Source organism: Haematobia irritans, chromosome 4 (genome assembly GCF_050003625.1).
Source record: "Haematobia irritans isolate KBUSLIRL chromosome 4, ASM5000362v1, whole genome shotgun sequence".
In the NCBI taxonomy this organism is placed as follows: Eukaryota; Metazoa; Arthropoda; class Insecta; order Diptera; family Muscidae; genus Haematobia; species Haematobia irritans.
Window position 1 is genome coordinate 204,086,322 of NC_134400.1, and position 72,089 is coordinate 204,158,410.

General features: G+C 31.5%; 3 protein-coding genes and 2 long non-coding RNA genes across 19 annotated transcripts in view; 3 read left to right on the forward strand and 2 right to left on the reverse strand.

Annotated features, from left to right (window-relative positions):
* The first annotated feature begins 972 nt into the window (after window positions 1-972).
* Window positions 973-2,090, forward strand: LOC142236053 (uncharacterized). The gene is made up of 3 exons (XR_012721883.1): window positions 973-1,318; window positions 1,382-1,487; window positions 1,553-2,090. It is a non-coding gene; the product is annotated as an uncharacterized LOC142236053 (long non-coding RNA).
* Window positions 2,091-4,636: 2,546 nt separating this feature from the next.
* Window positions 4,637-5,471, forward strand: LOC142236595 (uncharacterized). The gene is made up of 2 exons (XR_012722104.1): window positions 4,637-4,995; window positions 5,049-5,471. It is a non-coding gene; the product is annotated as an uncharacterized LOC142236595 (long non-coding RNA).
* A 3,653-nt stretch (window positions 5,472-9,124) lies between these two features.
* Usp47 (ubiquitin specific protease 47) lies at window positions 9,125-49,085 on the reverse strand. 2 transcript variants are annotated; one of them, XM_075304531.1, is made up of 10 exons: window positions 48,640-49,085; window positions 21,268-21,479; window positions 18,588-21,161; window positions 16,221-16,711; window positions 15,703-16,150; window positions 13,724-15,628; window positions 13,290-13,416; window positions 13,146-13,216; window positions 10,143-10,276; window positions 9,125-10,084 (listed from the first exon to the last, which is right to left on the reverse strand). In XM_075304531.1, the coding sequence occupies exons 2-10, from the start codon at window positions 21,457-21,459 to the stop codon at window positions 9,862-9,864; spliced, it is 6,165 nt and encodes a 2,054-aa protein (XP_075160646.1). In that variant the 5' UTR covers window positions 21,460-21,479; window positions 48,640-49,085; the 3' UTR covers window positions 9,125-9,861. The 2 variants fall into 2 exon arrangements, with proteins under 2 accessions (XP_075160646.1, XP_075160645.1); XM_075304530.1 differs by lacking the exon at window positions 48,640-49,085 and adding an exon at window positions 37,501-37,653.
* A 1,629-nt stretch (window positions 49,086-50,714) lies between these two features.
* Window positions 50,715-53,598, forward strand: DnaJ-1 (DnaJ-like-1). 3 transcript variants are annotated; one of them, XM_075304532.1, is made up of 2 exons: window positions 50,715-50,882; window positions 51,627-53,598. In XM_075304532.1, the coding sequence occupies exon 2, from the start codon at window positions 51,694-51,696 to the stop codon at window positions 52,711-52,713; it is 1,020 nt and encodes a 339-aa protein (XP_075160647.1). In that variant the 5' UTR covers window positions 50,715-50,882; window positions 51,627-51,693; the 3' UTR covers window positions 52,714-53,598. The 3 variants fall into 3 exon arrangements, with proteins under 3 accessions (XP_075160647.1, XP_075160650.1, XP_075160648.1); XM_075304535.1 differs by lacking the exon at window positions 50,715-50,882 and adding an exon at window positions 51,327-51,473; XM_075304533.1 differs by lacking the exon at window positions 50,715-50,882 and adding an exon at window positions 51,411-51,559.
* An 11,828-nt stretch (window positions 53,599-65,426) lies between these two features.
* Window positions 65,427-72,089, reverse strand: part of sif (guanine nucleotide exchange factor still life) — a 335,519-nt gene continuing 328,856 nt past the window's right edge. For all 12 annotated transcript variants that reach the window (XM_075307986.1, XM_075307980.1, XM_075307988.1 and 9 more), the window contains one exon: window positions 65,427-72,089. This exon is cut by the window's right edge and continues 3,976 nt beyond it. The gene's annotated coding sequence lies outside the window, so the exon portion shown is untranslated.

The following is a 72,089-nucleotide window of genomic DNA, read 5'->3' on the forward strand; positions in this document are numbered from 1 at the left end:
TTTCCAAATGGAATAAAGTGATAGTTTTTCAAATATTTTTCCAGACACGCTGCCTCCATTGGAAAAAAAGCACTGGCTGATAGACAACATGTAACTTGCAACTTGTAACTCAACATCAATCTTTTATTAATGCATAAAAATATGTGAAATGTGATGTGATAGTCGTATAAATGTTGTATTTATGAGAATTTATAAATGTATAATAAAATTAATAAACATTGTGTTTTACTTGACCACAATGATTCTTTTACAACTATCTTAAAATGCACTTTCTCTGATTGTTTGAAGGGGCTCTTATTGGCGTCCGTCTAAATGTATCCAGAAGGGCACATAATAATTGCACTCATGCGATACTTTTTTGTAGTAACTTGGCGTGGTACAACTTCTCAATAGTGACGGCGCTTTTCCGAGGAGTTTTGGATATCGTATACGACTGTTTTCGACGTAGTGGGGATTCTCAGAAGCGCCCCCAAATTCAAAAATTTTGGCAGGGTAGCTTTTTATAATTTATTTAAATAAAATCGATAATGAAGTGCTGAAAACATAGTTATTACGCTTAAAATTGTAAAAGGTATATTGGTGAACAATTTTTGACTTTCCAAATGGAATAAAGTGATTGTTTTTCAAATATTTTTCCAGACACGCTGCCTCCATCGAGAATAAAAACACTGGCTGATAGACCCTACAACATGTAACTTCCCTGCCAGCATTTCAAAGTTCCATTTCATCCTCATCGCTACCACAGACTCGTAAATGTCACCACAACCATCGCGAACTGTGATGGGGGAAGCATATCAAAAAGTACAAAATGTACATGAAAGTATTTTGCCATCACTACTGTTAGAAGAGCCATTTTATTTTTTGTGAAACGCCAAGCGCAACCAGCTTGTTATATTTTATTTAAATAAAAACGAAAATAAAGTTCTGAAAACATAGATATTACGCTTAAAATTTTTCGACTTTCCAAATAGAAGAAACCCAATAAACACAGGATGAGCGTTTTTCAAATGCAACAACTTTTCAGTTTGAGGGTAAATATAATTTTCAACATAAATTCAACTTGACTTGAAATAGCTCACCTTCAATACATCTTCAAATTGTTTGCGAATTACTTCCAATTTGCCAAAATGTTGACGAAATCTTTGAAAAGGTGTTGAAGATAATATGAGAAAACTTTGACAAAACACTACCCTAAAATGCAACGAAAAAACCATGTGGTTTTCAATACTTATTTGTGCAAGGAAGTTCGTGGTCAATTGCAAGAAATAAAAAAAAATGGAAAATTTTAGACAAATAACCAAATAGTTTATAAAAATAGGTAAGTGAAAATAAAAATGAAATAAAACTTTAAGGAAGTCACTAAATGTATATCTCTTTGCAGAAAACTAAAATTATGGATTCTACGTTCTTGAAAACATTAAAAAGCTGACCAATGAAAAAATGGTGGACAATTAACTGGAACTGCTTCAAATAGTTTATAATAATTGGTACGTCAATATGAAAAATTAAATCAACACTTTAGAGAAGTCACTAAATTTAATTCTCTTTGCAGAAAACTAAAATCTTTGGATGCTACATTCTTGCAAACAATAAGAAGCTGACCAATGAAAAATGAGTGGCTTATCGACAAGGAAAAGTTTCCAGAAACATTACAAGTGCAACCAATTAAAATTGTTAAAAGCAACAAATTGTTGAAATCAACAACTTCTGGATGAAAATGTGCATCACATCGTCAGTTTAATTCATATGCTATTATCAGTTTAAAATGGATATTTTGTGAATTGCTTCTGCTGGAAATCAATTCTAACACGCGGTCCAGTACGTTCCTAATTCCAAATTGGCCGCATGTTAATAAATTTTAATGCTGTTTTATGACACCAAAAGGAAGGAAATCGGATTATCAATGCAAAAGTGTTTACTAATAATGTTTAAGATATTTAAAGTTTTGTTGTTTGTTGTTTTTTTGTTCTTATTTGTTGATATGTTTAATAAGATTATTATTTATCAATTGGTATTGTAGTGTATTATGTAGTGTAGTGTACTATTACATATTTTGATGAAAATGAATAAATTATACAAAATTCATAGAATTTTGGCTTTGACTTTCAATTTGAAGTGGGGATATCATTCATACAAATTTGGGTTGAAAAGTATTTGCAACGATGTTAATTTTGAATTTGACTCGCATCGAAAATTGTTTGACAAATTATTGAGTAGCGATGCATTTCAATTTGAGGACAACACTTGAGATATTATTGCTAATGTGTTGAATTTCACTGTTGAGGGTAATGTCTGTTTTTTGTTGAGAACGCGATTTTCTCAACAATTTCTCAACTTGAATATTACCCTAATCCTTTGAAAAAATGTTTGAAAAATTGTTGAAATTTAGCATTTTTCAAACGTTTGTGTTTATTGGGAAGTGATCGTTTTTCAAATATTTTTCCAGGCACGCTGTCTCCATCGAAAATAAACAAACTGGCTGGTAGACTCTGCAATATGTAACTTGCTACTTAAAACTCAACATCATTCTTTTATTAATGCAAAAAATTATGTTAAATGTGATGAGATAAACCGAAAAATGTTTTATTTATAAGAAATTATAAATGTTTAATCAAATCAATAAACATCTATAGAATCGTGTTTTACTTGACCACAATGATTCTTCTACAAATACCTTAAAATGCACTTTTTCTGATAGTTTGCAGGTGTTCTTATTGGCGTCCTTCGAAATTGATCTAAATAGGAACCTAATAATTGCACTGATGAGAAACTTTTTCGTAGTAAAGGTAGGTACTATGTTCTGTTTTTGCGTTGAAATTTTCGCGGTTACTTTATTAAAACAGATCAATATGAAGCAGAAAAATTAACTCACTTGACGCTCAGTTTCTTTTTCCTAAAGATTTCGGCGCGACTTTACAGGAATATGTTTATTTTCATTTATAATTTTGATTATATAAGGAAAAGTAATCGCGAAAATAAAGTGGTTTTCAACTCGAAAACCGAACATAGTACCCACCTTAACTTGGCGTGGTACAACTTCTCAATACACCAAGAAAAAAGGTGTCTTCGAAACTAAAGGAAAAAATGTTCATCAATTTAGTTTAGCCATTTTATTTCCATTCAGTTAAATTTTTGTGTGAAATAATAAAATTTACTTGTTTCAGTAAAAAAAATCCTAAATTGAAAGCAGTTAGGAATAGTTCATTAACTAGAGTAAGACATGGCATTTTACTAATACTGTTTTCTTCGCTGGGTATAAGAATTTACTACTGAAAAAGAAAATTTTATTCACTGATAACAAAGCATTCGTAAAAATAAACAAAAACCGAACTAAAACCAAATTTCCTAAAATTTAGTAAGATTTCTTAGAAAGGCCGGTACTCTGTTCGGTTTTCGCGTTGAAACTCCATACAAAACCAAAAAATGCGAAAAATTTGCGAAATTTTTTCCATTTGTGATACTTTGTTTTTTCGTGTTGAAAAACTGACGTTTATAGCACGGCGCCATTTGCAATGTGAATTAAGAAATAATTTATTTATTAAAAACTATTTGTGCGGGTTTATAAATCAAACACGGACCATATTTTTGTTCCGAAACTATACAAAGGATCAAAGGAATAGCAGATCAATTGCCCAAGGAAAAATAAAATGTTATTTTGTAAAAACAAGCAACACCACCAACTTAATCCAATATCGCTCCCTGTAAAATAGCGCTCCAAGCTACCTAAAAAAACGCCGCTTTCTATGTGCGAAATAATGGTTTCCATAAAAATTTTTCGCAAGAATGAACATAGTACCGGGCTTAAAATGATAATTCTGACTTCCTTTATTATAGAAAGCTTATCATATATACGAATAACACTTGGCATAGAAAAATATTTTAGTTCATTCGTACTAAGAAGTATTCAATCCTTTCAATACTTAAGGAAACTCACTTGTTAGAATATAGGAAAATTTCCTATATTTCTTTTATCTACCTGTAATCGATACCTATCATCGATGTGTTTGCGCGTGGGTTGTTTTTTTAGTTGGAATCGCGTTGTTATGGTATACGGAGAGATTGTTAAAAAATAATATTGTAAAATAATATAATAAAAAACAAAAAAATATATAAAATATTTGTTACTTTAAACTAGTGAGAAAAATGTTCGTTTTTTTTTTGAAAATTGGTTTATAAAACGCCAGCAGAATAACAACCCCTTCATTCGACTTCATTTTTGAAATCTTCAATTAACAGGTAATATTCAGTGACGCTAACCTTTTGTGAAAAAATTGGTTTAGGATTTGTTGTTTATATTTGTAGCTATTGAAATTGTAAAAGGTGGACAAAATTGCTAAGCAGCAACTTATTCAAAGTGAAAGATACTAGAAGAAAAAAACATATGTGTTTTAATATTTCAAGGCCAGTCGATGCTGTTTATTCTAAATAAATATATTTAATATATTAATAAAACATGTCTTTTATTGAAGAAAAACTGTATATAAGAACAAAGGTAAGCAGTTCTAATTTTGAAGTAAAAGGTTTAGCACAAATATATAAGATTTCTCCAAATGAATGAAAAAAGTTCAATAAAATCATTCCATATATGAATTCAATTCAGTTAATTTTTTTCATTCTGTAGTATAGTGGTACATATATGTAGGAAAATGTTAACTAATATATGGAATGCATTCTATCTAATTTCTACGAAAATCACATCGTTCAAACAAATAAAAATGTTTGAAGTTCAACTTCCTTCACAATGAGTTCATTTTAACTTAAATAAGTGGTTACCTTTTTCTGGGTGTAGTGACAGCGCTTTTCCGACGAGTTTTTGATGTCGTATATGATTGTTTTCGACGTAGTGGGGATCCTCAGAAGCGCCCCCAAATTCAAAAAATGTTGGCAGGGATATCTCTTTTTACATTCCTCCGAATTCCTTCCTAATTGGATGATGAGATGAAAATAAAAAAAATCGGCGACAAATAAGGAATAAATGTGCACATTGTTATTGGTGTAAGTACATCGTTTTGAAATGGTATGCACTGTCAGAAAGTCACCTTTTGCAGGCGCTCAATGGACGATTTCGGCTGACGAAGGGGGCGTTTAAATGGAAAATAATTTTTGGTGGCATGTCAACGTCAATTCTGCCGTCTTAAAATGTTTTCGAGTGGAAGCCTTCATAATTCACTATTCTTACAAGGTGGTCCAGAAGCGTTATGTTGTCACGGAATGATACGGTAATTGGTTGACCACAATTTCTAGGATATCGATCTACCATGTGCACTTTATATATGGTTCTTTGCCAAGCTAGGATGCTCACTCCCGAACTCGACTATGACCAATTTTTGTTTAACTTTTATTGGAGTTGCATTAGTCCTAAATATTCAAAATATGTTAATTATATGTAAATTTACTACAAATTAGCTACAACTCGAACTAAAACTAATATATTTACTATTCCTATATGGCGAAAACAATGTAAAAAACAAGTGAAAAATGTTTTATGCGCTTTACAGACTATCAGTTATTCCGGACGGAATGTCGGTGTTTGTAAAGAATCTTACAGTGTGTCGGATCGATACGACTTGTCGGCGATGACTAAATAATCGGTAAATGTGTTATCGATCCCATAAACATGCAGCAGTATCGATTATGCCTTCGGACTTAACTTATAATGTGCACAATACATGGGATATGTTCGACACGAGCACTGTCGTCCGGAATAACTGATAGTCTGTAAAGCGCATTACGATAGCAATTTACCAATCGAAAATATTGTCGATCAAAAAAACTCGATATCGACTACGGTGATCCGAAAAATTTAGATTTCGATCAAAAGTTCTCGATATCGAATGCCGTAATTAGCCCAATTAATGAAATTTTCCAATTAATGAGTTATTGATAGAAACGAGGTCTGTGGTTTTTAATTTATTTTTTATACAATATTTCGTCTTTTCATTGAAAGACTTCATCGGGAAAATTTTTTTGAGTGTACAAAAAGAAAAGAAAATATATACACAAACATTAAAATACGTACAAATTTGATGTTACATTAAAACACGAAAACAACAAAAATATTACACCCACTATTGAGTAGAACCTAACAACACAGCGTCTCTTGTCATACTAACTATTGTTCTTCCGCCCTTTTGTTTTTCTGATCAGATTCCTGTAGCTTTGCGCAAATTGTCAGTGTCTATCTTATAGTTCATTCTCTTTTCTGTTGGTGTATTGAGAATGTGTAACATCTCCAGTGTTAGTCTCTTATTGTAGTTACTCTCACACTGTAGCACACGCGCTCTCTCTATATCAGGGTGGTGATGTTCTGCTGCACAGTATGTTGATAGTGCCGTTTTTTACATTGGTCTCTGTAACCGATGTTTTAGATCTGATTTATGGCCAGATAAACGAGTTTTTAGTTTATTCTTCGTAAACTTTGTCACATCCATCTCTTTCATTCCCATTGCGCTTTATTTCGTATATTAGGTTGGACTTTTCCATGTTGTCAATTTTTGATTTTAGATTCGTAAATAATTTTTGTAGTGTGTTATTAGTTTTTGGGACTATTGCGAAATTATTCTTGTCGATTAAATTGGCATTACAGACTCTTTCATGTAATTTTGGTATGTATACGACAGATTTATAAAAAAGTGTTTGTTTTGTCTTTCTTTGAAATATGGGAAATTTTCTATATTCTACCAAGTGTGTTTCCTTAAGTTTTGAAATACTTCTTAGTACGAATGAACTAAAATATTTTTCTATGCCAAGTGTTATTCGTATGTATAATAAGCTTTCTATAATAAAGGAAGCCAGAATTATCACTTTGTAAGAAATTTTACTAAATTTGAGGAAACTTGGTTTTAGTTCGGTTTTTTGTTTATTTTTACGAATGCTTTGTTATCAGTGAATAAAATTTTCTTTTTCAGTAGTAAATTCTTATACCCAGCGAAGAAAACAGTATTAGTAAAATTCTATGCCTTATTCTAGTTAATGAACTATTCCTAACTGCTTTCAGTTTAGGATTTTTTTACTGACACAAGTAAATTTTGTTATTTCACACAAAAATTTAACTTAATGGAAATAAAATGGCTAAACTAAATTGATGAACATTTTTTCCTTTAGTTCCGAAGGCACTTTTTTCTGGGTGTGTCGCCTAATTACTCGATTTGAACTACCGGAGCACTCATCGTCAAGTATCCTTTTATTAAAGCTGCCAATTTATGAACTTTTATTCAAAGAATTAATTCAGTGTCAATTTAGTGGTCTTTGCAGTTCATGTTTTACAATTATAATGAGAAAATAAGGAGAAACAAAAAAAGGGATAAAAGCATTCTTGTTGGATACGACAGAGTTACCATCTATGTTCATAAAAAAAACAGATTATTAATCTTCCCCGCCAGATCGATACTAAAGGCAATGGAAATTTAGTCTAACCGGCGGTGAAACACGTATAGCACGGTTGTCATTCGAGCCGAAACTAATGTACCAAAATTTGGAGAAAAAACTATCAAACGACAAATCTAATTTTGCAAAATTTTATTTCTATAGAAAATTTTCTCAAATTTTTATTTCTATAGAAAATTTTCTCAAAATTTTATTTTTATAGAAAATTTTCTCACGATTTTATTTCTATAGAAAATTTTGTCAAAATTTTATTTATATAGAAAATTTTGTCAAAATTTTATTTCTATAGAAAATTTTGTCAAATTTGTATTTCTATAGAAAATTTTGTCAAAATTTTATTTCTATAGAAAATTCTGTCAAAATTTGTATTTCTATAGAAAATTTTGTCAAAATTTGTATTTCTATAGAAAATTTTGTCAAAATTTTATTTCTATAGAAAATTTTGTCAAAATTTTATTTCTACAGAAAACTTTGTCAAAATTTTATTTCTATAGAAAATGTTGTCAAAATTTTATTTCTATAGAAAATTTTGTCAAAATTTTATTTCTATAGAAAACTTTGTCAAAATTTTATTTCGATAGAAAATTTTGTCAAAATTTTATTCCTATAGAAAATTTTGTCAATATTTTATTTCTATAGAAAAACAACAAATCTAATTTTGCAAAATTTTATTTCTATAGAAAATTTTCTCAAATTTTTATTTCTATAGAAAATTTTCTCAAATTTTTATTTCTATAGAAAATTTTCTCAAAATTTTATTTTTATAGAAAATTTTCTCACGAATTTATTTCTATAGAAAATTTTGTCAAAATTTTATTTCTATAGAAAATTTTGTCAAAATTTTATTTCTATAGAAAATTTTGTCAAAATTTTATTTCTATAGAAAATTTTGTCAAAATTTTATTTCTACAGAAAATTTTGTCAAAATTTTATTTCTATAGAAAATGTTGTCAAAATTTTATTTCTATAGAAAATTTTGTCAAAATTTTATTTCTATAGAAAACTTTGTCAAAATTTTATTTCGATAGAAAATTTTGTCAAAATTTTATTCCTATAGAAAATTTTGTCAATATTTTATTTCTATAGAAAAACAACAAATCTAATTTTGCAAAATTTTATTTCTATAGAAAATTTTCTCAAATTTTTATTTCTATAGAAAATTTTCTCAAATTTTTATTTCTATAGAAAATTTTCTCAAAATTTTATTTTTATAGAAAATTTTCTCACGAATTTATTTCTATAGAAAATTTTGTCAAAATTTTATTTCTATAGAAAATTTTGTCAAAATTTTATTTCTATAGAAAATTTTGTCAAAATTTTATTTCTATAGAAAATTTTGTCAAAATTTTATTTCTATAGAAAATTTTGTCAAAATTTTATTTCTATAAAAAATTTTGTCAAAATTGTATTTCTATAGAAAATTTTGTCAAAATTTTATTTCTACAGAAAATTTTGTCAAAATTTTATTTCTATAGAAAATTTTATCAAAATTTTATTTCTATGAAAATGCTCCTATAGAAAATTTTGTCAAAATTTTATTTCTATAAAAATGTCAAAATTTTATTTTTATAGAAAATTTTGTCAAAATTTTATTTCTATAGAAAATTTTGTCAAAATTTTATTTCTACAGAAAATTTTGCAAAATTTTATTTCTATAGAAAATTTTGTCAGTGTTTTCTCTCCCGGTTCCTTTAAATTTTTTGGATTAACAGCAACAAATAATTTCAATTTCTAATAGTTTAGTTTTTAAATATTTTATTACACTTTCTTTTTTTACTTATTTAAACAGTCTCATTAATGATATATAGAAAAAATATTGTGAATTGTGATAGGTGTTATATTGAGTGAGGGCTATGAGGTCTATATCTCACGTAAGGGCACCAATGAAAGAACGTTGAGTCGAAAGAAAATGAATTTCTTTCATTTTTCAGATAGTTTAAAGATTTTCTTGTTTTATATATAATTTGACCTAGGGTTTGTTTGTGTTTTTTTATTTTTTATTTTTTTAATTCAATTAATTGTTATCCGACTACAATGTATAAGTGATTACTTTTGTTTTCCATGCAGTGAGAAAAATAATAAAAATTATAAATGGTATTGCTTACACCACCATGTCGTATAATTTAGCTCATCATTAGCTGAGAGTTTCAATGCGTTCTATTTTGTTATCTAGTTGCGGCTGCGTATAATAAATTATTTCGATATTAGAAGGGTTTGTTGTTGTTTCGTTTTATATGTTTGTGTGTGTATGTTGTATATAAAAAATAAAGTAATAAGTAACACTTGCTTTAAATTATTATATTTTTTTTGTTTTGTTTATATAATCTCATGTCGTCTAACGCTTAACCTTTAATCCAGGACTTGGGCCATTCAATGTAGTGACGACAGAGATTGAATGCGTGAGTGTGCAGAATATATCACGCCTTATGCGTCATTCTCGGGTCAGTACGTGACCAATGAAATGTCCATCCATCATTAGTCGTCCGCCATAGAACTGTTAGCATCCACGGGAGGCGATGCTGTCGTTGTCGGACTATCTAAATAGATTTTTAAAGCTCGTTCATGGCGACGATTATAGCGTGTAGATGAAGCCCCACTACAACTTCCTCCTCCTAAGCTATCCAATCGTGCCTTTTCCTTGGCATTCATTTCTCTACGCTCCTCGGGTGCAAGTTCCTTGGGCTCTACTGTTGAATCTCTGTAAAACGAATACTTATATAATTCAAGTTTTTAATTCACGTTTCACGTTCACTTACTTGTAGAAATACAAATGTCCACTGACTGTACTGGACAAAGGATAATTTTCTAAGGTAGCTGGTACATTGAACCAACTCATTGCACTGTTTATGGTTAACAAAGAAATATTTGTGTAAGGGAAGTGACCATTAACCTGGAACAACAAAAAACGTTATTTTTATACGAAAAATTAGAAAAACAAATTTCTTGTTAACTTTAAAGTGGTCCTTCTCCAGTGCTTCACATTGCGTATTAAATTCGGAGAAATTACAGCCATATTCAAAGTTGATAGAATTCTACCAAAAACGGTAGATATTTTACTGTTTGGTAGACTGTTAGAATTCTCAATGTTTTGCTAGATTTTGCAAAATATTCCTCTCCATCTAAGAGATACTTTATACATTTTCAATAGAAACAAAATTTTCTATGGAAATAAAATTTTGACAAACTTTTCTATAGAAATAAAATTTTGACAAAATTCTCTATAGAAATAAAATTTTAAAAACATTTTCTATAGAAATAAAAGTTTACCAAAATTTTAGATAAAAATACAATTTTGATAAAACTTGATATAGAAATTTTTTTTTTATAGAAATAAAATTTTGGCAAAATTTTCTATAGAAATAAAATTTGGGCAAAATTTTCTATGGAAATAAAATTTTGACAAAATTTTCTATAGAAATAAAATTTTGGCAAAATTTTCTATAGAAATAAAATTTGGGCAAAATTTTCTATGGAAATAAAATTTTGACAAAATTTTCTATAGAAATAAAATTTTGACAAAATTTCCTATAGAAATAAAATGTTGACAAAATTTTCTATAGAAATAAAATTTTGACAAAATTTTCTATAGAAATAAAATGTAGACAAAATTTTCTATAGAAATAAAATGTAGACAAAATTTTCTATAGAATTAAAATTTGACAAATTTTTCATTTAAATTGAAATCTTCGAAATTAAACAGTTCATGGAAGTATCCGGTTTACCTTCAACAGAAAATGTGCTTTGCATATTTTCAGGCGTCACGAAAACTATTGCACTAAAAAGGAATTAATTTAAAAAAGTGGCACAATAGAAATAAAATTTTGGCAAAATTTTCTATGGAAATAAAATTTTGACAAAATTTTCTATAGAAATAAAATTTTGACAAACTTTTCTATAGAAATAAAGTTTTGACAAATTTTTCTATAGAAATAAAATTTTGACAAAATTTTCTATAGAAATAACATTTTGACAAAATGTTCTATGGAAATAAAATTTTGACAAAATTTTCTATAGAAATACAATTTTGACAAAATTTTCTATAGAAATAAAATTTTGACAAAATTTTCTATAGAAATAAAATTTTGACAAAATTTTCTATAGAAATAAAAATTTGACAAAATTTTCTATAGAAATAAAAATTTGACAAAATTTTCTATAGAAATAAAATTTTGACAAAATTTTTCGATAGAAATAAAATTTTGACAAATTTTTCTATAAAAATAAAATTTTGACAAAATTTTCTATAGAAATAAAATTTTGACAAAATTTTCTATCGAAATAAAATTTTGAAAAAATTTTCTATAGAAATAAAATTTTGACAAAATTTTCTATAGAAATAAAATTTTGACAAAATTTTCTATGGAAATAAAATTTTGACAAAATTTTCTATAGAAATAAAATTTTGACAAAATTTTCTATAGAAATAAAATTTTGACAAAATTTTCTATAGAAATAAAATTTTGACAAAATTTTCTATAGAAATAAAATTTTGACAAAATTTTCTATAGAAATAAAATTTTGACAAAATTTTCTATAGAAAAAAAAAATTTTGACAAAAGTTTCTATAGAAATAAAATTTTGACAAAATTTTCTATAGAAATAAAATGTTGACAAAATTTTCTATAGAAATAAAATTTTCGGAAAATTTTTCGATAGAAATAAAATCTTGACAAATTTTTCTATAAAAATAAAATTTTGACAAAATTTTCTATAGAAATAAAATTTTGACAGATTTTTCTATAGAAATAAAATTTTGACAAATTTTTCAATAGAAATAAAATTTTTACAAAATTTTCTATAGAAATAAAATTTTGACAAAATTTTCTATAGAAATAAAATTTTGACAAAATTTTCTATAGAAATAAAATTTTGACAAAATTTTCTATGGAAATAAAATTTTGACAAAATTTTCTATAGAAATAAAATTTTGACAAAATTTTCTATAGAAATAAAATTTTGACAAAATTTTCTATAGAAATAAAATTTTGACAAAATTTTCTATAGAAATAAAATTTTGACGAAATTTTCTATAGAAATAAAATTTTGACAAAATTTTCTGCAAAAATAAAATTTTTGATAAAATTTTCTGCAAAAATAAAATTGTGACAAAATTTCGACACATTTTTCATTTAAAATGAATCTTCGAAATTAAACAGTTCATGGAAGTATCCGGTTTACCTGTAACAGAAAATGGTCTTTCCATATTTTCAGGCGTCACGAAAACTACTGCACTAAAAAGGAATTAATTTAAAAAAGTGGCACAAGAGGCAAAAAGAACGGAAACAATTGTAAAAAGTATGCCATTAAGTTGTACCCCCCAAAAGAGGTAAAAAAGTGAACGCTTAAAAAATGGTAGTTGTATGTGCAACTTCGAAGTCTTTGCCTGATCCCAGTTTCAAAAGATGCGTGTTTTTTGGAAAGACAACCGATATAAAACCTGGTGATTCGAAGAAGATCCAACTTTTGATATTCCAATTGTAATAAGACAATCTTTATACACCTAGACCTCGCTATGCGTCGTTTCGTATTGCGTTGTTTCGAAGTTGTGTCGATGCTGAATTAGTACTAGTTTTCACTTTGCGTCGTTAGATTTTCGAAGTTGCGTTGTTATCTGTCTCCAATTTTGCATGGTTTGCCATAGAAACTCATAACTCGTTTCAGTTTGCGTCGTGTTTTTTTCTGGAACGTATCCGCGACGCAAAGCGAGGTCTAGGTGTATTAGACATTTAAGACAATTATTAAATACAGTGAGTACATACCTTTGTGTAGGAAATATTATCTGCAGGTATATTGGAGATTTGCGATAAAGCATTGCGTATTTCGCCATCCTCTAAAACGGTAAAATGAAATTAATTGTGTGTGTCCATGAATTTCAATCTACCATGGAATTATTCCACACTTACTCTCTAAAGTGATTTCCTCAAATTTGTCCAGTACCAAAGTATCAGGATGCCAACGACGTACAAATATTGTTAAACTTGTATCACTAACTTGTGGTTTAATATCACCCTCACACTCTTGTATAAGAAACTGAGAAATAATGGGAGAAACCGATAAAAAAAGTAAATTCATAAGTACTTATACACAGAAAAAAAAAATCACGAAAACTTTTCCAATTAAAGTGTTAATTGAAAATATTCAATTAAAAATTTTATTGATTCAACAATTTTTTTAATTGAAACAAAAACCAATCACAAAAATTAATAGTATCAATTAACTTTTTAATTGGATCAATTAATTTTTTATTTGATACAATCAATTCTGTGCTTGAATTTCACTTAAAAAATTAATTAATTTCGTGATTGAAACAGAAACATTTTTTTGTGTGTATGCTTACCTCTACAGCCGATGATGATCTTAGTTCACAGCCAAGTGAATCTCCATCGGAGAAAATTTTAATGGGACTTCGTCCACCCTTTAGCCACAATCGACAGTTATCCATATTTAAAGTTTTATATTTCTCCCCATCGATACGTTGTAATTTGGCAATTATGGAAACCTTAGCCATCGGCACTGTCATCGCATCATTGTAAATCCATTCGCTTACACAAGGTAATCGACCAGTGTCATTATTCATTTCGGACAAACGCATAAAATACAATTTAGCCCTATGCTCATCAGCTTGCAACTCTTTGCCCAATTCCACCGATAAAGTTTCACCTTCACTGAAATATACCAACGATTGATTCATGCTACTCTTGAGACTCTTCTCATGTTTTCTTGTGATTTCAAAGTAATCTTCTGGAACTTGGATTATGTGGGCTAAATGTTCTTTGAACTTGGACAATTTCATATGGGAATCAACAAGAATTTTATACGAGACGACAGGTTTGCGGGCTGTATCCTCGGCACTATCAAAAGAGTCAGAGTATTGATGTCGACTGGAGAGAGTGACAGTGTCCATGACCTCCAGTTTAATGGCATGGAAAAATCTTGGTATTTGATTTAAAACATCCGAGGATGAATCACAATCACCATGTGAATAACCATTGTAAAAGGCGTTAATGCGATTTATGGACTCTTGGTTCTTTTCATCCTCGGGACTGGACAATTGAGGAGAGTGACTAGTACTAGATATTTGACTATCGCCGCCGCCGCCAGCGCTACCGCTAACACTAACACCACCACCTGCCCCAGCACCACTATTACTACTTCCTCGTTGATGCAGGTTTTCGACTAGGGTGCGATCTCCATCACTTAAACTGCTATCCTCAGAGTTGCATTCGTAATGGAAGCCATTGGTGAGCTTAGGGCAATCATTCGTTTGCATTGATCCATTGCATGAAGGTGTATGTGTGAGCTCATTGATTGAACTATCGGGTGTGGTTGGTTCTTCACCAACAGGTATACCACATATTTCAAGATTGGCAGGATCTGTATTTGGAACATTGACATACATATAGGTAATATCTTTAAATTGGGATCTTGCCAATTCATCCAAACGTTGCTGAGCCTCTTTGGACGGCGCTACGTCATCCGAAACAAAAGCTTTCTTATAACGATGGGTGGTGGCCACCATCAGTTGATCTTCTCTTAGATTTAAACGCACTGCAATTGAATGTTTTAGGACATCGTTGTTTTCATGCGTTTTCGAATGCACAAAGAACGGACCATCAATTTCCATTGTGTTTAGTTTAATGGTGAAGACATACCAAGTTGATCCAAAGGGATCATAGATTTCAAATTCCTGGTTACCAGTTCGATACTCCAATAAGAATTCCACAGGATCTTCGTTCTTTGTACGAATATCGGTTAGCGATAGGGTTTTTTCATTCTCAAAAGAGCGCACAATTTTCTCACTCAATGGATCGTAACCAACCAAACGGCAGTGTGTTTGAGGAGCAAACTCTTGAACGTCCAACATTGCATAGGCAGTCCCCAAGACGGCATTCAAATCTAAATTTTGTGTGGCATAAACACGAGTCATCTTCAGTTTCTTTAGCTTGGGATTATAGAAATAGACACGAGGCTTGATTTGTTCATTGAGTGAAATATCAGCAATATGACGATGACGTAAACTGCCGCCTCGAGAGACTTTCGTTTCTTCTTCCTCCTTTAACTTCTCCAAGTGACTGGTTATATGTTGGGGAAATTCATCGGCCTTCATGGACTTTTCATTACGTTTCTCATCGATTTGTCGATACATTAACATGTAGGCATTTGTACTGGAACTATAAACGCTAGAATAATAGGCCTTGCTTACACCACCACCAAATGACTTTTGGATATCCTCTTGAGTTATCTAAAAGAGAGCGAGAGAGGGAGAGTTTGGGTTATGTGTTAATACAAAGACTCTATGTGCCTCAAGATACTTACAGGTGAAACAGTTTGATCATTGAAACAGAACCACTCATTGTTATCCAACTCTTTGATATATGCATAATAATGGCCTCCCGAGGCACTACCTGAATGTATCATAATTGCAAATAGTTCATAGGTATAGGGACCCAAACTTTCTTTTACATCATTTTGATCATTGCTATCGCGATTTCTATTCTCTGTGTTGGAGTGCATATCAATACCATCATCGGGATCATCTTCATTGATATCATTCTCATTTTGTGTAATGGAACTGGCTGTGGTTGCCACGCCACTACTCCAATTATCCTCTTCCATGGCAGATCCACTATCGGTGGTACTGCAATCATCCACACCATTTGAGTTGGTCTGGGCTGTTGCTACACCTCCTTCCAATATGCCACCTCCCTCAGATTCATACGATTCCACAAATTTATTTAAATTCAATGTCTGAGGGAAGGTTACTCTAAACAAAAAAAAACAAATACATTTTTTTATAATAACAAGTTCCCAACTCCTTGGCTCCATATACTTACTTATCATTTAGCTTTATGCGATACATGGTGGTATAGTCAAAATCGAAACGCTTCAAATGCAATGTCAAGATGTAGGGGAAATTTTTAAATTTCAAACCTTTATGAGCATCACATTTCTTATCACATTTCTCACAAAAATATTGATTATTTCCATCCAAGGTTTCTGGCTGAACAAATGCACTTAAGGCCTCTTCAATGCTGCCATAGGCAACTGGGCTACCAAACGGTTTCACTGGCAGTGGTATATCGAGAAATGTATCGGCACGTGTCTTCTCTGTATTACATTCCAAACACTTGACATAGTCAATCATTTTACCCTCGTATAGATTCGATATAAGATTGGCCTGTTTGGTATTTTTGAATCTATGTTCCAGGGCATCGAACATTACACGACACAATTCTTGAATATCATGTTGTTGCCATGCTTCAGAGGAATTCCAGCCAAAACTACGTGTTAGGTCGGTAGTCTCCACTGCAGATTTTTTCGATGTCTAAATTAAAGGAAGCAGTAAATGTTAGAATTGAATAAAGATATCGCATATTCTATCTGACAAATCGGAGAACTAAGGAAAAAAGTCGATTTTTTAATAATTACAAAAGTCGACACTTTGAAAATTTGGAAAAGTCAAAAATCGAATTTTAATAAAGTCGAAGGGTCGAAAAATTGACATTTATAGAAACAAAATTTGCACAAAATTTTCTATCTATAATTTTGAGAAAATTTTCTATAGTAGAAATAAAATGTTGTCAAATCTTCTATAGAAATAAAATTTTGACAAAATTTTCTTTAGAAATAAAATTTTGACAAAATTTTCTTTAGAAATAAAATTTTGACAAAATTTTCTTTAGAAATAAAATTTTGACAAAATTTTCTTTAGAAATAAAATTTTGACAAAATTTTCTATAGAAATTAAATTATGAAAAAAAAACATTCTATAGAAAAAAAATGTTGGCAAAATTTTCTATAGAAAAAAATTTTTGGCAAAATTTTCTGTAGAAATAAAATTTTGACAAAATTTTCTTTAGAAATAAAATTTTGGCAAAATTTTCTATAGAAATAAAATTTTGGCAAAATTTTCTATAGAAATTAAATTTTAGCAAAATTTTCTATAGAAATAAAGTTTTGACAAAATTTTCTATAGAAAAAATTTTGGCAAAATTTTCTATAGAAATAAAATTTTGGCAAAATCTTCTATAGAAATAACATTTTGGTAGAAATAAAATTTTGGTAGAAATAAAATTTTGTCAAATTTTCTTTAGAAATAAAATTTTGACACAATTTTCTATAGCAATTAAATTTTGAAAGAAAAAAACATTCAATAGAACTAAAATCTTGGCAAAATTTTCTATAGAAATAAAATTGTGGCAAAATTTTCTATAGAAATAAAATTGTGGCAAAATTTTCTATAGAAATAAAATTTTGGCAAAATTTTCTATAGAAAAAAATTTTGGCAAAATTTTCTATAGAAATAAAATTTTGGCAAAATTTTCTTTAGAAATAAAATTTTGGGAAAATTTTCTATAGAAATAAAATTTTGGCAAAATTTTCTATAGAAATAAAATTTTGGCAAAATCTTCTATAGAAATAAAATTTTGGCAAAACTTTCTATAGAAATACAATTTTGGCAAAATTTTCTATAGAAATAAAATTTGGGTAAAAATTTTCGATAGAAATAAAATTTTGACAAATTTTCTATAGAAATAAAATTTTGACAAAAATTTCTATAGAAATAAAATTTGGACAAAATTTTCTATAGAAATAAAATTTTTGGAAAATTTTTCGATCTTGACAAAATTGTCTATAGAAGTAACCTTTTCACAAAATTTTCTATGGAAATAAAATTTTGACAAAATTTTCTATGGAAATAAAATTTTGACAAAATTTTCTATAGAAATAAACTTTTGACAAATTTTCTATAGAAATAAAATTTTGACAAAATTTTCTATAGAAATAAAATTTTTACAAAATTTTCTATAGAAATAAAATTTTGACAAAATTTTCAATAGAAATAAAATTTTGACAGAATTTTCTATAGAAATAAAGTTTTGACAAAATTTTCTATAGAAATATTGACAAAATTTAAAGCGTGGACTTGATTTACATCAAAAATGCAACTCAATGTAAAAATACGATTTTCCCCGGCTATGCTTTAAAAATCTATATTTTCAACATTAAGGATGGTACTATACTCGGTTATCGGTTTTTCGGTAACAAGTTTTCTACCCTCATTTTTAACTTATAGCGAATGTAAACAGATTTTCAATAAAAAAAAAAATAAAAAAATAAAAAAAAAAACAAATAAAGAATTCTCCGATTTGTCAGAAATATCCATATCAAAAATATACTATATATATAAACATACTCACTTGTAAGTTTAGAAACAATTTTTGCAATTGATACGGTATATTACTGGCCTCATTGTCATTATCGAATTCCCAGCGGTACAAAGCATTTCGAAACTCTGGTGTCATATACAAAGCTTGCAAAAGACTGTTCAAATAGCAGGTCATAGCTTGATTCACCAAACCCACATAGCCATTGTTTGTAGGTGGTATTGGAGCGGCAGCAATTGGTTCCAGCGGTGTTCGCGGTTTACGGGAATTATCCAATTTATTTAATAACATTTTGTAATTCGGTAATGACTCGGTCGGCTCTAATGCTATATCATTACTATCGGCGGCTCCACAAGGCTGGATGGGATCTGTTTCTGCCGTGGGACTTGCCGATGCTCCCAAAGCTAAATCATCGTCAGATAATGGTTCTGACATTGGACTTAGGTTCAATGAATCGGAATTCGTTGCATTCGTAACGGTCGTCATGGACGAAGGGGGCGATAAACCTGCTTCATGGTGATTTGAATCCTCAAAATCGCTTGCTGTCATTATTGACGAGACATTCCTTTTCTTGATGGCAACTGCTGCTGGCAATAGGTATCCAGGTGGTGGTGGTGGTGGAGGAGGGGGAGGAGGTGGTTGTGCTGCTTCGACGGCTGGGTCTTGGTTTTTAACGGCGGTTGTTGCCACAGTTTCAGTTGGAGTTGTTATGGGTTCTGGTGTTGTAGTCGCTGCTGGTGTTGTTGCTTCGGAATCCACCTTCTTTTTCTTCTTCACCACTGTCTTTTTCACAACTGTGGTGGTGCCATCTTCATTTACAATTGTTTTAGATTTTGATGGTGAAGTTTTCTTTACCACTTTCTTTTTCGTAGCTACTGCTACCTCTGAACCAGATTCTGTTGCTATCTCAGATTTTGTAGATTTCTTAACTATCGTTGTCGATTGTTCCGAGTCATCGGCCAATTTACTTTTGATGGATATTTTCTTAACTTTGTTTGATACAGCTTTCACAGCCTCCGACTCGTTATCCTTGGCCATATCGATGGTGGAAATCGATTCAGCTGTAGTGGTTGAGCCAACTTCTTCAGCAATGCCGGATTCATTAGTCACTTTCTTTTTCACAGATGTTGATAGTTTTTTAACTTTAGATGCCACTGCCTGTGTACCATCTGACCCAGTCTCCATGGCCATAGAGGAGGAGGAAGATTGTGCTGTGGTGGAGGCATGTTCTTCGGTCACACCAGACTCATTGACTAATTTGCTTTTTACTGATGACACCTTTTTAACTTTAGTCTTTACTGCCTGCACATTTTCAGGAGCAGAATCCATGGTTGCAAGGGAGGAAGCTGTCGTTGGTGTTTGGGTTGCCGATGACATTTCAACAAAAGATACTTCTTCGGCTGTCTCCAATATAGATGAAGATCTTGCTAATAATGCAGTATTTGGAGCTTGTTCGCTAGATACTTCTGCCACTGACTCGATAATTTCTTCGGTCTTTGCTTCAGCTTGTAGATGACTCTGGGCTTTTATTTCTTTGCCGTTTTCAATAATCGATGTTAGACTTGACTTAGATTCTTGTGCGATTGATTTTATGGTCGAAAATAGTTTTTCAGCTGCCACTGATCCAATAACAGAGTCTACACTATCTTCGCTTGTTTTTGTCAAAGATGATTTCATAGGAAATTTTCGTTTGGGGCCGTAATCATTCAATTGTGGAGTTTCATTAGCATAAGATTGGGGGCTTTTAGCTGCTGGTATGATTTCCTCTTCAACTAGAGACTTGGCAAAGGACTGTGAGCTTTCCTCAGTTTGTTTATTTCCCACTAACTTGGCTTTCTTTTCGCTTTCGAAAAATGATGTTATACTTGAGGTGGACTCGTCTTCGTCCAAAGATGACCTGACTGTTGATAAAATTCTTCTCGATTTAATTGATTTTACTCTTGCCGATGTTACACATGAATCGACGGTATCTTCATCTAATGATGTCAACGGTGTGGCTGTGGGTGATGATAACAATCTGCGGGTTCGAATCGATGACAAGACACTGGTAGGTGCTGCATCAACTGTATCTTCTCCTGATGCGTCTAAAGATGTTTGCGATGATCTTTCACTGAAACTACCATTTAAGAATGGTTGCCTTATGAAACCATTATGGTCAGCTACAGATTGAAATATAGTTTCCGATATTTCCGCTGCTTTATTTCTAAAGGACGATGTAGCGTTTTCCACAAATGATGTTATCGATGATGATGATTCTTGTTTGAAGATCGATGATCGTAACGAAGATGATGACGAGGATTTGTGTGTTTTCACCGAGCTTGTTGTTGTTACTCTTGTTGATACATTTGTCATAGAAGAAGACGAAGAAGACGTCGATTCTATTATATCTTCACTAGCTGTTGATGACGTTGTTTTCATAGGAGATGGCCTCTTGCTTACACTACCATTGGTCAATGATGTTTTTGTCTTAGGTTTTGGTATTTCATAGCGAGCCGTCACATCACCATTCCACTGGCCGACGGGTATCAATATTAGATTGTTTTTTGTTTGAGGCTCAAAACCATCCACGTCATAGATTAATTCCGTTTTACGGTCATTCAAATATACCTATAAATAAATATCATTCAACTGTGGTCTGATTTATGATCACTCGTCAAAATTAGACTTCGGATAATGGGAGGGGGGGATGATTTGTTTTCGTTTTCGTACATACCAAATCTCCACCGGATATAGGTTGTAAGACTAATTCAAAATTATCGTAACGATATTGTGTTTTAATATTTCCAATAACCTTTGCAATAGTATGTGAAGGTCGTACAATGATGTTAATTTTTTTCTGCTCTGAATCTGGTGTCTGATCATAAACGGCACATTGTGTCGATTTGTCCTGGTCAATTTGGACCATATCGTTTTAATCCGAATACTCTGAAACGAAAATACAAAAATGTAGAATATAACGAGGGGCAATTTTTAAAATAATATAACAAGTCTTGTTCTTTAGATTCACTCGAATTATCGCCGCATAGGGGTCAGGTTGAATTTTTCAAACTTCCGATCGAGAAGAAGTCCTAAGAATTTGATGACATCAAATTTTGAAATTTTGGACAAACAGGTGTTTCATAATGCTTTTAGAAAAATTTCAAATTTTTTTCAATAGAAAATGTTGTTAAAACTTTTTTTCTATAGAAAATTGTTCAAACTTTTATTTCCATAGAAAATTTTTGCAAAATTTTATTTCTTTAGAGAATTTTTGCAAAAAAATTTTATTTCTATAGAGAATTTTTACAAAATTTTATTTCTATAGGGAATTTATGCAAAATTTCATTTCTATAGAAAATTTTGTTAAAATTTTATATCTACAGAAACTTTTGTCAAAATTTTATTTCTATAGAAAATTTTGTCAAAATTTTATTTCTATAGAAAATTTTGTCAAAATTTTATTTCTATAGAAAATTTTGTCAAAATTTTATTTCCATAGAAAATTTAGTCAAAATTTTATTTCTTAATAAATATTGTCAAAATTTTATATCTACAGAAACTTTTGTCAAAATTTTATTTCTATCGAAAATTTTGCCAACATTTTATTTCTATAGAAAATTTTGCCAACATTTTATTGCTATAGAAAATTTTGCCAAAATTTTGTTTTTATAGAAAATTTTGTCAAAATTTTATTTTTATAGAAAACGTTGTCAAAATTTTATTTTTATAGAAAATTTTGTTAAAATTTTAGTTTTATAGAAAATGTTGTCAAAATTTTATTTTTATAGAAAATTTTGTCAAAATTTTATTTTTATAGAAAATTTTGTTAAAATTTTATTTTTATAGAAAAGTTTGTCAAAATTTTATTTTTATAGAAAATTTTGTCAAAATTTTATTTTTATAGAAAAATTTGTCAAAATTTTATTTTTATAGAAAATTTTGTCAAAATTATATTTCTATAGAAAAATTTGTCAAAATATTATTTCTATACAAAATCTTTGTCAAATATTATTTCTATAGAAAATCTTGTCCAAAATTTTATTTCTATAGAAAATTTTGTCAAAATTTTATTTCTATAGAAAATTTTGTCAAAATTTTATTTCTATAGAAAAATTTGTCAAAATTTTATTTCTATAGAAAATTTTGTCAAAATTTTATTTCTATAGAAAATTTTGTCAAAATTTTATTTCTATAGAAAATTTTGTCAAAATTTTATTTCTATAGAAAATTTTGTCAAAATTTTATTTCTATAGAAAATTTTGTCAAAATGTTATTTCTATAGAAAATTTTGTCAAAATTTTATTTCTATAGAAAAATTTGCCAACATTTTATTTCTATAGAAAAATTTGCCAACATTTCATTTCTATAGAAAATTTTGTCAAAATTTTATTTCTATAGAAAATTTCGTCAAAATTTTATTTCTATAGGAAATTTTGTCAAAATTTTATTTCCATAGAAAATGTTGTCAAAATTTTATTTCCATAAAAAATTTTGTCAAAATTTTATTTCCATAGAAAATTTTTGTCAAAATTTTATATCTATAGAAAATTTTGCAAAATTTTATTTCTATAGAGAATTTTTGCAAAAAATTTTATTTCCGTAGAAAATTTTGTCAAAAGTTTATTTCTATATAAATTTTTTTCAAAATTTTATTTCTATAGAAAATTTTGTCAAAATTTTATTTCTATAGAAAATTTTGTCAAAATTTTATTTCTATAGAAAATTTTGCCAACATTTTATTTCTATAGAAAATTTTGTCAAAATTTTATTTCTATAGAAAATTTTGTGCAAAATTTTATTTTTATAGAAAATTCTGTCAAAATTTTATTTCTATAGGAAATTTTGTCAAAATTTTATTTCCATAGAAAATGTTGTCAAAATTTTATTTCCATAAAAAATTTTGTCAAAATTTTATATCTATAGAAAATTTTGTCAAAATTTAGAATCTATAGAAAATTTTGTCAAAATTTAGAATCTATAGAAAATTTTGTCAAAATTTTATATCTATAGAAAATTTTGTCAAAATTTTATTTCTAAAGAAAATTTTGTCAAAATTTTATTTCTATAGGAAATTTTGTCAAAATTTTATTTTTATAGAAAATTTTGTCAAAATGTTGTTAAAATTTTATTTGTATAGAAAATCTTTGTCAAAATTTTATTTCTATAAATAAATAAAATTGTCAAAATTTTATTTCTATAGTAAAAATTTTATTTCTATAGAAAATTTGGTCAAAATTTTATTTCTATAGAAATTTTTGTCAAAATGTTATTTCTATAGAAAATTTTGTCAAAATTTTATTTCTATAGAAAATTTTGTCAAAATTTTATATCTATAGAAAATTTTGTCAAAATTTTATTTCTATAGAAAATTTTGTCAAAATTTTATTTCTATCAAAAATGTTGCCAAATTTTTTTTCTATAGAACATTTTGTTCAAAATTTTATTTCTTTAGAATATTTTTGCAAAATTTTATTTCCATAGAAAATTTTGTCAAAATGTTATTTTTATCAAAAATGTTGTTAAAATTATATTTCTATAGAAAATTTTGTCTATTTTTTTCTACCAATCTACCATTTTTTGGTAGAATTCTACCGTGTTCAGAATCCGATTTATATCAATGCACAATTTTTATAAAATATTAATGAGGTTATGACATGAATATAGTTCCAGTTCCAATATTGTCTGGTGCGTATATAGCGAACCAAGCCATCTGTTGTCAATTCCGCATTACTAATTTTCGTAAGTGTTATGCTGATTTAAAATAAGAACAAAATAAAATTTTGCAGGATACTGGGCCACATTGGCATTGCTGATAATGATCATACTGATAAAGCTGCAAAATTTGCGATTGTAAAATATATATTTTAATCGTGTCGAAAACTTATTTATTTTCATATAAATATACTGAGCACAGAAAAAAATATCACCGAAATCTTTCCAAATAAAATATTTATTGAATTTTAAAATTATTCATTTAAAAATTTAATTGATTGAACCAAGTTTTTAATTAAAATAAAAATGAAAGAAATAAAATTGTAGCAATTAATTTTTCAGTTGACTTTGGTGATTGACATCACAAGAACATCAGATTCAATTAATAATATAAACAGAAAAAACATTTTTTTTCTCTACAATCACGAAATCCAATTGATTAAGTATTAATTGGAAATTCTTCGATCACAGAAATGATAGAATCAATAATCAACGTCAATTAAAAAAATTAGCTGATCCAATTAAAGTAATTTGATGAAGTAATTATATTTTTAATTAAATATTTTTTGCTGCAAAATTTTGAAGGACAAAAAGAGAGGAGAATCTTCCTTCACTGCAACCCATTCATAAATTTTATGGTAAATTATATTTTCTATAGATATAAATCTGTTGAATTATAAGAAACTGGTGCAATGGCAAATGTTATTCATATTACTCATCAATTATAATTTAATAAAGGAACAACAAAAGATGAACAAATTATGCCCACACATATGGGGGACAGTCTTAAACTACGCCAAATTCATTTGCGTAAATACCAAACAGCAACAATTTACATAGTATGTATCGATTATATTTACAATTAATCGACAGAAATGGTATTTAATTTAATTTGTTGTGTAGCCCGGCATCATCGTCATCATTATCATCATCATCTTGGATATATTCAAGCTTTTAGCATCAGACGCAGCAAAAGAGAAGAAGCGCAAAGCCGAAAAGACTTAAGAATTTTATTTTTGAAAAAAAAAAACACAAATTTGCATACAAAAATATATTGTATATTAGTTTGTAGCATGGTTGCGTTGGCGTCTTTCGTATTTTTGTTGTTGTTGTTATTCATACTACAACAATTTGTATATGTAATGAGATTTTATGAACAGGAAGAAAATCTTGATGCGGCTGATGCAGTTACTTGGCAAATTATTAAAATATGGCAAAAAGCCAATTAAGTGAATGGCAAATAGTAGCAAAAACCCCAACCCAAAACAAAAAAACGAAAACAACAGCCGCCAAGACGAAGCGGTATGATGTACATCGTGGTCACACAGACACACAAGAGATCATGGATATTGTAGGAATTTTGGAAAACTTCATTATCTTGTCCCACACAACAGAGGCTAGAGGCTGTATGGTAGGCTAACATAATTTTTATATTTTTCACACATCATGGCATTAAAAACAAAAACACAAATCAGCCGAATATCTCATTTTGTTATTACAACAGTCAAAGTATATGTAAAGCAAAAAAGAAATGTAGGTTATCCATAAGATTGAGAAGGATATTTACATATATGATAATTGTGTTAAAAAAAAGTATGATTTTCATAAAGAACAAGTAAAACATAAATTTATTTTGTCCCAGCGAATGAAGGAAGTTATCCGCAAAAAAAACTAGAAATTATTTAAAAAAAATTAATATAAACAAAAATGAAGAGTCAGACGTTCTATGATGTCATTGAAAAATTCTCTTATTATACTACTGGAGTGATGTACTTAAATGGAATATTTTTGTATTTCGTCAAGGGAAATATTCCTTACAATGTTTAACCCTTTCGACCCTAAAGTTGCCTGTGAGCAACTTTTTGTGTTTTGAGACTAACTGTCAGCGGTGTTTTTGTTTATAAAACTGTAACAATATCGAAAGCTACTAGTGTTTTCTTCAAGTTGATTACAAAAATCGCTAATTTGGTTGTCAACATTGTTTTTTTCATTAGTAAAGGGTGATACGGTCAACATTTGGACAATATAAACGACGTATTTCTTTCAATTTTGCATTTTGAAGGTGTGTGTGTGTGTGTAGAATGTTGCTGCTATTTTGATTTTGGAATTCACTCTTCAGTTGTCAAAATGCCGTCCAAACAAGAAGAGCAGCGTATCAAAATTTTGCTCGCGCATCGAGAAAATCCGAGCTACTCGCACGCAAAGCTGGCAAAATCGCTAAAAGTTGCCAAATCAACCGTTACAAATGTAATTAAAGTGTTTGGGGAATGTTTGTCGACAGCCAGGAAGTCTGGATCGGGGGGAAATCGAAAACCGGAAGCCGCTGAGACGACAAAGAGAGTTGCCGGTAGTTTCAAGCGAAACCCCAACCTCTCCCCGAGATGCCGCAAATAAGCTGGGTGTATCGTCTACAACCGTGCATCGAGCCAAAAAAACGAGCCGGACTATCGACTTACAAGAAGGTAGTGACTCCAAATCGCGATGATAAACAAAATACGACGGCCAAAGCGCGATCCCGGTGGCTGTACACGACGATGCTGACGAAGTTTGACTGCGTGGTAATGGACGACGAAACCTACGTCAAAGCCAACTACAAGCTGCTTCCGGGACAGGAGTTTTATACGGCAAAAGGAAGGGGAAAGGTAGCAGATATTTTCAAGCACATAAAACTGTCAAAGTTCGCAAAGAAATATCTGGTTTGGCAAGCCATCTGTACCTGTGGCTTGAAAAGCAGCATTTTCATAGCTTCCGGGACTGTCAACCAAGAAATTTACGTGAAAGAGTGTTTGAATAAACGTCTGCTGCCTTTCCTGAAGAAACACGGTTGTTCCGTACTGTTTTGGCCGGATTTGGCATCTTGCCATTACGGTAAAAAGGCCATGGAGTGGTACGCCGCCAACAACGTACAGGTGGTTCCCAAGGACAAGAGCCCTCCCAATACGCCAGAGCTCCGCCGCTGCTAAGGACGATCAGCAGTTCAAGGCAAACTGGCTTTCTGCGGCGAAGAAGGTGAACAAGGTGGCTGTACAAAATCTGATGGCAGGTGTCAAGCGTGAGGCCCGGCAATTCGGATTTGGAAAAGCGAAAGCCTAACTGAATATGTTTCCTGAATTTTATACTAATTGAACTTGAAAAAGAAATTTAATTTGATTTTTTAAATAAACGATTTCACCGTTTTCCCTTGACCAAATTTTGACCGTATCACCCTTTATGCACGTGCCTCAAGAAAAAAATATTTGCAAATTTTGAAAAAGGTTTTTATACATGTGATTTTTTCAAAAATTATAACAAAAATGTTGAAAGTTTTTATTAAATCGGTTGCAGTACATATCAAATAAAATATTTGTGTAAATCTTAGAATTGCAAAAAACCAACATGTGAGAAATTTTTAAAGTTGTAACATGTGAGAAATTTTTAAAGTTGTAAAATTGCCTATTTTTGGACATGAGACTGTAACGTGACCAAATTGATTTAGTTATCCAACCTACGTTACCAAACAGTCAATCGACCAACACACGCTCATACCAAACCACCACTATGTATTATTATGAACAGCTTAGTGCTTGTCCTTGGCTGCATATGAATGATTTTTGGTGACAAAAACTATTTTAAATACTTGATGCAAGGGACGTTAATTCTCAGTCGCTTCAGTCATTACTTATATTTGCCAACCAAAGGCAGAGTCGGATAGGCGACTGACTGAGACTTTGGACAAACACTGGCATCTATTGTATACAGCTAGGTGCAGATCGTGCTACGAGCGGCTCATTGCACATCGTTCCGCTCGAAGTTCGGTGGTATTTTCTTTGCGTCGTCTGAGGAATTTATTCCCAGACGCGAAATAAATATTACACAGAGACCTTCGGGCCTACTGTTCCCCCACAGAGACCTTCGGGCCTACTGTTCCACCACAGAGACCTTCGGGCCTACTGTTCCACCACAGAGACCTTCGGGCCTACTATTCCCCCACAGAGACCTTCGGGCCTACTGTTCCACCACAGAGACCTTCGGGCCTACTGTTCCACCACAGACACCTTCGGGCCTACTGTTCGCTCGTAGATTAGCTAGTAGCCGTAGTAGTAGTTTGCATGGCAGTCGTCAACATTACTAAACCGACCTTAACCTATTACCAACCCGAAGCTGAGTAAATTTTCAGTTTGGAAATATGTCCCACAGAACTCTTCGTTGGAGAAAAATTGATAGCGTAAACCAAATTTTAATATCGATTTCTTCACCCCAAAGATAATGCCCCTGCGTCTCTGCCAAATCTATTTGGTTTCTTAGCATATATCCAATGTAAATTATGTTCTGGAAAATATTTTTCTGCTTGGTTTTTGTTATGTGCTATGAGATGTATCTCTAAGAGAATAATAATTTCAAAATCTTTTAACTAATTAAAAAAATTTGGATATAGGTATTTATTAGATAAACCATTGATGTTATATGACATTTTAAAATTTGTATAGTTTTGATTCCTTAAATGTTCTGCGATTTGGTTTGGATAATTTTTTAGTTTTTTGAACCAATACCCAGCAAAAAAAGCGTCCCCAAAAAAGTAATGAAAATGTTCTTTTCGGATCCGGAAGTGGTGCAAAATTAACGCAGAAGCGATGAATTTAACATGGGCTGTCATACGACGGAAGTCCTCCATTTCAACAGCCGTTGCACTGAATTTGCATTACTTCTTTAGATGTGATCCGAATTCAATGTTTTGGATGTAAATTAAAAAATTCTGTGATATTTTGTCAAATAAATAATTTTTATAATTTTTAATGGATTATAACGCTTGTCGGAAACATTTGACCTCAGATATTTTAAAAAATGCACAATTTTTTCAGATTGGATTTAACATTTTTTTCGACAAAATTTCAATGATTTGTACCATTTTATGAATTCTTACTCTGTTTTTAACCTATTTGAAACAAACAAAGTTAAAATTATCCATTAAAAGTATGAAAAAAACCAAGTGATAAAAAATTGAATTAAAAGAACTTCCTGTATAGTTAAAATAAAGAACATCATTAGGAGTACATCTTCTGGAAGTGCTATTAAAGTTGTGCCTTTGGAAGAACTTCAAAATTTTTTTGCTGGGTAGTTAATTTTCTCATAATAATTTTTTGATTATATAACATACCTACATATGTGCATAATATTTAAAAATTTCTTAAATTAATTTAAGCATGTAGCTATAGTTGCACAAAAATATGAGGTAGATATTTCGAAAACTAAGCAAAATGTTTACTCTATATTTCCTCTTTAAAATTCACTATTTATACTAAATACGCAAAACAAAATTAAATTTATTAGCCACACTCATTAAAAACATAAATACCAATTTTCTTGGCCTTCCTTCAAAATCGTTACTTAATTTCTCTTTAAAATATACTACTTTTACCAAATACGCAAACATATCGAAAATTTTATGAAAAACTAGCGTAACCCGGCCCGCTTCCCAAAGCATATTTTCGATAACTTAGTCAACCATATCCTTCCATCTGAAAACAAATTCGAAATGTTTTTAACTCTTTTAAAGAGTAGGATCAGTGGAAGTCTGGCACAAAAAATGAACTGATTACTGATTAATCACTCCATGGTTTCCACACCCGTGTGTCGTACATTTCAAAAAATCGGACTACTTGCTTTTTCGTTTATATACAGAAATAAGGCGGTTATGCAAATTGTTGGACAATGTTCTACATTTGCTGTGAATTTCAAGCGTGGTTTGTCAAGGGGAGGTATACTTCTCCTCAACATACCGTCTAATAAATTGGAAAAAGTAAAAGTACTTAAAAATTGACCATATTAACATTTGTTGAACTGTTGCACACGAAGAACATGCCGTTCCCAAACATATACCGGAAAATGAAGCAGCCTCTACGTTGTCTGTCAACTTCATTTAAATTTTTACTTAAAAAAGTCTGGCAGAAAAGCCTGTGAAAAATCATAAAATTATGTACCGAGTTCCCATTTATCGACAATCCTCTACTTTCTATTTTCAAAAAATCGGACAAAAACTCCTCCCCGACCAGATATTGTAAATTCACGTACCCTATATTCATTGCACAAACTACTCAACTTCACTCTTCCCCAACCAGACAGTTCATAGTAAAAATTTAATATAGTATGTTAGTATGTAATGTTGAACATCCTTTCGGAATCTTTCGAACATATCTGGAATATATTTGTAAAAAAACAAAAAAAAAAAAACTTTTTGGAGTTCGATCGAAGCATGGCTCGAACCCACGACCCTTGGCATGCAAGGCGGACGTAGCAACCACTGCTCCACGGTGCCCAACTAAATGTTTGTTTCTGTTAAATAAAGTTTGTTTAATCGACTCGTGGGCGCCGCAAGCTATGCTATATTAATATAACTTATATGGATAGTTAGCTATTGTTGACAGCTACGTAGCTCAGTGGATAGTGTGCTGGCTTACAAATTGCATAGTCCGAGGTTCGATTCTCCGTCCAGGCGAAAGGTAAAATTTTAAAAATTTATAAAATGGTATAATTTCTTCTACATTGTTTGTATTACAGAAAAAAGCGCTAAGAACTTAAAAACCTCGTGGAAGTGATAAAGATGTGAGGGAAAATGCAATTAGCCAGAAAAGATTGTTTTTTGAGTTAGTCTTTATGTAATTGTTTCTACATCCTGGAAAAGAGTAAACGTTTATCACAAACAGGATATACTTTTCTTCCAAATAAACTTCCTTAAAGCGAAAAGCAAATTAGAAACGAACTTTGTTTGTCTAAAATGTCGTTTTGGAAAGAATTAGTTTTTTGCGTGTAAATCTGTAAACTTTCCTTCAAGTTTTGTAGTGTGGGCCAAGGAGAAGGTTTCCGTTCAAATACCCAAAAATTAAGTACACCATATTGATTTCATAACCTTCCCCAAGGGCCTTTGTAAATTTCAAGTAAACTTGAGAATTCTGGTTTTGTTTTTCAGTTTTAGACGTCCCAGAAAATCTCAAGGAAATTATAAGCCCAATTTTTAAACAGCAGGGCAAGGGGAGGTCCCTCTTCCCTTCCGAATAACACAAAATCAGATATCCATTATAATAATATAACCTGCCGCAAATCCTCTGTAAATTTCAAGTAAATTGGAAAAGTTTAATTGTTTGACGGTATGTACGGGAGGAGAAATGAGGTCTCCCTGTGCCCTTTTATTTTTCCCCAACAAAATATTAAAAAAACATATACCTCATATAAATTTCTCCGTAAAATTTCAGTATGTCGACAAATTTTAGTTTTTTCACTGTACTTAAAAAAGTCGGCCAAAGGGGAGGTTCCCTCTTCGACCAAATATCGAATAATAAAGTAGCTGTTCTTTCAGTGTGTCGACAAATTTTAGTTTTTTCACTCTTCTTTAAAAAAGTCGGACAAAGGGGAGGCCCCCTCCTCGACCAAATATCGAAATAATAATAAAGTAACAGGTTGGCTGATAAGTCCCCGGTCTAACAAAGAAAAACACATTTTTTTTGTCAAAATTCGTTTTTATTATTCAACATAGTTCCCTTCAAGAGCGATACAACGATTATAACGACCTTCAAATTTTTTGATAGCATTTTGGTATTACTATTTCGGTTTTGCCTCAAAATAGGCCTCAGTTTGGGCAATCACCTTTTCATTGCAGCCAAATTTTTTCCCTGCGAGCATCCTTTTGAGGTCTGAGAACAAGAAAAAGTCGCTGGGGGCTAGATCTGAAGAATACGGTGGTTGGGGAAGCAATTCGAAGCCCAATTCATGAATTTTTGCCATCGTTCTCAATGACTTGTGGCACGGTGCGTTGTCTTGGTGGAACAACACTTTTTTCTTCTTCATATGGGGCCGTTTTGCTGCGATTTCGACCTTCAAATGCTCCAATAACGCCATATAATAATCGTTGTTGATGGTTTTTCCCTTCTCAAGATAATCGATAAAAATTATTCCATGCGCATCCCAAAAAACAGAGGTCATTACTTTGCCAGCGGACTTTTGAGTCTTTCCACGCACGCTTCGGAGACGGTTCACCGGTCGCTGTCCACTCAGCCGACTGTCGATTGGACTCAGGAGTGTAGTGATGGAGCCATGTCTCATCCATTGTCACATATCGACGGAAAAACTCGGGTGTATTACGAGTTAACAGCTGCAAACAACGCTCAGAATCATCAACACGTTGTTGTTTTTTGGTCAAATATGAGCTCGCGCGGCACCCATTTTGCACAGAGCTTCCGCATATACAAATATTGATAAATGATATGACCAAAAAGTTCCTTTGATATCTTTAAGGCCTCTGCTATCTCGATCAACTTCATTTTACGATCATTCAAAATCATTTTGTGGAATTTGTTGATGTTTTCGTCGGTAACGCTTGAATTTTGCATACCAATCAATTATTGTTGATTTCCCTGGGGCAGAGTCCGGAAACTCATAATCAAGCCAAGTTTTTGTTCCCACCGTATTTTTCCCCTTCAGAAAACAGTATTTTATCAAAACACGAAATTCCTTTTTTTCCATTTTTTCACAACAAAAGTTGCTTCACAAAAGACGCTCTATTTCACAAACTAATTGACTTACAGACGTCAAATTTTGACACGAATCATTTGTAGGTTGGTACTATATAAAAATAATATGCATTTAATACTTGCGACGCCATCTATGTGTCAGACCTGGGACTGTTAAAGTAGCTGTTCTTTGCCCAGACGCCCCCATCAACCTACTCTAAAAATTTCAAGCAAATCGGATAATTTTGTTCCAATTTTCAAAAAGTCGGGCAAGGAGGTTGCCTTCCCGTCCAAATATTAAAAAATCGGGTACCCCATACTAAATTCATAACCTCACGGCGTGTTCTCTGTAAATCTCAAATAATTCAGACAATTTTTGTTTTTTTTTTACTGTACTTTAAACAAAAGTCGTATAAAGGGGGTGGAAATTTCACCAAAATCGGATAACTTTGGCCCAATTTTGAGAAAGTCGGGCAAGGGGGATGTCCCCCACTCCCACCAGATATCAAAAATGAGGTACCCTACTTTCACCATTTCTACATTCTCCGAACATTTGTCATGTGAAACAATAAAATTATTTTATAACAAAAGCAACAGCGATGAATTCAAATTATAAAATATTGTAATGTGCGCTGTATGTAAAAAAAGATTCTCTCGCTTTTCCGTTGAAACTTTTCTTGAATTTTTTGGCTATAAACCTCACGGTGCGTTCTTGCTGTAACCGCCTCCGTCAGGAAGGAAACCCCGACTTATTTTTATATAGTAGAAGATTTGAGCCCTAGTTAACAAAAATAAAAAGGAAAATACCTATTTTCGATATCTCGAAAATTAAATTTTTCGGACAAATTGTTTACTTAACATTTTCTCTTTAAAATGCAATCTCTTACCACCAAAAGCCCATTTTTTTTGTCACATTTTAACCAATTTCATAATTGATACATTCATTGAAATATATTTTCACAAATTTTGCGAATTAGATGAAAATTTAATGACGTTATTTGAATAAAAGTCAAGTTCTTGTAATCGTTGTTCGTGCGTTTTTTTTGTTTTTTTTTTTTTTTGTTTTTGTTTTCTAACCCATTACCATGAACTATTCTTTGTTGGTACATGTCGAAAGTTGTAAACAAAGAAATATTGAAGACCAAAGCGAAAACAGAAAAATTGGCGTCATTTCTTTTCTATAGTATTTGTTTTTCATTTAATGGTTTTCGATTTTTATACTTTACGATTTTATTGAATTATGCCAAAGTAGTGTTTACCATAAATTCAAGTGATTTAAGGGGACTTAACTAACTGTTTATTGATATTACCCCTTCTATTAGAAAATGTACACTATTATGCAGCCTTGTTAAATTTTCCAATGAGTCGCGTTTTTTTACATGCATTAAGTCCACCTATAGTGCACCAAAAGCGTAAATATTATTAAAAAAAAAAACAAGTATATACGCCCGTAAGTTCGGCCAGGCCGAATCTTATGTACCTTCCACTATGGATTGCGTAGAAACTTCTACGAAAGACTGTCATCCACAATCGAATTACTCTTGGGTTGTGGTATCTTTTTAAAACTTCTTAACATCGTTTTCTAAATTGTGAGTTAGTCCATACGTGGTATATATTAGACAAAAATGTTATGTATAGGTAAGTCTACAAATAATTACGAATCGACATGGACTTTTGCATGGTACGTAGAGAGCCAGAATTGAAATATGGGGGTCGCTTATATCGGGGCTATATAGAATAATGAACTTGATATGGACCAATTTTTGTGTGATTGGGGATCGATTTGTTGATCGGGGCTATATAGAATTATGAACTTGATATGGACCAATTTTTGTGTGATTGGGGATCGCCAAGTTTTTTCCGAATTTTATTTGACATTTCTCTATTTCAGACTTACTCAATTTGAACCATGGACGTCGTGAATAGGCAGAATGGTTCCAAGAAATGGCAACAGTGGATGATCAATTTTCGAAGAAAATCATCTTCAGTGATGAGGCACATTTTCACCTCATTGGATTCGTCAATAAACAGAATTGCCGCATTTGGGCGAATGAGAATCCAAGAGTGATTGTCGAAAAACCAATGCACCCACAAAGAGTGACTGTTTGGTGCGGTTTATGGGCTGGCGGTATCATCTGGCCGTATTTTTTCCAAAATGAGGCCGGTCATGCAGTTACTGTGAGATGATAACGAACTTTTTAAGCCCGAATTGGAAGATATGGATGTGGACGATATCTGCATTCAGCAGGACGGTACCACTTGCCACACAACTAACGAAACAATGGCCCTTTTGCGCAACAAATTCAATGGCCGTGTTATCTCACGTAATGGCGATGCCAATTGGCCGCCAAGATCATGTGATTTGACACCGTTGGACTTTTTTCTTTGGGGTTATTTGAAAGAAAAGGTTTACGTCGATAAGCCAGCAACAATTCAAGAGCTAAAGGATTAGATAATTCGGCACATTAATGGCATAGAACCTCCATAATGCCTCAGCGTCATCGAAAATTTGGACCATCGGATGAAGGTGTGCCACCGAGGTCGCGGCGCCCATTTGGCCGATATTCTGTTCCATACATAATTGAGTAATACCAATATATCATAATAAAATAAAATTACAATAATTTTCTAAATAGTTTGTGTTTTATTCAAAATCAACATCGGCCCTTGAAATTTATAATTCGCTTAAGTCAAGCTCGAATATTCACGCGAGTTTCTTGGAATGTTCTTCACGACTCTAGTGATTCAAAGACACTGCGTACCACGATTGAAGGACAATACGATGTTGAATAAAAGAAAGATGCAATGTATTCCACTGAATAAAAAAATAGACATCAAAATAATTCGACAATCAATTTATAATAAAGCAACTAAAAGTACCCTACGGGAAATTGGTGCTAATTGCCACTGACGGACCTATCACAGAACTGGTACCTGTGCTCCAGTTAGTTGCAATTTTCCCATTTGGTGAAATAAAATTATCAGAATAACCTTTTGTTCGACATATTTCAAAAGTTTTTTTTTTTTTCATTTTGGGTTTGATTGGGAGCCCAAATTAAAAGAGATTCCACACTTTTACCAGCAAAAAGTTGGGAGTTGTTCTAAAGGCACAACTTTAAAAGCACTTCCAAAAATGTCTTCACAAAGAAGTTAACTATTTTAACTACACAGGAAATTTTTTTACTTCATTTTTTTATATTTTAATGCGTAATTTTTTGTTTTTTTTTCAAATAGTTTCAAAAAAGAGTAAGAATAAATAAAATGGTACAAATTATTCAAATTTTTCCACAAAAATGCTAAATCCATTATAGAAAAATCGATAATATTTGAAAATATTCGAGGGAAAACGTTTCAAACAAGCGTTAGAATGCATTAAAAATCATAAAAAAGTATAAAAATTATTTATTTGGGAAAATATCACAAAATTTTTAATTCACATTCAAAACACTGAATTCGGATCACACCTTAAGAGGTAATGCAAATTCATTGCAACGGTAGTTGAAACGGTGGACATTCGTTCTATGACAAGTTCATATTACATTCATCGCTTCTCCGCCAATTTTGTACCACTTCCAGACCAAAAAAAAAACATTTTCACTTCTTTTTTGGCGACGCTCTTTTGCAGCATTATTAAGATATTAATTTATGAAAGAATAGTTTTAATATCAATTACTATTTTTTATTCAACTAAATCATAAGTTCAACCACAGCTTTATTTCATAAATATCAGACTTCTACCACAACCCAAGTAATTCGATTGTGCATGAAAGTCTTTAGTGGAACATTGTGCGTTGTGCGAGTATATACTTGTTTAATTTTTATAAAAATGTAATATAATATTGTAAATAGGTTTTCAAATTCTGGGGGGGGGGCTAAAATTGTTCTGGGGGGTCTAAGTCCCCTCCCCAGAGGCCTTCCTACGCTTATGCATTTGATGTCCTTTTTTTTTCTTTGGTAAATGCAATGCTTTCTAATTTGGATTTTTGAAAAAATGAAAAATGTTGAACAAAACATAGATCACTTTTATAAAAAGGGTATTTTCTTGCGCTCTATTGACAATTCCCCATTATATAAGATTTCTTTGATTAATGTAGACAAAAAAAAAACAAACAAACAAATGCATTCCAAACATTTTCAATTATTTACAAATATTCTTGGGTTTATATTAAAATTTTAATATCCTCTGGTGGCAATTGTGTTAATGACGTTGTGTGTTTGAAGATGATGCTCTGCTGCTGCTTCGGGTGTTCGGTTTTCGGTACTCCCGAGTTAGTTAATGCCCATTGTCTATTTTTAAATATAATTTCCTTCGCGCATTTCATAGAGAAATGTATGTGTTTTCGAATTTATTTTTAATTATTTTTTTTTTCTTCTTCTTCAATGATATTACACACATAAGGAATGTACGATCAAGAAACGTTTAATTTGGGTTTTTTTATTTTTGCTTTTTTTTCGTTTTAAATTTAGCAAATATATAAATGGACATATGTGTTTTCACAAAAATTTTCTTTTTGACCAAAAATGTATGGTATAAAAAGGCACACACACACACACTTCTTTTTTTTCCGTTGACAGATTGGTTACGAAAGTGGGGCGTCTTTGAGTATATATAGAATGGCCACAAAATATGAAAAAAACGAATCGAATATCCTTACATACTCCCCTCGTGGAATTATAACGATCGCTTAATAATAACAACACTTCGTTATTTTAGTTTAAAACCATTAGGGTTTTTTCGTATGCATTCAAGAACACTTTATAGATTTTTTCCTAACCTAATTAATTTGGTGGTATGGCCGTCTTGCGGAATATACGTTTCGTGTGAATTTACTCACGCGCGCACTACGTCCGTTTCGGATTTAATAACGATTCAGAGTGGACATCGTGCAGCTTCTCACGCTATTTCTCACTTTAGTCTGCCTTATTTCGACTATGGCGATGGTGAGTGTAGAAGCGAGAGTGAGTGAAATACACGCGTTCACATAGAGAAAAGAAACGTAACGAAACAGTACCAAAAAACTATCAAAAACTAAATTTATTTCGAAAGCTATATAGAATATTTACACAAGCATACATATATACAATGGCTACTGGTACTTTTTTGAATAGGGAAAAATTCAATATATTTTCGTCATTTCTCCCATCATGCCGTCTCTCGTGTGTATGGCACTAGATTAGCAGCCAGTCATCCACAGCACATTCTCCGACATTCCAAATATACAAATATTCTCCTTAGCCGTTGTTTCCCTTACGATGAAAAGGAATAAATCAAAAAATAATTTTGTACAACGAAAAAAAAGCGCACACACACACAAATTTTCGAAAACTGCGTTGATGATGAAGATGAACAAAACAAACAACTGCAGGGTAATGAGCGAACTTTTATTGTGGTGATACATTTTGGATGCTGCTTTGAGTGCAACAAACCAATATGTAAATATAAATATATTTTGAAAACCTAACCTGAGATTTTAGTAGATGGAACATTAAAAAGAACACGAAAATACGATGTGTATTTTAGGTGTAATGTTTTTGTTTTTTTTTGTATTTGCTGCAGCAAGTTTTTGAGATTTCTCAGCAAACAGCATTTACATAAAAATTCAAGTGAAGGTCTTGTTGTTTCACCCAACGAAATGTCCATCAAATTCATTTTTGGTATTCATTCATTTATTTTTATTTTACTATTTCTGTTATGTGCCAAAATAGTGAATACAAAACATTCTCTTTCATTATTTTGAAATCAAAAGTTTCGTACTTTTTGTTGTGGTAACGGCTTGAAGAAGCTTAGGTGATAATCTTCGCGAAGATTAATGACTTAGATTTGTTTTTTTTTTTTGGTAACTATGTTATCAGAGTTTACATTAAGGTAAGTACTATGTTCGCTTTTCGCGTTGAAATTTCTGCGGTTACTCTATTAAAATATTACAATTTAAAGCAAATAAATTATCGCAATTGATGTGCAATTTCTTGTTTCTCTAGATTTTGCTAAGACTTTACAGGAATGTTTGTTTTCATTTATAATTGTCACCAATTGTAAAAACCATATGGCAACACTGGTGAAAGGATAGAAGACTGTCAACGATGATTGCCTTTTAGTCTGTTCTTCTAGAGGATCCAATTAGAAAAGACGTATTTTTATCCTCGGTATTGCAATTATTAGTTATTTAATATTAAACAAGTAAGGAAAGTCTAAAGTCGGGCGGGGCCTACTATATTATACCCTGCACCACTTTGTAGATCAAAATTTAAGTTGGCTAATGCACTAGGGTGGAACACAATTTTAGTAAAAAACAAGAAAGGCAAGTCTAAAGTCGGGCGGGGCCGACTATATTATACCCTGCACCACTTTGTAGATCTAAATTTTCGATACCATCCGACATCCGTCAAATGTGTTGGGGGCTATATATAAAGGTTTGTCCCAAATACATACATTTAAATATCACTCGATCTGGACAGAATTTGGTAGACTTCCACAAAATCTATAGACTTAAAATTTAAGTCGGCTAATGCACTAGGGTGGAACACAATGTTAGTAAAAAACAAGTAAGGAAAGTCTAAAGTCGGGCGGGGCCGACTATATTATACCCTGCACCACTTTGTAGATATAAATTTTCGATACCATATCACATCCGTCAAATGTGTTGGGGACTATATATCACTCGATTTGGACAGAATTTGATAGACTTTTACAAAATCTATAGACTCAAAATTTAAGTTGGCTAATGCACTAGGGTGGAACACAATTTTAGTAAAAAAATAAATCTGAAGCAATTTTAAGGAAACTTCGCAAAAGTTTATTTATGATTTATCGCTCGATATATATGTATTATAGAAGTTTAGGAAAATTAGAGTCATTTACAACTTTTCGGTTAAGCAGTGGCGATTTAATAAGGAAAATGTTGGTATTTTGACCATTTTTGTCGAAATCAGAAAACCATATATATGGGAGCTATATCTAAATCTGAACCGATTTCAATAAAATTTGCCACACATGACTATATTACTAACCAAATTGGGCCAAAACTCTGGCTTCTGGTGCCATATAAGTCCATTTCGGACGACAAATATATATGGAAGCTGTATCTAAATCTGAACCGATTTCAATCAAATTTGGCACACATGACTACACTACAAATTGTACTCCTTGTGCAAAATTTCAAGCTAATCGCATAATTAGGGATAACGGTATAATTGGAGAAATATCTCCAACAACTTGATATGTTTTGTTCCCCTTTTTCGTACGCAGACGATGTTCAGTTGCTTTTTCTGGGGGATATTAAGAATATAGATGTCTTACAAGCTAAGATTGATTTTGTAACTAGTAATTTATACAGTTGGATGTGTCTCAATAATCTTCCCGTCAATGGTTCTAAGACAAAAGTATTGATTTTTTCATCTCATCCTGATATTGGACTAACTCTCTCTTACAATGGGTGTAATATTGAGGTTGTTCAGTTGCTTTTTCTGGGGGATATTAAGAATATAGATGTCTTACAAGCTAAGATTGATTTTGTAACTAGTAATTTATACAGTTGGATGTGTCTCAATAATCTTTCCGTCAATGGTTCTAAGACAAAAGTATTGATTTTTTCATCTCATCCTGATATTGGACTAACTCTCTCTTACAATGGGTGTAATATTGAGGTTGTACAACATTTGAAATGTTTGGGGGTTACCATTGACGATAGACTTTCATTTGATATACATATAGACAATGTTGTTAGTCCTACGAATTTGACTCTACGCCAATTGTACAACTCTGATTTGATGCTTCCACTTTCATTAAAGAAGAGACTTGTACATGTTTGGCAATGCCCAATATTCTATACTGTATTGAGGTTTTTTGTGGCACAAATGCTGGTAACATAAGGGAGGTTAAACTAGCAATTCATAGAATGGTCATTCACTTCGTCGATATGACCATATTTCTCCACATGTCCAGGAGTTCCTTGGGTGCCCATTTTCTAGTTTTATTGACTTCAGGTCACTTGTTCTTTTCCACAAGATTTTCAGTGCTCAGTCACCTCGATTTCTCGTGGACTTATTTTCTTTTGGCCGCTCGCGGCGAAATCAGATTGTTATGCCGCTTGCCAGAGGTTATATGGACAAGTCATTTCAGTCTAGAATCGCCAGATCATATAATTGTCTCCCTACTAACTTAAAGGATTTCTCGATTTCTGATTCGACTTATCGAAAAAAATTACTCGATCATCTTGGATCACCTACATGAAGGTTATCCAACCTCGTGTTAGTAGTGTTGCTTTGTTGTGGTTGATTTAGTAAATAATCTTTTCTTATTTTGTCTTCTTTTAATTATATTGGGAACCTAAAATGTTTTGTCCTATTTCATATTATTAATTAATTTATTTTTATACTATTTTATACATATCTATATTTATTAATTAATTTATTTTTATACTATTTTATACACACTTATATTTCTATTCTGACCCAAATTAGGAACATGTGCCAAATTTGAAGGCGATTGGACTTAAATTGCGACCTAGACTTTGATCACAAAAATGTGTTCACAGACAGACGGACGGACAGACGGATAGACGGACATGGTTACATCGACTCAGGGACCCACTCTGAGCATTATTGCCAAAGACACCATGTGTCTATCTCGTCTCCTTCTGGGTGTTACAACCATATGCACTAACTTATAATACCCTGTTCCACAGTGCGGCGCAGGGTATAAAAAATGGAAAAAAAGGAGTTTCGTGTTTTGATAAAAATACTGTTTTCTGAAGGGAAAAAATACGGTGGAAGCAAAAACTTGGCTTGATAATGAGTTTCCGGACTCTGCCCCAGGGAAATCAACAATAATTGATTGGTATGCAAAATTCAAGCGTTGTGAAATGAGCACGGAGGACTGTGAACGCAGTGGACGCCCGAAAGAGGTAGTTACCGACGAAAACATCAAAAAAATCCACAAAATGATTGTGAATGAGCGTAAAATGAAGTTGATCGAGATAGCAGAGGCCTTAAAGATATCAAAGGAACGTGTTGGTCATATCATTCATCAATATTTGTATATGCGGAAGCTCTGTGCAAAATGGGTGCCGCGCGAGCTCATATTTGACCAAAAAACAACAACGTGTTGATGATTCTGAGCGGTGTTTGCAGCTGTTAACTCGTAATACACCCGAGTTTTTCCGTCGATATGTGATAATGGATGAAACATGGCTCCATCACTACACTCCTGAGTCCAATCGACCGTCGGCTGAGTGGACAGCGACTGGTGAACCGTCTGCGAAGCGTGGAAAGACTCAAAAGTCCGCTGGCAAAGTAATGACCTCTGTTTTTAGGGATGCGCATGGAATAATTGTTATCGATTATCTTGAGAAGGGAAAAACCATCAACAGTGACTATTATATGGCGTTATTGTAGCGTTTGAAGGTCGAAATCGCGGCAAAACGGCCGCATATGAAGAAGAAAAAAGTGTTGTTCCACCAAGACAACGCACCGTGCCACAAGTCATTGAGAACGATGGCAAAAATTCATGAATTGGGCTTCGAATTGCTTCCCCATCCACCGTAATCTCCAGATCTGGCCCCCAGAGACTTTTTCTTGTTCTCAGACCTCAAAAGGAAAAATTTGGCTGCAATGAAGAGGTGATCGCCGAAACTGAGGCCTATTTTGAGGCAAAACCGAAGGAGTACTACCAAAATGGTATCAAAAAATTGGAAGGTCGTTATGATCGTTGTATCGCTCTTGAAGGGAACTATGTTGACGGCCATTTTCATGTAGCTCCGTTAGGCTTTAACTGCCAGTTAACAGAAAGTAAATTGCAAATATCTTCTCTCCAGTTAACTTTAATTGAAAAATTTTCGTCAGTTAAGTTCCTAACTGGCATATGGAATATATATGCAAGATGACAGCTTCTTCCATAATACAGTTTAAAAGTTGGTTAGTTAACGGAACACTAACGGAGCTTTATGAAAATGGGGGTGAATAATAAAAACGAATTTTAACAAAAAAAATGTATTTTTCTTTGTTAGACCGGGGACTTATCAGCCAACCCACATTTCTAAAGCTGTTTTATTATTTCTGATCGGAAATCACAATCATAACAATTTTGATAAATAAGACAAACTAATCGCGAAAATAAAGTGGTTTTCAACTAGAAAACCGAGCATAGTACCCACCTTTAGCTGTTACTGTTTATGAGCGAAAGACAGGGGGTGTTGATTGAGTTTTCCACTATTCTCCGCTAGAGGCGCTGTTGTGTCTCATATTTATTTAAATAATAGCTAATTTGTTTGGTTTAGTAAAACTTAATATACATACATCCTCTATATTTCGTCTTGATATGGCTATTGAATGTGAACCCAAGAATCTTCATTGTAACGAAGTTATTACGTCTCTGCACTTTTGCACTTTTCCGACCCAACATCACAGCCGGACTGTAGTCATATTGGCTACTTGGTAGGATGATGTGCCAATTATAGAAGCAGTGGGTCGTTACAGTAGGTGACTTATCTCACGCAACCAGGGTTACCGTTGTACGACTTTAGTCGCATTTTGCAATCTTTCTTGCATCATGCGACTTTTTGTGTGACTTTTTGTTGTTTTTTTTAGTTGAGCTATATTAAAATGGTTTGGGGCCTTAGTCACTTATATATACTTACTTTATTATACCCTTCACCACTACTGTGGTACAGGGTATAATAAGTTTGTGCATTTGTATGTAACGCCAAGAAGGAAAAGTCTGAGACCAATCGTTTAGTATACCGATCGTCTTAGAATTAAATTCTGAGTCGATTTAGCGATGTCCGTCTGTCTGTTCTGACCAGAGGTGGGAAAATATGGTAGACTATTTCATATTTTAGACCCATTTTCAATGGGATTTTCCTCCAATTGACTGCATAGTTTCCACGGAGAATATATTTAATATGATATTTAAGTGTGTCAAGTTTGATCTAATTTGGTTCAGAATTAGATAAAGCCTTCATAAATTCGTATTTCCGGTTTATACAAATATGGCCAAAATTCACACACTTTACAAAAATTCTGTGATAATTTCCCCATATCTTAGTCATATCCTACACACTGTAATGCCAGACTTTCAACAGAACGGTTGAGTTTTAAATAAGTCTCCAAGTCGCCCGACTTGACCAAATAATATATCACAAACCACACTTGACCACATATCTTGGCAAGATCTAACCAATATTCTTGTAAAATCGTCACTGCTGAGTAGCAAAAATTGTAAATGTTACTCAAATTGTCCTATATATCGAATACATAAGTATCGCCTGATAAATCGCAAATGCTCTTTTGTACAATTGCCGCAAAACTTCTCTCGCTTCATATTTCCCATAATTATACCCTTCACCACTACTGTGGTACAGGGTATAATAAGTTTGTGCATTTGTATGTAACGCCAAGAAATAGTGGTCATAGACCCATCTTTTAGTATGCCGATCGGCTTAGAATAAAATTCTGAGTCGATTTAGCGATGTCCGTCTGTTTGTCTGTCTGTCCGTCTGTCTGTATATGTAATTTTGTGCACAAAGTACAGCTCGCAATTTCAGTCCGATCGTCCTCAAATTTGGCATAGGGCCGTTTCTTGGGACAGAGACAATCGCTATTGGTTTTGGAAAATATCGGTTCAGATTTAGATATAGCTACCATATATATTTATCCCCGATTTGGTCATAGTTAGCGTGTTTACCAACCGATTTTCTTGAAATACCGTACATCCAAATATTTTATGAATCTCGAAAATCTTGCAAAATATCAGCCAAATCGGTTCAGATTTAGATATAGCTTTTATATATATCTTTCGTCCGATTTAGACTCATATGACCACAGAGGCCAAAGTTTACTACCGATCTTCGTGAAATTTTGCACAGAGGGTAGAATTGACATTCTACCAATGCTTGGTAAATTTAGATATAGCTCCCATATATATCTTTCGTCCGATTTGAACTTATATGGCCACAAAAGCCAGAGTTTTGCCGTGATTTGCTTCAAATTTTGCACAAGCGGTACTTTTAACGATACTATTGTATGTGCCAAATATGGTCAACATCGATTCAGATTTAGATATAGCTCCCATACATATCTTTTGTCCGATTTGAACTTATATGGCCTCAAAATCCAGGGTTTTGCCGTGATTTGCTTCAAATTTCGCACAAGGAGTACGTTTAGTAGTAATTGTGCCAAATTTGGTTGAAATCGGTTCAGATTTAGATATGGCTCCCATATATATCTTCCGTCCGATTTGCACTCATATGACCACGGAGGCCAAAGTTATACTCCCATTTTCGTGAAATTTTGCAGAGATGGCAGAATTATTATTCTAACTATAAATGTCAAATTTAGTCAAAATCGGTTCAGATTATATATAGCTCCCATATATACGTACACCAGAGTTGGGTAAATATGGTAGACTGTTACACATTTTAGACCCATTTCCAATGGAAGTTTCCTCCAATTAACTGGATAGCGTTAGCCGATTTAAATTTTAATTCTAGAGATTTTGTAGAAGTAAAAAAATTGTCTCCTTTATATAGCTTTCAGCAAATATGAAGTAGTTGAGATGTTAACACAAATTTTGTCCTACCTAGGGGTGAAGGGTATAATATAGTCGGTCCCGCCCGACTTTAGACTTTACTTACTTGTTTTTATTTCTACATATTTATTTATTTATTTGTTTATTTATTAGATCTCAATTTGTGAATTGTATTTTTATTACATTCTCTTCATGTGCCTTAAGAATTGCAAAATTCAGTAGTATATTCTAAGTAGAGTGAATAATTCTATATTTTTCTCTAGCAAAAGTTTTTTTTCTTTTATTCAGTATTATGAGATGTAATATAGTTTTATTTGGCCTGTTCCGGCTTTTTATATTACGTTGTTGAATAAGTAAATAGAATAAAATAAAGCCAACAAATTGGACCACTTTTACGTCCCCCATATAAATTGATCCGGTTGAAATTTAATACGTCGAGTTAGTATATGGTATCTAACAACCATGCAAAAATTGTTCCACATCGGTCCATAATTATACATAAACCACATTTAAACCGATCCCCAGATTTGACCTACGGAGCCTATTAGAGGAGCAAAATCCATCCGATCCGGTTGATCCGGTACATGGCGCTAGTATATGGCCGCTAACAACCATGCCTAAATTTTATTCAAAATTTTATTTCTATAGAAAATTTTGTTAAAATTTTAGTTCTATAGAAAATTGTGTCAAAATTTCATGCTTTAGAAAATTTTGTCAAAAATTTATTTCTATAGAAAATTTTGTCAAAATTTTATTTCCAAAGAATATTTCGTTATAATTTCATTCAATAGAAAATTTTGGCAAAATTTTATTTCTATAGAAAATGTTGCCAAATTTTATTTCTATAGAACATTTTGTAAAAATTTTATTTCTATAGAAAATTTTGTCAAAATTTTATTTCTATAGAAAATTGTGTCAAAATTTCATGCTTTAGAAAATTTTGTCAAAAATTTATTTCTATAGAAAATTTTGTCAAAATTTTATTTCTATAGAAAATTTTGTTAAAATTTTATTTCTATTGAAAATTTTGTCAAAATTTTATTTCTATAGAAAATTTTGTCATAATTTTATTTCTAAAGAAAATTATTCAAAATTTTATTTCTATAGAAAATTTTGTCAAAATTTTATTTCTATGGAAAATTTTGTGAACATTTTATTTCGATATAAAATTTTGTGAAAATGTTATTTCTATAGAAAATTATGTTAAAATTTTATTTCTATAGAAAATTTTGTCAACATTTTATTTCGATAAACAATTTTGTGAAAATTTTATTTTGATAGAAAATTTTGTGAAAATTTTATTTCTATAGAAAATTTCGTCAAAATTGTATTTCTATAAAATTTTTTGTCAAAATTTTATTTCTAAAGAAAATTTTGTCAAAATTTTCTTTGCGACTTTTTTAAATTCCCAACGGTAACACCAATGCCGTATCTAGACATTTTTTTGTTAAAATTTTATTTCTATAGAAAATTTTGTCAACATTTTATTTCGATAAACAATTTTGTGAAAATTTTATTTTGATAGAAAATTTTGTGAAAATTTTATTTCTATAGAAAATTTTGTCAAAATTTTATTTCCATAGAATTTTTTGTCAATATTTCATTTCTGTAGAAAATTGTGTAAAAATTTTATTTCTAAAATGTTGTCAAAATTTCATTCTATAGAAAATTTTGTTAAAATTTTATTTCTATAGAAATTTTTGTCAAAATGTTATTTCTATAGAAAATTTTGTCAACATTTTATTTCGATAGAAAATTTTGTCAAAATTTTATTTCTATAGAAAATTTTGTCAATATTTTATTTCCATAGAAATTTTTGTCAAAATCTTATTTCTATAGAAAATGTTGTTAAAATTTGATTTCTATAGAAAATTTTGTCAAAATTTTATTTCTATAGAAAATTTTGTCAAAATTTTATTTCTATAGAAAATTTTGTCAAAATTTCATTCTAGAGAAAATTTTGTCAAAATTTTATTTCTATAGAAAATTTTGTCAAAATTTCATTCTAGAGAAAATTTTGTCAAAATGGTTTTTTGTATACAAAATTTTGTAAAAATTTTATTTCTATTGAAAATTTTGTCAAAATGTTAATTCTATAGAAAAATTTTGTCAAAATTTTGTTTCTATAGAAATTTTTGTTAAAATTTTATTTCTATCGAAAATTTTGTCAAAATTTTATTTCTATAGAAAATTTTGTCAAAATTGTATTTCTATAAAATTTTTTGTCAAAATTTTATTTCTAAAGAAAATTTTGTCAAAATTTTCTTTGCGACTTTTTTAAATTCCCAACGGTAACACCAATGCCGTATCTAGAAATTTTTAACCAGGGGGGCTGTTATGGAAAATCATATATAGGTTTTCACACTCTTGGGGGGGGGGGGCTAATTTTTTTGGATTGCCTGGATTTCCTCCGCGAGAATCATGGAATGACTGCAGCAGTTCAACAGACGTCACTCGTAATTTCTCTGGGTTCAGACTACCTCCCCATACTTTCTTCATTAATCTACATATAACCCCAGTGTGTCCTTCGTTCCACATCAGGGTGGAACCACTTATTGAGGCCTTAATAAACTCTGAAATGCTATAAAGCTTCCCAATAATTTTGAGTTTGGGCGAGACTCTGAACGAGGTTGAGGGCTAGCCGTTTGACGGCTATGCCTAATTGCCTTCCTTAGCTTCTAGGCTGGTGCTTCCTTATCATCTGATTCTTCTCCTCATGGGGATATAAACCACCACGGAAATTTTTTGGTGTTCGATCGAAACGTACCAAAAGTACGAAAAGTACCTGTACATTTAGATTGTACCTTATAGGGGCCTCAATTTAATATTGGTAGAATGACGTGTTATTACGTTTGCGATAGGTTAGATATCTAGGATAGACTGGTGCTAATGTTATAGTGGGAGTCCGATATTTCACGCTCACATAGCCAATTCAGGCCATTGTGATATCAACTGACTTCAGAGTTATAATGTAATGAAACCATTGAAAAAGCTGTTCGATCACAAATCTCAAGAGGGCTGGAAACCCCTATTATCCGCGACACGCGTCCTATTATCCGATACCGGCAATCAAAGTCCACAAGACACGCTGACGAACAGACTATTTGTGTGGCAGAAACTAATCTCAGATTTGGGCCCACAGAAACACACAAATTTCGTCGACCACCTAAACAGCAATATTTGATGTTTTTCGTATAAATCTGATTTTACTAGGAGCTCAATGATAATAAATTACATATTTATATTTGAACTATGACTCTGTCTGCAATTCTTCTGGTGACACTACTTTATATTTGCCATTTCTGCCGATTTAACATATTTTTCCGTCATTTTATCTAGGCCACACATGGTGATTTTCAAGACCAATTTATATCAATTCAAAAAATCTTACCAAAATATACTGTGCTCCTTCCTCCTCTCCAATAGTGTCAATATTTTCTTTTTTTAGGATCTAGGACAATATAAGTGTGTGTATGTTTTCCTTTGACGTGACATTGGAACATTGTTTTCACATTGTACAATCGCTCTTTAAGCTCTAGCAGATTTTAGTTTATTTTATAAAATTTCTGTTCTTTGAATGTCCTTTGACCCTGATGTTGTTTTCCTGGTACTTTTTAAGATGACACATCGCTGGTTCCCTTGTGGGTCAATGGTGAAGTAGCCAAAATATTTGTTGTGGTATATGAAAAAATCACTTTGTTTAAATTGTGTGTTTATTTTTATTACATTATTAAGCAGCTGCTGCTGACTTGATGATAGATATGATTATTATTTATAACACGTCTTTCCAATCGTCCAATCGATTCCACTATTCCACTACTATGATTCCACCTAATTGCACCTAAGTGAAGAAGAAGAAGTAAGCATACCCCGCATACCCTCATACAGCCCCCTTCCACTAACGATCATATGCCCTCAGGACATATATCGGGACCGGCATCGTAAAAATTGACGCCGTTTAGGCAATGAAAGGACAATGTTAAATGACTCGGAACTTTGAAAACAAAATACCATGATATGATACCGAGGAAACACATATGAGCTGTTTACACTATACTTTTGATTGAATGTCAGAAAAGTAACCGTGCAAACATGGCTATTTTGGCGCGATTATAGCACTTCAAGGCCAGTATTAAGATCGCATTATCACGCTAAAATAGCTATTTTTCACGGTTGCTTTTCTTTAATAATTCATTTTAAAGAAAATAAACATATTTAATTTTGGCATAGGATCATTCCCCATCAAGCTTTAATAAAATTTGGAACAAGAAGATATAATTTTATTCTGTTTTTGCAGATTTAGTTTTGATTTTAGCGGCTAAACTCGAACTTAGTACTCACCTTAAAGGCGGGTATTAAGATCGATTTAAGGTCAGTATTAAGTTCGAGTGTAACCGCTAAAGGTGAGTACTATGTTTGTATTTTTCACCAAAACACTAAATTAAAAGTACAAATATCTATATGAAGACGATTATATTTATAAAAAGTCTTGCGAAATAATGAATGGAAAAGATCTAAGGGATTGATTGTGAACCATTTTGTATTTATAATTTAATTAAATTAAAAAAGTAACCGTGAAAATAAGCGGGTTTTCAGCTTGAAAACTGAACATAGTACTCAGCTTAAAGTGAAAACTAAATCAGTAAAATAAAGCTGAGTACTACGTTCAGTTTTCAAGCTGAAAACCCGCTTATTTTCACGGTTACTTTTTTAATTTAATTAAATTATAAATAAAAAATGGTTCACAATCAATTCCTTAGATCTTTTCCATTCATTATTTCGCAAGTCATTTTTATAAATATAATCGTCTTCATATAGATTTTTGTACTTTTAATTTAGTGTTTTTTGGTGAAAAATACGAACATTGTAGCCTTCGGACTTAAAGGTGGGTATTAAGTTCGATTTTAGCCGCTAAAACCGTCATTTTTCCACGATTACTTTTCTTAATTAATCCACTTTAAGGAATACAAACTTTGTGAAACTTTTCTTTGGGCTATTCCCTATCAAGTTATAATAAAATTTGCAACAAATATGTATTATTTTATGCCTTTTTTACTGATTTAGTTTTTACTTTAGCGATTTTAGCGGCAAAACTCGAACTTAATACCCACCTTAACTTATAATGTGCACAATATATGGGATATGTTCGACGCGAGCACTGTCGTCCGGAATAACTGATAATCTGTAAAGCGCATTAAAGGCATCAATGAATTGTCGAATCGATTGGACACACTGTAAGATTCTTAACAAACACAGAAATTCCGTCCGGAAAAACTTATAGTCTGTAAGACGCATTACACTGGTGAGGTATTTTCGAATTATTCAACATGAACCGAATACCGAGCACTCCTATTATGAAGTCACTACATTCCTTAATTGTAAAAAATGACAGCTGTTGTCAAAATAATCTGGAACATTCGAGAATATGAAACATTGCTATATATAAGAGTGAGACAAGTGAAATTTGAAATATTCGTAAAACATAAACAATAGAAGTAACAACGTATCCACGACGGTTGTCGAAAAAGTGATTTTTTTTAACAAGGCACTAAAAGAAAAGTGTAGAATATATTTCGGTGATCATAAGCATTAAAAGATACTACAAATCAGAGAGACTGATAAGAAAGATAAAAAGTATGTAACTGTGATTTTTATTTAAATCAATTTGAGAAGGTGATAAGAGACAATACAAGGAAATCAAATAGTTTCAGTTTCAATTGTGGACATAATATCCGTGTAGCATGTGTTAATTTATTACTACAATGCAAAATAATAGTAAAACGAATGAAATAGCTGCCTACGTCAAGGTCGCCAGAAATTGCTTTTGCATTCCGAATATTCTAGATATGTCAGCATTCTCGTCGGTGTAATGACGAAAGAAATAATGTATTTTCCCCTCCCCTTTCGTCTGATTCAAGTGTTTCTCTTCTTGCAATTGCCAGCACAGCTGTTGATTGGGTTAAGAATATTCATTGCATTTGCGAGTAACGCCGTTTAATCGCCGGCCGGCTCTATAGTTAGTGTATTTTTGCTTGCAAAGGGCAAAATAAATATTAAATGAGTAGAAAGTAGAAACAATACAAATGTTTTTGTTTTTTTATTTTTATTTTTTTAATATTGTTGTTGGGAATAAAAGGAAAAAAAGGAATAATCTTGTTAGGAATAAAAGATTATAAAGTGTTGTCGTCACAGTTAGGTTTACCACACGGCGTTTAAGAGGCTCTGGTATGGCTTTGAATTTCCTTATTTGTGCTCTCGAACTTTCTAGAATTGCAAATTTCTCGTTGATATTTATACACAGTCTGACGAATGTGCGATTTGTATTTTGACTTTTGTTTAATTGTATTATAATTTTTCATTGTTGTTCTTTTGTTACAGCACGAGCAAACATCAACACATACACATACAAACACTGGAGCATTAACTACACGGCAACAAAATAAAAATGGGTAAAGATTTTTATAAAATTCTGGGCATAAACAAAGGTGCCTCAGATGACGAAATCAAAAAGGCTTATCGAAAATTGGCATTGAAATATCATCCGGATAAGAACAAAACGCCACAAGCGGAAGAAAGATTCAAAGAGATAGCGGAAGCATATGAGGTGCTATCTGATAAAAAGAAACGTGATATCTACGACCAGTATGGCGAGGATGGGTTAAAAGGTGGCATTCCTGGATCAGGTGGTGGAGGTATGGATGGTTCCAGTACTGGCTATTACCACGGTGATCCACGAGCAACATTTGCCCAATTCTTTGGTAGTGCTGATCCATTTGGTATATTCTTTGGATCCGGCGATCCCTCGCGCATATTCGAATCCCAAACAATGTTCATGGGAGACGATGATATGTATATGGGTAGTGGCGGTGGTGCTTTCCGTTCACAGTCATTCAATGCCCAACCTAGCCGTAAGCGTTCACAACAAGATCCACCCATTGAGCACGATCTCTTTGTTTCGCTGGAAGAAATTGATAAGGGATGCGTAAAGAAAATGAAGATATCGCGTATGTCTATGGCCTCGGGTCAGGCGCGCAAAGAGGAGAAAGTATTAAATATCACCGTCAAAGCTGGCTGGAAGGCTGGCACTAAAATCACCTTCCAACAAGAAGGAGACCAGACACCTGGAAAAATACCCGCCGACATCATCTTTATTATTCGTGACAAGCCACATCCAGTCTTCAAGCGGGAAGGTAGTGATTTACGATATACTGCCCACATCAGCCTTAAACAGGCGTTATGTGGCACCTCCATCTCAGTCCCTACACTGCAGGGAGATCGCATTACTGTAAGTTCACAAGGTGAAATCCTCAAACCAACAACAGTTAAGCGGCTTAGCGGGCGCGGCCTACCCTTCCCCAAGGAGCCCTCGAGACGTGGTGATTTACTCGTTTCCTACGACATCAAATTCCCCGATAGCCTGCCACCCGGTACAAAGGAAATATTGAGTGAAATATTACCAAATTAGATCAAGGGGGTTTCTAGTTGTATAGATGGGTTACTTAGATCGAGGAAAACCTATTGCTAAAATTGAATAGTATATTAGTCTATTTATATATACGAGTAGATTGTGTTGGTTCTGGGCTACCGGAAGAACAATTCATCGTCAGCAGCGAGAAGTTGGATGACTGTCTTCGCAAAACAAAAAATACGCATAGCTTTGCTATATTAGAGAATAAATCCCAAACAACAGACCATGTCTGTTGCTTTGACCTTTCTGGGAGATATAATAGTCATCCTGCAGAGCTTTACTCAAGTCCATGTAGAAATCACACCATGTACATTAATTCACCACCAATAATGAAATCATCCATTACTATGTTTAGTTACTCATTTTCATTTAGTTAATAAGTTTTTTTTTTTGGATTTGCTAATGTTTTTGCAATAAGAACGTGAAGCGCTATAGCTAGTAAATTTTTAGTTTTATCCAAGATTTTCGGACCTGTTCTTTGGTCCGTTGTGTATTATTTTTCCTTCAAATTCAAATCCAAAATGAAACAATTCCAAATACCAATTATTGAAACATATGTATCTTTCTTTATATGTATATTTAGTAATTTAAGTATTAGTTTAGAGACCTAAAACAATAAACCAGTTTACAGAGAGAAACCATTTTATATAAATGGAAAATTTAATCAACTTTATAAAAAGCTTAGGCCACCATTCAGCAATTGATTCCTTTTCGGATCTCATGGTCTGGTTTACCAAGTCAAACTCAATTGCTGAATTGGTCATATTCAGAATAAAATGATTGTGTAAATTTGAATACAGAAAAAACGTCTCTGAGACTGATTGAAAAAATTAAAAAAAAAAAAAAAAAACAATAAAATTGAAAAAATTACAGTTATAAAAACGTCGCTTGTTTTATTATTATTAGTTTTTGAACAAATTTGCCCGGCAAGTTCGGTTCGAGTGGCAATGGTCAGCATGCAAAAGATTTTTTTTTTTTTGAATTGTGAAACCTAGGCAAAAATTAAAACTTGAAAAAGTTGAAACACTTTTTTCAAGATTTGTAAAATTTCCATTATTTACTAAGAAGATAGAATTTTTACCTAGTGTACTACTAATTCACTAAAGGCCGGTATGTACCTATAATGAAATTCATGGGAAAACTGTCTTACTGGCATGCAATTTTCTATAGAAATAAAATTTTATGAAAATTTCCTATAGAAATGGATTTTTTTTGAAAATTTTCAATAGAAATGAGCATTTGTAAAAAGTTCCTATAGAAATTAGCATTTGTAAAAAGTTCCTATAGAAATGATTTTTTGTAAAAATTGTCTATAGAAATGAAAATTTGTGAAAATTTCCTATAGAAATGAAATTTTGTGAAAATTTTCTATAGAAATGAAATTTTGTGACAATTTTTTATAGAAATGAAATTTTTTGAAAATTTTCTATAGAAATTAAATTTTGTGACAATTTTTATAGAAATGACATTTTTTGAAAATTTTCTATAGAAATTAAATTTTGTAAAAAATTCCTATAGAAATGAAATTTTTTGAAAATTTTCTATAGAAATTAAAGTTTGTAAAAAATTCCTATAGAAATGAAATTGTGTGAAAATCTCCTATAGAAATGAAATTTTGTGAAAATTTCCTATACAAATGAAATTTTGTGACAATTTTTTATAGAAATGAAATTTTTTGAAAATTTTCTATGGAAATTAAATTTTGTAAAAATTTCCTATAAAAATGAAATTTTGTAAAAATTTTCTATAGAAATGAAATTTTGTAAAAATTTCCTATAGAAATTAAATTTTTTGAACATTTTCTATAGAAATGAAATTTTGTGAAAATTTCCTATACAAATGAAATTTTGTGACAATTTTTTGAAAATTTTCTATTGAAGTTAAATTTTGTAAAAATTTCCTATAGAAATGAAATTTTGTAGAAATTTTCTATAGAAGTGAAATTTTGTAAAAATTTCCTATAGAAATTAAATTTTGTAAAAATTTCCTATAGAATTGAAATTTTTTGAACATTTTCTATAGAAATGAAATTTTGTGAAAATTTTCTATAGGAATAAAATTTTGTGACAATTTCCTATAGAAATGGATTTTTGTGAAATTGTCACAGGAATTGTTGAAAATTTTCTATAGGAATGAAATTTCGTGAATATTTCCTATAGAAATGAAATTATGTGAAAATTTCCTATAGGTATGAATTTTTGCGAAAATTACCTATGGAAATGAAATCTTGTGCAAATTTCTATAGAAATGAAATTCTGTAAAAATTTCCTATAGAAATGAAATTGTGTGAAAATTTCAAAAATTTCCTATAGAAATGAAATTTTGTAAAAATTTCCTATAGAAATGAAATTTTGTAAAAATTTCCTATAGAAATGAAATTTTTTGAAATTTTTCTATAGAAATGAAATTTTGTGAAAATTTTCTATAGGAATAAAATTTTGTGACAATTTCATATAGAAATGGAATTTTGTGAAAATTTTCTATAGAAATGAAATTTTGTAAAAATTTCCTATAGAAATGAAATTTTTTGAAAATTTTCTATAGAAATGAAATTTTGTGAAAATTTTCTATAGGAATAAAATTTTGTGACAATTTCCTATAGAAATGGAATTTTGTGAAATTGTCCTAGGAATTGTTGAAAACTTTCTATAGGAATGAAATTTCGTGAATATTTCCTATAGAAATGATATTATGTGAAAATTTCATATAGGTATGCATTTTTGCGAAAATTACCTATGGAAATGAAATTTTGTGCAAATTTTCTATAGAAATGAAATTCTGTAAAAATTTCCTATAGAAATGAAATTGTGTGAAAATTTCCTATAGAAATAAAAGTTTGGCAAAATTCCTACAGAAATTAAATTTTGTGAAAATTTTCTATAGGAATGAAAAGTTTGAATAACTTGCTAACTCGACTATTCGAAAATGTACCAACCATTAAGTTCCGAATTAGTTGGAGATATGGCCAGTGGATGAGAAGAAAGGAAGTTAAGGATGCAAGACGTGCTCATGATGCTGCGTATCGTGTCTTTAGAGATGACCCCAGCGTGGAAAATAGGTTGCTGTCCTGCACGAAAAGGAACAGGCTTAAATCTCTTATTCGGAAGTTTAGGAGACACCACCAAATAAGTTTGTTTTCTAGGGCTGATCAAAAGGATGTATGGAGAGAATTTAATAAGAACTGCAGTGATAGGGACAATATTTGTGTTGATGACGTTGACGTGGATGAGATCAACAGTTCTTTTGTTGTTAATGGTGGAGCTGGACATGTTGACATATCTGGTATTGACGATAGCGTTGAATCCTTTTCGTTTAGTGGTGTGGACATTCATGATTCACACGAGGCATTGTCTTATGTGTTTTGAATATCTGTAATACAATAATAATGACGTCGCCTTATCCTGATGGCTGGAAATTGGCCCGTGTTGTACCGGTGCCAAAGAGGGGCAAATCTTACCCATATGACAATCTTCGTCCGATTAGCATACTTCCTTCTCTATCGAAAGTGATGGAATATATTCTTAAGAAACAGATAGTGAACTGTGTTTTCACAAACGATAATATAGGTGCCCATCAATACGCGTATAGAAGGGAATACAATACCACGTCAATGCTTCTTGGGATGACCGAACGTATAAGGGAAAAGTTGAATGCGGGGGAAGATTGCGTGTTGGTGTCTTTGGATTTATCAAAGGCGTTTGATAGATTGAATCACTACATGTTGGTGGAGAAACTATGTACAAGATACACATTTTCGGCGTCAGCATGCAGATTGGTATTTTCATATTTACGGGATAGGTCACAATTTCTTCGTTTGGGTGGTAGAGATTCACATATTGTAGATCTGACTTGTGGTGTACCACAGGGCTCTGTGTTGGGCCTACTATTCTTTATATTGTTTATAAATGACTTAGTTGACTGTTTAGAGGGTGACATAGTGAGACCATTTGTTTATGCGGATGATATCCAATTGGTTTTTTTTGTGATAGGTCCGTGTCTCATTCTCTAGGAGTTATCATTAGCACCAATCTTTCTGCCCTTTCTGACTGGTTAGATAGGCTGTCCATTACATCTCTTTTAAAGAGAACATGTTCTCTTTTTGTGTTCGTACCCAGTGGTAAAAAATTCAAACCAATTACCAAACAATCGATTATGTTCTTGCGAAACTTGGAAGATTAAGTAAGTACGTTTTATGTAAATGAAAATTAAGTTGAAATTGGTACTACTTATACCTTAGCATTGAAAAGTCGCACAGAAAGTAATGCCTATAAATTTTGAACAAATGAAAGCTACTACTTAGTCATCTAGTTGTTGCATTGTAGTGTACCTAGTGCTTACGACTCCCAGTTACTGCGTAAGATGTAGGTAATTAGGAAGGAAAACTGAAAGGTGTAACGTTGTTAGGCAACGAATTTTTATTTTGATTTTCGTTGTTTTTTTTTCAGTTTTATATCAGTTTATTGTTTACATTTATAGACTTTAAGATAATTTTTGCACCAAATGCTGCATATATTTGCATCGATCAAGGTAAGTATCAAAAGTAAAAAATAATCCATTTCCTGATGTTCTTTAACGGGTCCTTTTCAAGTGCCAGTGTTAGAGAAGACTGCAGTAGAGGAGTGCGCGTGGAAAGCATGAATCACGAGATAGTGAACAAAATTGAAAGCACCTCTTGTGAATGGGAATAAAAATATATGTCGTGAGTGAAAAATTAAATCCGTTCTGCAAAATCACCATTATTTGAAAAAAACAATATTTATTTAGCTGGCAAACATGAGTGCACGTGTGAGCAAAAAGTTTAACTCGTAAGTGTGCGTGAAGTTTCGCCCCAGCGCACACCTCTACTCTGCAGTCTTCATCGCATTCTAACGACAAATTTATTTCAGCAACTTCTTAAATTTTATTTTTCTTATAATGTATGATCGACTCAATAGGTGGCTATAATAAAATGTCATGTCGGTGGCTTTTAACAGAACTTCGGCCGTATGTTTTCAACGACAGTAATACTGGTCCACAATTACAATGTCATCAATGACGAAAGACCTTTTAAGGAATTTAAAGCATTGGATAGTGCCATCTTTGGTAATATTTGTTACATTACTTATAGTTTTTATACTTATTGAGTAATTTAATCTTTTATTTCAGATGCTGTCAAGACGGACGACTGTAGGGTGAAGGACATCGGAAGTCTTTCAAACATTTTAAGGGTCCCCATTTTCAGAAAGATTGCGTAAAATAACAAAAATATCATAAATAAGTATATAGATATTAATTATTACAATAGTATTACATAATAGCCTTATTCTTAAATGTTATTTATAAATCTTTTTACAAAATATATATTGATGTAATATATGAAACCAATGAAAAATAGTTATTTCAAAAATTATTTGTGGCATATTTTTAGGAAAAACTATAAAATATCATCATCCTTTTATAGTTTACCAACGAATTGGGTGGTAAATGGGGGTGTTTAGCTCTAGATTACTGTTACAAATACAAAGTAAAACTGTTCTGTTCCATCGTTCCTATTACTGAGTAAAACACAATATTCAATACACGGCATCCATAACCCTTACGCATCGGTAATGACGTTGTAATGGGATATCATTATGTTTTCGTTTACTTTGTCATGTGGATTGGGAAGTACTTGACTGCCTATGACACGTCAACGTAAAAGTAAAGGTAGAATTACATGCCATGCGTTCAATGCGCACAATGCGTCCGATGATTGAAGAGTTGAAATTTCTCTTTGAAATCAAAATCTCGAATAGTCTGCCGCAAACAGAAAAAAATCAACCCTTCCATCAACGCACGGATTGACGCATGGTATGTAATTCAACCTTAATACGGAAAATTGATCGGAAATGTGGAGTAGTTGTCTCGATAAAATCGGTAGGATGTAATCGATTTGGTAATGACGTTTTTTACCACTGGGTATCTTTTTGTTCACTCTCTTTTTTTGGTGCCGTATTTTTATGTCCAACAGTGCTCTTTATGTACTCTATTTCAAAAAAATCCTAGATTGATGGAATTTTATTTATTTAGTATGAATTCGCCGCAATTGTTCGCCACTAAGTGTGTAAATATAACCATAGCGATAGGCGGTAGGCGAACACTTATTTACGTGTATTTCTTATGGGAAGCCCAAAATCCGCGACGGAATACCGTGACGGCTAGCGGCGTGTCGCTAAATTAAAACTTATTCTAACTTCTTGGCGAAAACTGGTATGGTGTTGCCATCGCTTATCAATTTTTTAACTCACCACTAGGAATTGCTGTTGCCTGGACACGTGTAGATTATTTTTTCTTGAAATAACTCAACAAATAACAAGCCATTGTATGTTTTTATTCAACTTCATTGTTTAATATTGTCAAAGCATGCTGTATTGACAACAAAAACGCTAGGAAACGTGAAAAAGGGAATTATTCGCCGTCAAGCTTATTGTATTTGCCGTTGCGGCAAAAATGTTTCGCCTACCGCCTATCGCTATGGTTATATTTACACACTAATTGTTTACTGGGTTAAATCTGTTGACAAATTAAAGGCCGGAACACAATTGGACGTTTCGAAGTACGGCGTAAAAATTAGAAATAGATGTAATTGAACGTACGACGTAAATACGCCATACGTTGTCGTCGTCCATTTATTTTGTTTATTTTTTAAGAAAACGTGACTTTTTATTTTTTATTGTTTTATTATATATTTATTTCGTTGTTTCTATCATTAGAAACTATTATTATTTTAATTTTAACATCAATAAAATTATTAATTATTTAATAAATTTTTTTATTGTAAACTCTGTTTTAGTTAAAATGTTCTCTTTTTTTTAAACGAAAGTTCTCTTTTGAGCTTAGGAAATTGTATAACTGTGGGTTGTATTTGCCACTTCACGCCAGGCGCACAATTGCTTTTGCGCTTCTTATGACACAGGTGAACTACTGTTTGGAGTTGGTATCGTGCACTCAGAATCTTAATAGATACAAAATTAGGCTCATTGTGAATAGGATAGTTCGGTATGTATTCGGGGTCAGATGGTACGAACATGTGAGTGGAAAAGTAAAGGAGTTTCTAGGTTGCAGTGTTGATGGTTATATTTCAATTCGGAAATTGCTGTTTTTTTTTACACCCAGAGAAGGAATATGATCACCTCAAACATGTTTTAAGAGCAAAATGTTATTTTTGGGTGGTGACCATGTAACATGGTTTTTGCAACCATGTTATTTTCTCGGAAATCATGTATCTGATTTCGGCAAGCAGGTTATATTTGTTTGTTACATGGTCACCATACAAAAATAACATTTTGCTCTCGAAACATGTTTGAGGTGATCATATTCCTTCTCGGCGTGTACAGGGCAATAAAAAGGTCGATGCCTTCTGATTTTATATCTAAATTTGTTTTCTCTCGTTCAGTACGGAACCCGCAAATCATTATACCATTTATTCATTGTTCCACATTTGAGAGATCATTTGTGGTATCCATAGCCAGGATATGGAATGCCTTGCCGATAGTGCTCTGGAATTTCAATTTCACGGTTGTTCAGTTCAGGAATGAATTGTTGCTTCGATTCCAAAATGAGTAATTGATAATGTTTATAGTAGCCAAGGGTCTCATTAATAGGGATATATATATATAGTTGTCGCCCGAACCTTAAGCCATATATATGAATAGATAAATAGTTATAGATAGCCATAATTGGTCATGTTAATCAATGGAATTAATATGTATTTATTTGAATTTATTACTTTTCTAGTGATATATAGAATTAAGATTTACTAAAATGGCAGTACACTATTATTGGCCTCATTTGGCTTATTGTTTGTCTCAATAAATTGAAATTGAAATTTTGTGAAAATTTCCTATAGAAATGAAATTTTCTGAAAATTTCCTATAGAAATGAGCATTTGTAAAAAGTTTCTATAGAAATGAAATTTTGTGAAAATTTCCTATAGAAATGAAATTTTGTGAATATTTCCTGAAGAAATGAAATTTTGTGAAAATTTCTCATAGAAATGAAATTTTGTGAAAATTTCCTATAGATATAAATTTTGGCAAAATTTCCGATAGAAATGAAATTTTGTGAAAATTTTCTATAGGTATGAAATTTTGTGAAAAATTCCTATAGAAATTAAAATTTGTGAAAACTTCCTATAGAAATGAAAATTTTTTCCTATAGAAATGGAATTTTGTCAAAATTTCCTATAGAAATGATTTTTTTTTTTAAATTCTCTATAAATATTAAATTTTGTAAAAATTTTCTATAGAAATGAGCACTTGTAAAAATTTCCAATAGAAATGAAATTTTGTGAAAATTTCCTATAAAAATCAAAATTTGTGAAAATTTCCTATAGAAATGAGCATTTGTAAAAAGTTCCTATATGAATGAATTTTTGTAAAAATTGCCTATAGAAATGAAATTTTGTGAAAATTTCCTATAGAAATGACATTTTGTGAAAATTTCTTATAGAAATTGAATTTTGTGAAAATTTCCGATAGAAATATATTATGGCAAAATTTCCGATAGAAATAAAATTCTTATAGAAATGGCGTGAAATTTCCTATAGAAATGAAATTTTGTGAAAATTTCCTAAAGAAATGAAATTTTGTGAAAATATCTTATAGAAATGATATTTTGTGTAAATATCCTGTATAAATGAGATTTTCTACAGAAATGAAATTTTGTGAAATTTTCTATAGAAATTAAAGTTTAATTTCTATAGAAAATTTCACAATTTTGTGAAAATTTCATATAGAAATTTTTAGGGTATTGTTGAACTTCGTTCCACAAACAAATATTTACCCTTAAAATATTCAATGAATTAATTAATGAATTATAAATTAAAATATTATGAATTTCCTTTTTCTATTATCTATTATGAATATCCCTTAGAATAACTTGAATATCCTTTGAATTTGAATTGTTTCCATATGGCAACCATTTATTCTTACTAAATATCGATAACTGCTCTTACTCAAAAGATATAGATTGTCACCATATTTGAATAAATATTCCAATGCTTAAGTAGCTTTTAACTCAATTTACAACAACGCCTGCGCGCGAACCTTTTTATATTTTCACTTGTACATCGTCATCGAAGACGGTAAGAAGCATCATCGAGAGCATGGCTGAACAAGAAGGTTAAATCATGGGGCCATATGATTACAATTTTTTTATTTCGACCAAATTTTAAGATGTCAAAATCATATGTTTATGGTGATTGCACCTCTCCAAATGACACTGCATAGCAAATGCATCTCAAACAAACTCGCGCATTCATAATTGCACCATAAACTGTTTTTGTTAATAGATGGCGAATATCCATTTGACTGACTTCCATTATTAACTTTGGTCTCATATCGGCGTTCCTCGGATGAATTATCCACTTCACAATAACTCATAGGTGCACGGATGAAAAAGACTGTTTTTCATATGTTTGGCTATAAACATTATATGTTTGGAACACAAATTTTTAAACACAATATTTTTGAGTGCAAGCATATAATGTTCAGAAACTAGCATAACATGTTTGGGACATATATGTTAATATGTTAGAACATATTATGTTTGGGACATAAAATGTTTGTAAATATAATATGCTTGGATGCAAACATATATTAATTTAGAAATAGCCTATAAACATATATGTGTTTAGTAGCTTGGAGCGCTATTTAACAGGGAGCGATATTGAATTAAGTTGGTGGTTGTTGCTTGTTATTACAAAATTAACATTTTATTTTTCCTTGGGCAATTGATCTACTACTTCTTTGATCCTTACAAACTGTGTGGTCCGCTGTTCGAATCCCCGTCCGGCAAAAGGTAAAATTAAAATAAAAAAATCATAAAATTGAATAATTTCTTCTACAATGTTTGTATTAGAGGTCTGCATCGAATAACTTTTCACTACATGTATGCAATTCGCTGTCGAATATAGTACATACACTGTCTTTCTCTCAGAGCGCAAGTAGTGAAGTGAAGAGAACACTTGCTTGTCAAATACCACCAAGTACTTATCCGAAACAATATGTGTTCCGAAAAAAAGGAACAATAAAAATGTAAGTACTTGAGAAAAAGTACAACATGGATTCTCTTCACTTCACGTGGTACCACAAGTATTTCTCAGTTATGTGCGAAGCAAAACTTTCCATTATTATTAATCATAGATATGTATGTATGTCACATATTTCATATATTTATGTATGTCACACATTTACCTTAACGTTTGCCGTTCTTTATATCAATTCGAAAACATATATTATGGAGAGTAACTGTTTTCTTGTATTTCTGAAACTGCACGTGGTACATGGAGTACAGTGCTGCCGCTACTACTTCAATCGAAGTATTTTGCTTCATTTTCACAAAATTTACTTCGTCACTCCTTCTTCCAAAAATCTGCTTCACTTTTTGTTCTGCTTCAAATTTTAAAATGTTTCCCCATATTACCAAATTGTTTTTCTTATTCCTTTAATTACGATGGACATAGCGGTTTTAATCATTGAATTATTAACCGATGTGGACCAATTTTTGCATAGTTGTTAGAGACCATATACTTACACCATGTACCAAATTTCAGCCGGATCGGATGAAATTTGCTTCTCTTAGAGGCTCCGCAAGCCAAATCGGGGGATCAGTTTATATGGGGGCTATATATAATTGTGGACCGATGTGGACCAATTTTTGCATGGTTGTTAGAGATCATATGCTGAAACCATTTACCAAATTTCAGATGGATCGGATAAAATTTGCTTCTCTTAGAGTCCCCGCAGCCAAATTTGGGGGTCCGTTTATATGGGGGCTATACATAAAAGTGGACCGATATGGCCCATTTGCAATACCATTCGACCTACATCAATAACAACTACTTGTGCCAAGTTTCAAGTCGATAGCTTCTTTCGTTCGGAAGTTAGCGTGATTTCAATAGACGGACGGACATGCTCATATCGACTCAGAATTTCACCACGACCCAGAATATATATACTTTATGGGGTCTTAGAGCAATATTTCGATGTGTTACAAACGGAATGACAAAGTTAATATACCCCCATCCCATGGTGGAGGGTATAACAAAATTAATTCTATTGTTTAGTTTCAAAAATGTATGCTACTTCAATTTTATTCAATCTACTCCACTTTTTTCCAAAATCTACTTCACTCAATTTTTCACTAGCGGCAGCACTGATGGAGTACTCTATGAAGTTTTGTTCTCGCAACATACTCGACGTGATCACTCCGAGTACACTTCAATAAGAGAGAAAGAGGAATATGTGTTTCTTGGTAGTGAAGACATCAGAGTAGCAACAAAAAGTTACTCGTAACTTTTGGTGTTCATTAAAATGTGTACCAATTGTTTTGCGACTCTCTCAAATAGATGTACTCATTTAGCAAGTACACGTGTACTCTGCATTTACAAATGGAATTGTGCAGACCTCTAGTTTGTATCACAGAAAAAAGTGCTAAGAACTAAAAAATCTCGAGGAAGTGAGAAAGATGTGGGGGAATATACAATTAGGCAGAAACAAAATTTTGAGCATTCAGGTCGAAAACCTATGTTGTTAGCACCTATATTACCTGTTTATTTTCATAATTCATTATGATTCTAAATATATAAATAAATAAATAAAATTTTGAGCACAATATTGTTTGGGAGAATTTTTTTAGGCATATAATATTTTTGGGTGCAAAATGCTTCCAAACGTATTGTATGTTCACATAATAACATATTGTTTTTTGGAAGACAACATTATTGAACTTGGACGCAAAAATACAAAATGTTTGGAACTTAGACTATCCAAACATATATTGTTTAGACCAATATGCTTTCAAACATATTATATATTGGAAGAGATCAAACATATAAATGTTTGGGCAATACCCAAAAATGTATATGCTTGAAGCAAAATATGTTTGGGAGTATATGTTACAGAAGCGATTTTTTGTAAGGGTGTGACGCAATTAAATTTGAACCTTTATTTTTCTCTGGATTTCAATTATTTTTTCAGGACAATTGAAAGAATAAATAATTGCCACTTTTACCAATGCCATACGATTCTTTTATCAGCTGATTTTGACTTCTTAAAATTGTAAACAACATATTGAAATTTGTTGTTTTTGTTATCGTGATTCAACCTCTTTATTCAGTCATGCATCGAGAGCAACAGCAATAAATCTGTACACTGAATCTTGAAAACTGTTTTTTTGTTTCTGTTTCTTTATTTTTTGGTTAATGGTATTTGCCTGCGTTAACAATTCTGGGAGTTAACAAAAAATTAACTACAGTCCACTTTTAGAAAATACTCCCACGTTTGTTCAGGTATAGTTACATTGGACAAATATTTGACAGAAATCAAACAAGAATTCGTCGCCACAGCCCAACGACTTTTAGACTATATTGGATATATTACATCACGACAGGAGTATACTCCAAAAACCGTATCCAAATATTTCGAAGGTGCTCCAGGAAAAAAGTTTGACACTCATGTTGGGCAAATATTTGCCTAGTGTGACCATACCCTTAGGCTTAAAACTTGAACATTTTCACAATCAATCTCATACAAACGAAACGATCTTTCAAAAATACAGAAACAGGTTGACTAATTTTCTAACATATCGACTGGATTTTCGTTTGAATACAGAAACAGGGTATCAGATCAGGTATGTAATACTTACTTTTATTTGCACTGTTCTACAGAAAAAAAAAACAGTATTAATAATTACATTATTTCATTAATCAATAGTTTTATTTGATCTTTTTTTTCTTCAGTTTTTGGTTTTTCATCAGGGTGTATTATTATTATTTTCATTTAATTAAAGATTTTTTTTATTTTTATAATTTAGTTTGTTTTGTTTTTAAGGGTGTTTTCCATTTCATTAAATTTCACTTAATAAATTTCAAAACTGTTTTTTTGTGTTCTTGTTATTAGACTTTTGTTTTTTTTTTGTAAATCTTTTTTATGGTGACTGACATTTACGTTTGTAATTTTTTGAGTGGATGTATTGGATGTTGTTTTGGAATCTTCAGGGCTTACTTTGTTAAAAGAAGTATTTAATTTAAACTACCTATCATTTGATTTCATGGTTGCAATTTCAATGAAATAAGGTCCCATTATATATGAGAAATTTAGAGGAATTTATATTTTCTTAATAAGCAACCCTGAAAGTTCCGTTACATAGAGGTCTGCGAAATGTGTGTTGGGGTGTGTGTGTGTGACTGCATTTTGGAGTTTCAATTTAAATTTCAACTAAACACAAGGTTTTGCTAGACTAGATTCGTTTGTTTTTGGTTTTGCAGTTGTATTAATTTTTATAATTATTGCAATTTGTTTGCTTTTGTTTATTTTTTGTTCTTCTTACATAGAAGACTTTTTACTAACTTCACTTCAACTGGTTGAGTTTTTGTTTTCTTGGTATCTATGTGTGTGTATATGTCAAATGTGGGGTGTTCCTGTTATTTTTAGGGGGATCGTTAAGGAGGTTAGGGATGCTGTAAAAGTGTGTATTTGGGGTTATGTTTAGCTGCTGTGAGAGAATGAGGAGTTGTTTTGGGAAGTATTCTTTTTTTTCAAGTTTTTTTCTTCTTAATTTTATTTGAATTCTCGAAATTCTATTACACCTAATGGGGTTTGTTCTTAATTTTTTCCTTTTTATTTTATTTTGTTTTTTTTTGCTTGTGTTTTCAGTGTGATATTTGTTTTCATCAACTTATGGATATATTCGTTTCTTTTTTTATATTTTGTTGTTAATCTCATCGTAAATTTGCTATGATAAATTAGCATAAATCTTTAAGACTTGTTCTTTAAATCTTTTGCATGTTTTCTGGGTGTGAAGATGAAATGTAACGTAGTGGTGGAAACTGAAGTGATCTCTTTTTGTTTTTCGTGAAAAAAAAAAATATATATTTTTTTTTTTAGAATTTAAAACCTATGTAAATAAAGAATAACAGGAAAAAAGTGATGATAATACAAATACACTTGAAATAATTAATAATAGGCGACTTAACGATGGTGGTGAATAGGGTTTGGATTTGGTAATGATTGCTGTGGTTTCTTTAAAGAATTTAATTTAGGTTCTCTTTGTGTTTGCCATCATTTCCATCAATTAATCTACATATAAATTATTTGTTTTTTTTTTTAATATATATAATATTTTTTCATAAATTTTTATTTTCTTGGTTTGTATTAATTTCATTGTTAAAATAATGCACAAAATGTGATTTGTTATTTTTTTATTTCATTTCTCCTTTTTTCCATTGTTTTATTTTTCGTTATATTTTTGGGGGGGGTTTTTATCAAAAGCTAAACATAAATATACCATCACATTTTAATCAATGGTAGATATAAATGTGCCTGTACATAATTGATTTACGATTATTATTTTTATTTGTGTGTGTGTGTTCCATTAGTGTATGTATCTTAGCATTTCCGGCCAATCACTTATTTTCGAGTAATGGACCCTTTGGATAGCTAGATTGATTGAATGTGAGTGTAAATGTAAAATCATACTAACGGTATGTTGATTTTAACGACTTTTATAAAACAACAATAATTCATAGTAATAACAAAAACGATATTTTTTTAAAATAATTTTACTATTTTTATTTTATTTGAAAAGTGATTCATAGCTGATCTATACTCATGAAGTGTTAAATTTGAAAAAAATTCTAAGAATTCATAATGCGCCAATAATGCCTGTGTCCAAGTCTTCGAGATCAGAGAATGAAGCCGCCGAGTCGCGCCGCCGATTTTAGCCGCCGCCGACCAGTTTTTTCGAATATGTCGACTCATCTCGACTCAAAATTAGCCGTCAATTAATCAAAAATATTGATTTAAATCAGAAAAAATTGTTAATAATTTTTGTATTTTTTGTCAAAATGTTTAACTTTCCATCCAAAATCAGTCAGTATCAAGTTGCTATAATAATTTTGCAAAAATTTAGCATATCATAAAATTTAAATGAAATGTAAATGTGATTGTAAGATTGGTTGTACAACTAATCTCATTACCATTCGGATAACTTCAAATCAGAGAATGAAGCCGCCGAGTCGCGCCGCCGGCTAGTTTTTACCAGTCGAAGCCGTCGCCGAATTTGTCGACTCGTCTCGACTCAAAGTTAGCCGCCAATTAATCAAAAATATTGATTTGAATCAGAAAAAATTATTAATAATGGTTGAATTTTTTGTCAAAATGTTTAACTTTCCACCCAAAATCCGTCAGTATCAAGTTGCTATAATAATTTTGCAAAAATTTGGCTCAGAACATTTGAATTATGTGTAAATGTGATTGTAAGATAAGTTGTACAACTAATCTCATTACCATTCGGATAACATCAAATTGATTTTATTATGGATAATTGTCCGCCATCGATAAGACAAATTTATATTGGCTTAGCCATGAAGCCTCCGCCGCCGGAGGCAAAAAATTAGTATTAGCAGCCGCCGACAAAAATGGGTCGGCTTCATTCTCTGCTTCAAATTGATTATAATTGTCCGCAGCCGAATAGACAAATTTATATCGGCTTAGCTGTCAAGCCGCCGCTGCCGGAGGTAAAAAATGGGTCGGCTTCATTCTCTGTCCGAGACATAGACATATCCCAGATGTTGGCGACACCATAATTTATGTTCGACGACCTAATCGAAATTTGTCTATTCACTTCCGGTCAATTATCCATTAAATCAAATTAAAAGTATCCCAACCGCTATGAGATTAATCTTACAACCAATCTGACAATCCAATTTTATTCATCTCGGCTGTTCATGACTTTTAAAATAAATCAGGTAGTCTCATTTCTACAAAAGCGACTATTTTTTACCTCTAAACGCCATCAAGTTTTACTTCCGATTGTACAGAAAGTACTCATTAATTTCCAAGTAAAAAAAAGCGTCGCCAAAAAAGTAGTGAAAGTGTTCTTTTTCCAAAAAAAACAGTGAAAGTGTTCTTTTTTCGATCCGGAAGTAGTGCAAAATTTGCGCAGAAGCGATGAATTTAACATGGGCCTGTCATAGGACGGATATCCACCATTTTAACAGTCGTTGCACTGAATTTGCACCACTTCTTAAGGCGTGGTCCGAATTCAATGATTTAGATGTGAATTATAAAATTGTTTCATCTTTTGCCATATAAATAATTTTTATAATTTTTTATGCATTTAAACGCTTGTCTAAAACGTTTGACCTCAAATATTTATTTTCAATAATTTGCAATTTTTCTAGAATGGATCTAGATTTTTTTTCGACAAAATTTAAAAAAATGTTTACCATTTTATTAACACTTACTCTCTTTTTAACCTATTTGAAAGAAAATAATTTAAAATTTTTTATTAAAAATATGAAAAACAAATTTTAAAAAAATTGAATTAAAAGAACATCCTGTTTAGTTAAGCTAAAGAACATCTTTGGGATGTTTGGGATTTTTGGAAGTGTTTTTAAAGTTGTGCCTTTAGAAGACCCTCCATTTTTTTTGCTGGGTTGTGTTGCCATTATCATTATTAGCACAATATTTTTGTAATTTTAAAATAATAATAGGTTGACGTGACACTTGGAGAGTAATAGGGGAATCGAGTTTTGAAATGCTCGATGATGTTCCAAACACGCAATTAGGTTCCATTCCATAAAAACAACGATTTTGTTATCTAAACAAAATGACCTAAAATATCGTTCAGCGAAAGTAATGAAAAATTCATTTAATTTTAAAGCAAAAATCACCATTAGACTCTTTATAGCTGTTTGAATTCAATATGATTTTAAAGAATTGCGTTTGAAAGCATGTTGGATTCTAATATTTTTCAAACTTATATGAGAAAAGTAATTTCTCATCTAAAGCAATACATTATAGTATTTTTATATGAATTTATCAATTTATCCCATTGAGTATTGATCAGTTATTAATCATTTAATTTATTTAAAACTGCAATGATGTGGTTTATGAGGACATTTTTGGTTTTGGGAACTTGGATCTTCTTTAGGTTTCTTTAACAAATTCATTTATTTATTATTTGTATTATTGTGATTTTTTTTCTTCCATACATTTGTGACTATTTTCTTCCATCAATTTGGAGAAAAGAAAGTCATACATTATTTTGTATGGGAGTGTATTTTATGGATTTTTGAGTTAAATAGTTAAATGTTAATTATGTTTGATCTTTTTAATGCTATGGTTTTATATTTTAAATGTCTTGATTTTAGTTTAAATCTTTTCATTACGGATTTTATTTTATTATTATTTTGTTTTATATAAAATTAATGTTCAAGTCTTTTCAGAAACAAATGCATTACGATCAAATTGTTGTTGTTTTGTTTATTATTATTATTATTATTATTGGTTTGTTTGACAATACTTTGCTATTTCTTCTTTAGATCATCATCATCATATTCTTAAGATCCTCCTTGTTTATTTTTTTAATGTGAATGTGTGTTTTTTATTTAATTTATTTAGTTGTTGATTTGTTATGAATTTCATTAATTATTATTTTTTTGAAAAATAACATTTGCTATTTTAATACTTTTGTTTTTGGTTTTTTGTTTTCATTTGACATTTCGTTACTTAATACTACGCTATACGTAATTAAAATTTAAGATACTTATTTCTTTGTTCTGGTTTTAAGTTTAATTTCATTCTATTTTTTTTTGTTATTTTCGCTGGCTATATGATAGGAGAATAGGACATTTGAGGGATGGGGAATATTAATGGGAGATATGACATTAAGAAAGATAAAATGGTACTATCTTGGGATCAGATTAACCCATCAAATAGAAGTATGTATTAGCCACGGGTTGATATAAATAGTATCAAATAAAAAAATAAGTAGTTATTGAAAATAGGATAGATTTTTATTTTGACTTTTGAAATGCAACCCTGGCATTACTATAGGGCTGTTTTCTTTTAGCACTGGATGCAACATTTATATGGGATATCCAGAACATCGTTGCACTGGTGCCAGATTGTATATTGATAAAGTGACGCTTCTTCGATTCACAATAGCAATTTATTGTGACTAATTTGCCGAAAAACAACAATTTCAAAATGATACATTGAGCATTCCATACATTAAAAATGCAAGATTTCATTTCTTTTCTGTGATTGTTTTTAGACAGCTGATGAAAGTGTTGCATTTTTTTGGAGATGTCCTGGATAAACGAGTACTCTGTTTTCTTTTAGTCCTTCATGGCTTAGGCTATCTAGTGCTAAAAGAAAACAGCCCTTATGTATATGAAATTTTTACATTTCATATCCTTTCGTTCATGATTTATATGACAGCTCTAATACATGCATTGCACTGGCATCCCTACGAATATGTTGATGACAGAAACACAGGTAGTGTCAATTCTAAACAAAAAATTGAATAAGTTGAAGTTGATCCCAAAATGTTAATTTAAACATTGCCATAATAGACTAATGATTTCGTAGTTTTGGTCAACTTGTTTCCAATTTTAAAGAAAAAGTTCAAATTCATCGTTAAGTTTGAAGAACATTTTCACCAAGAAGTTGTAGTCAGCTGTTTTTCGTTATCTTTTTTGCTATGCTATTAAGCAGAGTACCAAGGATTAATCCTGTATTATCGGCACACAAACGAAATTTTCGATGGAGGCATGGCTGAATAAGGAGGTTGAATCACGATAACAAAAACAACAAATTTCAATATGTTGTTTACAATTTTAAGAAGTCAAAATCAGCTGAAAAAAGAATCGTATGTCATTGGTAAAAGTGGCAATTATTTATTCTTTCAATTGTCCTGAAAAAATAATTCAAATCCAGAGAAAAATAAAGGTTCAAATTTAATTGCGTCACCTATGAGTTATTGTGAAGTGGATAATTCATCCGAGGAACGCCGATATGAGACCAAAGTTAAGAATCAGTCAAATGGATCTTCGCCATCTATTAACAAAAACAATTTATGATGCAGTTTAAAAACTGATGTGCGTGGTATTTTGGGTCTGGAATATGTTATCAAGATACTCAAGTCATCTTTGAACAATTCTCCAGCTATGAATGCGCGAGTTTGTTTGAGATGCATTTGCTATGCAGTGTCATTTGGAGAGCTGCAATCACCATAAACATATGATTTTGACATCTTAAAATTTGGTCGAATTAAAAAAATTGTAATCATATGGGCCCATGATTTAACCTTCTTGTTCAGCCATGGATGGAGGTCATACTGGAGGTGAAAACGTAACGACCTCTACAAGGCTGTTATGCACTTCTAGTGAAAATATTCGCTACCCATAAGAAATACATTAAGATACATTTGTTGAATTCCGTAAAGTGTTGTTATTGATTGGTTACATATGTCTCTCATAAGACTGTATTATTGACCCGCAAACCTACTTTCCGCTAAAGATTCATACCGGCCTTAAAAGCAGTACGCAGCTCTTGTGAAAATTC

Coding starts and splice junctions, on each gene's coding strand:
- Usp47 (XM_075304531.1), bottom strand. CDS start 21,459: ATGGTCCAAATTGACCAGGACAAATCGACACAATGTGCCGTTTATGAT. Junction 21,162..21,267: donor CTATATCCGGTGGAGATTTG/GTATGTACGAAA, acceptor ATTTATTTATAG/GTATATTTGAATGACCGTAA. Junction 13,217..13,289: donor TGAGGAAATCACTTTAGAGA/GTAAGTGTGGAA, acceptor TTACCGTTTTAG/AGGATGGCGAAATACGCAAT.
- DnaJ-1 (XM_075304532.1), top strand. CDS start 51,694: ATGGGTAAAGATTTTTATAAAATTCTGGGCATAAACAAAGGTGCCTCA.